General features: G+C 38.6%; 6 protein-coding genes across 16 annotated transcripts; 1 reads left to right on the top strand and 5 right to left on the bottom strand.

The window, feature by feature from the left end:
* Positions 1 to 1,963: 1,963 nt before the first annotated feature.
* On the bottom strand, positions 1,964 to 10,182 carry LOC143860397 (DNA topoisomerase 2-like). Its single transcript, XM_077371000.1, has 21 exons — positions 9,531 to 10,182; positions 8,606 to 8,898; positions 7,893 to 7,959; positions 7,531 to 7,801; positions 7,232 to 7,428; positions 6,921 to 7,130; positions 6,684 to 6,797; positions 6,326 to 6,439; positions 6,044 to 6,208; positions 5,767 to 5,952; positions 5,518 to 5,673; positions 5,293 to 5,426; positions 5,017 to 5,185; positions 4,742 to 4,921; positions 4,464 to 4,650; positions 4,326 to 4,375; positions 3,781 to 4,206; positions 3,482 to 3,668; positions 3,307 to 3,377; positions 3,106 to 3,211; positions 1,964 to 2,998 (listed from the first exon to the last, which is right to left on the bottom strand). Exons 1-21 carry the CDS (start codon positions 10,086 to 10,088, stop codon positions 2,388 to 2,390), a joined length of 4,452 nt encoding a protein of 1,483 aa, XP_077227115.1. The 5' UTR covers positions 10,089 to 10,182; the 3' UTR covers positions 1,964 to 2,387.
* Positions 10,183 to 15,045: 4,863 nt separating this feature from the next.
* LOC143848768 (Leucine-rich repeat protein kinase family protein) lies at positions 15,046 to 19,327 on the bottom strand. The gene is made up of 2 exons (XM_077357813.1): positions 16,062 to 19,327; positions 15,046 to 15,952 (listed from the first exon to the last, which is right to left on the bottom strand). Exons 1-2 carry the CDS (start codon positions 18,394 to 18,396, stop codon positions 15,636 to 15,638), a joined length of 2,652 nt encoding a protein of 883 aa, XP_077213928.1. The 5' UTR covers positions 18,397 to 19,327; the 3' UTR covers positions 15,046 to 15,635.
* A 14,824-nt stretch (positions 19,328 to 34,151) lies between these two features.
* Positions 34,152 to 37,737, bottom strand: LOC143848754 (protein TEEBE-like). Of its 2 annotated transcripts, none has more exons than XM_077357801.1 (3): positions 37,718 to 37,737; positions 36,173 to 36,670; positions 34,152 to 34,920 (listed from the first exon to the last, which is right to left on the bottom strand). In XM_077357801.1, exons 1-3 carry the CDS (start codon positions 37,719 to 37,721, stop codon positions 34,397 to 34,399), a joined length of 1,026 nt encoding a protein of 341 aa, XP_077213916.1. In that variant the 5' UTR covers positions 37,722 to 37,737; the 3' UTR covers positions 34,152 to 34,396. The 2 variants fall into 2 exon arrangements, with proteins under 2 accessions (XP_077213916.1, XP_077213909.1); XM_077357794.1 differs by lacking the exon at positions 37,718 to 37,737 and adding an exon at positions 37,548 to 37,705.
* A 3,479-nt stretch (positions 37,738 to 41,216) lies between these two features.
* LOC143848708 (cytochrome b5 domain-containing protein RLF-like) lies at positions 41,217 to 52,380 on the bottom strand. 10 transcript variants are annotated; one of them, XM_077357780.1, is made up of 7 exons: positions 52,251 to 52,336; positions 50,898 to 50,974; positions 49,810 to 49,979; positions 49,305 to 49,694; positions 46,844 to 46,978; positions 43,639 to 43,709; positions 41,217 to 41,353 (listed from the first exon to the last, which is right to left on the bottom strand). In XM_077357780.1, exons 3-7 carry the CDS (start codon positions 49,892 to 49,894, stop codon positions 41,336 to 41,338), a joined length of 699 nt encoding a protein of 232 aa, XP_077213895.1. In that variant the 5' UTR covers positions 49,895 to 49,979; positions 50,898 to 50,974; positions 52,251 to 52,336; the 3' UTR covers positions 41,217 to 41,335. The 10 variants fall into 10 exon arrangements, with proteins under 10 accessions (XP_077213895.1, XP_077213845.1, XP_077213829.1 ...); XM_077357730.1 differs by lacking the exon at positions 41,217 to 41,353 and adding an exon at positions 43,199 to 43,383 and having other exon boundaries at positions 43,659 to 43,709; positions 49,810 to 49,943; positions 50,898 to 50,987; positions 52,251 to 52,375; XM_077357714.1 differs by lacking the exon at positions 41,217 to 41,353 and adding an exon at positions 43,199 to 43,383 and having other exon boundaries at positions 43,659 to 43,709; positions 50,898 to 50,987; positions 52,251 to 52,374.
* Positions 52,381 to 55,607: 3,227 nt separating this feature from the next.
* On the top strand, positions 55,608 to 67,176 carry LOC143848685 (cycloartenol-C-24-methyltransferase-like). The gene is made up of 14 exons (XM_077357686.1): positions 55,608 to 55,765; positions 55,934 to 56,016; positions 61,131 to 61,197; positions 63,209 to 63,282; positions 63,427 to 63,511; positions 63,625 to 63,680; positions 64,804 to 64,858; positions 65,030 to 65,077; positions 65,213 to 65,296; positions 65,433 to 65,549; positions 65,656 to 65,739; positions 66,112 to 66,237; positions 66,362 to 66,459; positions 66,870 to 67,176. Exons 2-14 carry the CDS (start codon positions 55,934 to 55,936, stop codon positions 66,958 to 66,960), a joined length of 1,068 nt encoding a protein of 355 aa, XP_077213801.1. The 5' UTR covers positions 55,608 to 55,765; the 3' UTR covers positions 66,961 to 67,176.
* Positions 67,177 to 67,184: 8 nt separating this feature from the next.
* Positions 67,185 to 69,579, bottom strand: LOC143848698 (mavicyanin-like). The gene is made up of 2 exons (XM_077357697.1): positions 69,337 to 69,579; positions 67,185 to 67,771 (listed from the first exon to the last, which is right to left on the bottom strand). Exons 1-2 carry the CDS (start codon positions 69,500 to 69,502, stop codon positions 67,395 to 67,397), a joined length of 543 nt encoding a protein of 180 aa, XP_077213812.1. The 5' UTR covers positions 69,503 to 69,579; the 3' UTR covers positions 67,185 to 67,394.
* Between the last annotated feature and the right edge of the window lie 557 nt (positions 69,580 to 70,136).

Below are 70,136 nucleotides of genomic sequence, written 5' to 3'. Positions count from 1 at the left end.
AAACACATCAATCATCTTCATGATCATGTTTTAAGAGAGAGAGCACATCAATCATCTTCATGATCATGTTTTAAGAGAGAGAGAGAGAGAGAGAGAGAGAGAGAGAGAGAGAGAGGGATGTCTTGCTGCTGCCAGAGCAACGTCGAGGAGCAGCGATGGTGACGGAAGTTGCCACAAATATTGATTTCCAAATAATGTCTCGCAAAAAAATTTTGAAAATTGGAATTTTTTGCACTGTTGTAGCTAATTTGGAAATCTAAGGATCTAATCCAGTTCAAACTATCAACTAAATCCAAATCTAAATCTTGCTGGTATCCAAACCCCCCTTAATGAATTTCCTGATTCTTTTAACTTTTAAAATGGTGATGATAAATTCACACCCCCTTTACAATAATTAGCACACCTTTAAAGGAGCGTATGCAGCAGATTTTAAGGCTTTAATATCTTATAGGTATCAACTTCTCTGTAGATAAGTTATCTATATATAAAGAAAACCCCTCTTACTTTTTAGGGGGCAAATAAAAATGAATTGTTAAGTTTTTTGAGGAAAAGGATTGTACGCTCGACCGTACCTAAAGTTAGGTACGGTAGAGTGCCAAATCACATGGGTCCCACATTTTTGGTGGGCATCTAAACCATTCATTTGCAAGGCCCCATCATAGATAGGGTGCATACCAAAAATCAGCTCCATAGGATCATCCTAACCCATCCATTTGTGGAGGCCAAAATGGACAGACAGTGTTTGTCCACAAATCTGCCCATTTTGCCCTCCAGTTTTGGAGGGGTTAGGATGATTCAATGGTTCTGATTTTTGGTATGCACCCTATCTATGATGGGGCCTTGCAAATGAATGGTTTAGATGCCTACCAAAAATGGGGGACCCATGTGATTTGGCACTCTACCGTACCTAACTTTAGGTACGGTCGAGCGTACAATCCTTTTCCTCAAGTTTTTTTTATTTATATAAAGTAAGGGTTATAATAATTAATGCTCCACACATTTATTATCTTATATCTTATTGCTTAGATCAGGAAGTAGCATTGCTCCTATGTTGATAATTTACTTCAATATATTCATATTCAATATTTAATACAAAAGGTCCAATGATATAAGAGAGTACATTCTTAGAAAAGGTTGTTCAAAGTACATATACGTGAATAATAATGCGCATGGGAAACATTCTTCAATCTCTTCGGTGGTTGTTTAAGCCATAGACTGTACTTGGGATTCTCATTGAATTACCCAACATATTTTGTCTCTCTTTTTTTTTTCCTTTTTTGAACATGGAACTTTGCCAAATGACTATATTTATGAGTACTCAACATAAAAAAATGGTGTCACATGAGACATGATCGAAACGGAAACTCTGAAGAACAGCCAAGAGTAATAGACAATTACAATTCAATAGTTGTACAATGAAAAATCTTTATTCCAAGCAGTCATATAAGAGTCAACATCTGCCTTCACACTTGATTGCACATTCAATATACTTTTTTTGAATGGCAACCAATTTTATTGAAAAAACAAGACCGAGATGGTCAAATACAGAGAGAGGAGGGAAAGAACATAACGAAAAAAATACACCAAAGGAATGAAAAAGAAATGGAAATCATAAGGGTCTGAGCTTCCTTAGCAACCCCCTCACTCCCAAGCCGGTCTGCAACTTCATTTGCAGATCTGCGAACGTGCCGAAAAATAGCAGATGGTTTAATTCAGTATTTGATTTAGTCAAAATATCTATCAAACCTACAAGGATGTTTAGTAGAACCCTTCAGCCAACGGATGACATTAAGGGAGTCCCCTTCCACCACTAAATTCTCTAACATCTCTTGGGCAACATTCAATTTACTATCTGTTTGTTAGGCAATGTTGCTTACAAAGTTTTGATTGCCATTATCAAAGAAAGGGAGCATAGATATTATTTCCCTAAGCAATTCAAATTAAAATATTTCAATCAAATCTACAACAAAATTTCCAATGTCAACAGTCATACAAGAGCACATTTCACAATTCAGGAAGAACACACATAACATGCATTTCAGACCATTGTTCTAAATAAGCAACATACAGCAGTATGCCCACAGCCTTATATGTTCCAAAGTTCCAAACTCCCCACAGTCAACACATGACTTATGTTTTGCATGTGGGGCCCACAGCAATATATGAGCCAACGGATAATTCTAAGACCAACCACAGAAAAGGGGAGGAAATATCATCAGTCCTACCAAATTTAATCATCCATAAGCTCCAAAACTCAATTTCAAAACATTGGTAACGAAAAATACTGCCAACTTTATTTCAAATTTTAGTTAGATTAAAGTAGCCGTTAGAAAGGAACTATCTAGTCCTTAGAAAGGAACTATCATATAGAGAAGTCACCAACTAATCTAATCTTCCTCATCAAAATCAGAATCATCAGTAGGAGCTTCACTCTCAGAATCACTCAACACATATGTAGCCTTCCCTCGGTTTGCTCTCTGCGGTCTGGCCCTCGGCGCCATAACCTCACTCCCCTCTTCTGGATTGGAAGCACCAGAAGAACCAGATTGGGGAGAGCTTTCCTTCTCTTTCTTCTCATTGATCTTATCTGACACAGAACCACTCTTCTTATTGAATGGAGAGGCTCTTATCTTTCTAACCTTCTTCTCTGGCGAGATTACCGCCTTTTCAACAGGTTGAAGCATTTCGGTCATTAGCTTCTGACTTATAATTGGCTTGTTCGGCCCTGTTGTTCCTCTCTTTATTGTTGTAGCGTTGGCATTTGCAGGTTTCCTGCCACCTACTTTCTTTCCTCCTTTTGGAGCAGGTACCACGACTTCTTCTATCTCAAAATCATCATCATCCTCGTTGGCTTTCTCTTCTGAAATTGTCTTCATAGGCTCGTTTTCACTATCGCCATCCGAAATCTCTGTGAAGGAAGATAGAGCCTTTTTAGCAGAAGCCCTCTTGCTTGTTTCTTTCCTCCTTGGTTCTTTGGTTGCTATGTCAGTATCCATGGCTGTAGAACAAACAAAGAGATTAGAAAAGTTCCCTAATCAGCAATTTTGCAGCAAATAAGCATAAAGGAAAAAAAGAAGGAAAATGACATATGGGACTATAGCATACCACTTTGGTCTGAAGAAGAATCTATGTTATAGGCGGCCAGTCGTTGTTTCAGGTCAAGTAGCTCTTCATCGTCTTCATCACTGTCAACTATAGTTGATTTTCCTTGCTGAAAGACCAGAGCCACAATTCATATATATAGAGAAACTGCATGACAGAAGAAAAGGAAACAGAAATGGACTTGAGAATTTGATAGAGCCAGACCTTTTTAGCAGGAGCTTTCCTTGGACGTCCTCCTCCTTGAGCCTTTTGTTTGACCACCTCAGCATTATTTTCTGCAACAGGTAAAGATAAACCCCAAAATTTAGAAAACAAGTACATATATTAAAAAAGAAATCCAACTAATAAATTCTATTTAAACAAGATATCATAAGCTTACCCATTTCGGTTACAGCACTAACTGTTGCTACGGCGGAATCAGAGACCGTCTCTGGATTGTTGTTGGCCTTCATGGTGTTATTCTTTCTTGGGTTTTTTGCCACTTGTTTAGAAACCTTACCAGCATTGCCCCCCATTCCCTTCACTGCCACCTCGACTTCCACCTCAGCATCTTTCTTATCTTGTTTCTGCATTAATGGAAAATCAAACAAGAAAATCCCAATGAAAACCATACAAGGAAAAAATGTAAAAACTTAAGATAAATTCGTGTTTGGCAATCGAGGTCTAGCTGTGACGTACATCAAGTTCCACCATGAAAGCATCAAGATCTTTCCTCCATAAAGACTCTGGCGTCACTTTTTTCAGTTCCTCCACTTCATTTGCTAACTTTTCCTTCTGTGCTAATAGCTCTTGTACTTTTTCAAGAGTCAAGGTTCCAATTGGCATCGATAATAAATACTCGTAATCGCTTGCCTTCACTCCTCTGGTAACTTCCAAGTCTTCTTCATTTTCTTCTGTTTCAAGAGTCTCCTCATTGTCCACAGCAACAACACTCTTGGGCTTGTTGTTTGGGAGTGGAGTGAAGCCTTTCTGCTTTAACTCAAGAAACAAATCTGCTCTCTTCCTATTGTTCACAATTATCTCTCCTCTCACCACTCCAAGGATGAACCTAACCTTGTTATCCATTTTAAGCATTTCTGATTCAAGATTATCCAGCAGCACTTTCTGGATGAGATATTAATGAAATCAATAAACTTCAGACAAAAAAGAGAAATGAAGAAAAACAGGACAAGAATTCTCTAACACTGAGAGGAGAAATAAATAATCATGTGTAAAACACCCACCTTTCTCTTTGCATAAAATTCGAGTCTTAAAGGAAAGAACTCCTCTAGAACTGCAAGAAGAAGAAAAAAAGAGAAAATCGTCAAGAATAGTTGTGTGCGTAATGAAGTCCTGACAAATAATAAAAAAACTCTACTTACTCTGTTCTGGGTAGTCATATTTCTTAATCACCCCTCTAGAATCAAATAGATGCATGTTGGTAGTGCTGATGGAGACAGTGAGCTTAAATTTTTTCGTCAACCCTTCTTGCTTAGCAATCTTCATGTTCTCCTCGGAGAGGATTACCTCAAAATGAACTGTTGTGACACCATTGTACTCTTTGTAGTCCTGCATCCATGAAAAATCCCCTATGATGATTAATCCATTTCTGTAACAATTTTAATGGCCCCCTCAATAAATTGGTGCTTTGTATTTTTACCTTGATGAATGGATCCTTAACTTTATCATTCCCTGTCACCAAAGATTCCAAGAATTCCTTGTAATCCTGCGTCCATCTACGGATTGGCAGCTCTGTAATCCTCAACGTTGTCTCATTAACTTCCTCAATGATACCGGTGATGGTATAAGATTCCTTTGTTGATGATTTCTCAATTGTTCCCTGAATTGTGTCATGACAATCTATTGTTTAACATAGAAAAAATAATGTGGAAATTTAACTACTGAAGAAGTTAATCAAGGGTAAGAAAGAGTGACCTTGAATCCTTTGTACCATGGATCCATGGGATGCATTGTCTCACCGTTTAGCAACCGTTTCAAATTTGCAACAATATCCCGCGGGTTATAATTCGGAATGTAGGAGCTCCAACCAGTTCCGATTCCTTCACTTCCGTTAACGAGAATCATAGGTAGTATGGGCATGTACCTGAATTGCAGAAGACAAGAATGCGAGGTGATCTCTTGAGTGACTTTCTAGGCACCAAAAGTAGAGGTCACAATGCTTTATAGTTTCTTTGGTTTAGGAACTTCTACCATGTGGGTTCAATAGATTGTCCATCTTCGTTCAAATAGTTGAGAAGCATATCATCATCCTTGGCGAACAAGAATCGTGTTAGAGGCGATAGACAAGTGTAAATGTACCTGGCACTCGCATGATCTTTGCCTCCCTGATAGAACAAAGAATAGGAAACATTAGAGAAAGACTATAATGGATATAGTGTGTTGTGATGTTGGTTATTCCTTTGTTCATGATATTACCTGGTTACGGGTGCCGAATTGGCCGTTCGGTAACAAAATATTTATATTGTTGCTACCCACAAAATTCTGTGCCATGCCAATAATGGTACTAGCAAGACTCTGCTCACCATGATGGTAAGCTGAGTGCTCAGATACAAAACCAGAGAACTGAGAAACCTGCATGGAAACAAGATAACAATTTGATATTTAGTAGTCCTCTCCACATCCAAAAGAAATTCTATAATTTTTAAATGGCAACAATTAACATACCTTTATCTCTTTGATGAAGTTTCGCTTGAAAGAACTAAAAAGGATCTTCCTTTGGCCCGGCTTTAGGCCATCAACCATAGAGGGGATCGACCGTTGCAAATCCGCCAAAGAAAACAATATAAGCTCCTTGTTGACAAAGTCGCTGTATTTGATGAGCTTTTGTTTTTGATCTAGGTGAGTCCCTGGCTGCAGAGGTATAAGAAATGGAGGACTCAGAAATCCAAAAAACAAGGGGATTTTAAATTTTGAGATATGGACAAGGAGATGGTAATTTTACCTCAAATTGGCGGAGCCAGTTCTTCCTTGCCTCAATCTTTTTCTTGCTGAACGCCAGCTCTATTGCTTCCCCATCTTCTTCATCCACCCACATAAAATCTTTCTTGTGTTTGGCAATATCTCTGAAATATTCCTTTCCTTCTTCATCTGTATTAGTACCCAACCCCTGCCAAAAGATGATTGTGGAACTTGGCAATGAGGATTGCCCAAAGTTGAACATTATGAACAAATATGGAATCATATTGAGGTCAGCAACATGTCATGTGTACTTTGCACAACAAACCTTATAGTACTTGATGGACCAGCCTTTCGCATTTCCTCCCAAACTTTCCTTCCATGATTCATACTCAGGCATTGTGTAGAACGACAAGATCTTTTTAGTTTTATTATTAGTTGCCTACACACATTAAAAAACACGCACCTTAAAGGGTTATATAGATACACTATAGTAAAGTGGAATGCCAAAATATATACCAAAATAGACCAAAAATGTCTCATGATGTGCAAGGCATTATAGATACACTAGTAAAGTGGAATGCCATTATGCACTTTTTATTCTTCTTTGATCTTTAGTTGTTTTTATTCATCTAACTAGCTTCCACTTAAGAGATTTTATCTGTAGCTATTGAATTGACACAAACCTTCACAATAGGCGTTATGAACTCTACTAAGAAGGAAGGAATTTTGAGAAGTGATGGCCAACACGAATGTAAGAAATTTATCAGCAGCCCTTTGATGTGGGAACCATCATGATCCTGTACCACCAAACCATGAAAATTTTACTATCCAAGTGAAGAAATGGCACATTAGAATAAGGCAGCCAACAAAGATTTTTGGAATGAACCAAGAAAAAACAAACAAATCGTTAACAAATGAACCTGATCAGTCATTATCATCAGATGACCATATCTCAGGGACTTGACATTTTCATACTGCTTATTCTGCTGCAACCCGAGAATTTGCTTGATGTTCTGAATTTCGGCATTCTCCATTAGTTGCTTATGGGTTGCTTCTCTCACATTAAGAAGTTTTCCTCTCAATGGGAACACTCCATAGTAGTCACTGCCCACAACAGAGATCCCTGCAAGCTGTAGATATAGACCAGAAAAGAAAACCCATCCACTTCTATTACTTTTCCTAGAAACTCTATAAATTTGTAATAAGTTAATAAACTTATGAAACAACTCACAGCAAGAGCCTTAGCCGAGTCTCCTTCCGTCAAAATCAAGGTACATTTCTCTGAGTTCTTTCCGCCGGCCTCATTAGCATCTTTGAGCTTTTCATTACTAATTCTCTGTCGCTTGGTTCCATCAGTTTTCTTCAGTTCCTTGCTCTGTTTGAAATCTGCCCATGACAATAGGCTTTCCACTATTCCAGACTTAGCCACTGAAATCACAAGATTTAAATAAGCGTACTTCTTAAATTTTGTCTTAATTTCTTTCTCAAAGAATGAATAGTAGGGAAGAACAAAAGTAGAAGAGGACTAACCCTTTTTGAGGAATTCCTGTGAAATTTCACATTTTGAACCAAAACTTCCTTGACGAGTAGTCAAGGTTTCTTTTGTCTGTGAATCGAATGCTGGGTTGTCAATGAGAACATTGACGAAAATCCACAGATGGTTCTTTACCGCATGAGCTTTCAAGTTGGCATTTTTGTTTTTCTTATTTACTATGTTTACGACATGGTTCGCAATCTGATTAGTAATATAATCAACATGGGTTCCACCCTTAATGGTGGCGATGGAATTCACAAAGCTGACCTGAAAACACCAAAAAGAGAATAAGTACCAACACAAAAATGATCAACCGAGCAGCAATAATAGATGGGTGTTATTAATTGATAGTTGATACCTGTTGAAAATGCCCATCACTTAGACTTGCACAAATTTCCCACCTGTCATTAACTTTCTCCGCAATCCTATTCAAAATTATGAAGTGTGTTAAAGTTGTTAAAGTATAAAAGATAAAATAATGCCTTTCTCCAACAGCTTAAGCTTTTGGAGAAGTAGGTAAGTCAACATGGTATCAGAGCCAAAGGTCTCGAGTTCAAACCTCCCGGATAGCAAAAATCCACATGCGATGGTCAGCCCAAAGTGGGACCACATGTGCCACGTGTTTGCCAAGTGGGCCACACGTGCGGGGGAGTGTTAAAGTATAAAAGATAAAATAACGCCTTTCTCCAACAGCTTAAGCTTTTGGAGAAGTTGGTAAGTTAACAAAAGTATAAAAAGATAAATAATGCCTTTCTCCAACAACTTAAGCTTTTGGAGAAGTTGGTAAGTTAACATCGTATCAAAGCCAAAGGTCTCGAGTTCAAACCTCCTGGATAGCAAAAATCCGCATGCGATGGTCGGCCCAAAGTGGGACTTACATGTGCCACGTGTTTGCCAAGTGGGCCACACGTGCAGGGGAGTGTTAAAGTATAAAAAGATAAATAACGCCTTTCTCCAACAGCTTAAGCTTTTGGAGAAGTTGGTAAGCTAACAAAGTGGATATGAAAATCAGTTTCTGAAATTAAGAACAAGTTGAAATATCTTAGATTTGAAATTTTTTAGGAGACAAACCTTGGGAGTTCTTCTGGCCTGGACTTGTTAGCGGATTTAAGGTAGAGATTGACATAATCCATGAATGATTTTACAGGTATCCGTTGTCCGTTTAACTCTACCTTGACTGTCTTCCCAAGGCAACCAGCTATGTCAACTACCCGTTTCTTCATTAACGCGACCACATCATCTTCCAGATGGGTCATGTTGAACTTAGCCAAGTCAGGCTTAAATGTAACCTTAGTCCAGTTTTCACCTTCCTTGCACTTTGTAATTGATGGTTCTGATTTATTTCCCATGTTGTTCGTGAACACCTTCATATAACAAGGGAAATTGGAAGCCATGTAAACAAGACAAACCGTAAAAGTAAACAATATTATAGAAATATAAGATCTAGAAAAGAAAGGTCAAAAAATGAAGGCAAGTAAACAGGGAAGGACCAACCAACAAAAGAAAAAAAAACATCCTCAAAACATAATCATCAGTCCCAACAAAAGATTACAAAAACCCAAAAATCTGTCATAGAAACATTAAGGTGAGACTAAAGAAGAAAAACAAAAAACATTAGAAAAGAACCAGACAACCAGATCTATCAAAGAAAAAGACCAAGAAAACAAGATCTTGCCTAAAAATCAGTTTAATAGGAAAATCACTCAAGAACTTGAGAACAAACAATACCAACAAAAGAAAGAAAAATCTACAAACCCTAAAAACAATTAAAAGGGAAAAAGGGGGGAAGGAAACAAAAACAAATTTAAGACACAAAAAAGGGAAATATCAGATCCAACCCAAGAAACATCTGAACATAACACCATCTCAAAGATCATCAGATGCAACAAAATGAAGACAGAAGGCAAAAAATCAACATGCCCCAAATGACAGAGAATAAAAAACCCATCAAGAACTGAAGCAGAAAAAAAGTAACATAAAACCAAGATCTCCAAACCTGTTTATACTTCTTCTGCCTCTTCCCATCAGCAGTCTGAATAACAAACTCAGTTGAAAATATATTCGTAAGTTTAGCACCATACCCATTCCTTCCCCCTGTCGTTTTCTTCTGGGTATCATCATAATTGCTACTAGTCAACAAATGCCCAAAAATCAATTCTGGCACATAAACCCTTTCCTCCTGGTGAATCTCAACAGGCACTCCATCTCCATTATTATAGATGCTAATGCAATTCTGATCAATATCAATGTCGACTTTCACCAAATCCATTGACGGGTCTCTCTGCTTGTTATCAGCAGCATTGACAAGAATTTCATCAAAGATCTTGTAGAGCCCTGGTACATAGGTGACCGGGCGATAGGCCATTTCTCCATTTTCATAGATCCACAGGTTCTGTGTGTGTTTCTCGATAGAGCCGATATATGTGTCGGGACGAAGAAGGATGTGTTCTAGCTGGGTTTTTTTCTGGTATGTTTCTTCAATGGTTTTCGCAGGACGGTTAGTGTTGAAGGTGTTGCTGGTTTGTAAGGGAAATTTATTTTCAATGGAAGCCATGGCGGAGGAGAAAGAGAGACACAGAGATTGTGTCTGAGAGATGAAGAAATGGAGAAAAGGGATTGAGAGATGAAAATGGGGAAAGGAAAGGGAGAGGGGGTTTATTATTGGGAAAGGAAGAACGGTCTAGTGGTTTGAATTTGAATTGGGCGGACTGGGAAATGGAGGGGTCAGATGGGGTTGGAAGAGATCGTGCGGCTGTGGAATGATCAGAATGAATTACGGGAATACCCTTGGTAGAATATTTAAAATACTTATGCGAAGAAGAGGTAGAAGGGCAAAATCGGAAAGAAAGTTTCTGACATGGGCACCCCTCTCTTTACTTTTTAAGATACGTATGCTAAGAAGGGTATATTTGTTAGGTAAATGATACAGGGAAATGTTATCAGCACTACTGTATTTTGATGAGGGCACTCCTCACTTTATTAAAAGTACGGTATGGCCCGCACCATAGGATGATCTAAACCGTCCACAGTCTAAATAGGTTGTGGCTCAAAAATCATTTCCATAAGTTGATCTAACCCTCCGACCTACAGAGGGTAGGAAAGAGAGAAGCTTGATGCATCTATAAATAGAGCCATAGGTCCCTCTTCATGAACCTAATTCTACTACTACCTTTTGAGAAGGATTTTCCCTTCTTTCAAGATGAGGTTTTCCATCAACCTAAACTAGGTAGAAACTAGAAAGGCAGATAAGGAAGGTAGGGGTGTAAACGAGCCGAGCTTGGCCAGGCTCGGCTCGGCTCGGCTCGGCTCGTTAAGCTCACAAGTGAGGCTCGGCTCGGGCTCGGCTCGGTCAGGCTACCGAGCTCGGGTTATATTATGTTCACACCCCTCATCTTTCCTGGACAGCCCTACTAGTGTAATTTGACTATTTTTTTTACACTATGGGGGGTGGTCCTAGTAACAAATGGGGTTCCAAAAATGAAGTGACATATTTTGCCCCCCCTTTTCACTCCATGGACAACCCTTTTAATGTATATATTAATATAATATATATATATATATATATATATATATATATATATATATATATATATATATTTTTAAATATATTAAATTCTTAACGAGCCTTAACGAGCCGAGCCAAGCCGAGCCTGGCCTAACTCGGGCTCGGCTCGTTAAGGATTCGAGCCGAGCTCGAGCGAGCTTCTGAGCCCTAGCTAAAATTGACACCCTTAAAGGAAGGTCAAGAACACCAGCAATCATTATGGCAAGTGAAGAAGAAAAGCTAGGAGCCAATGGCTATAGGTATGAGCATTATTTACATATAAAGTTACAACTTCAATACAAGATCTTTGTCGCAGATCTGGTCTGGCCCCTCTTTCTCTCCGGTCCCACACCCTCTCTGTATGGAGAAATTTCAAGGGTGGTTGCATGGTCTAAGAGAATAAAACATGTTTCCACGGGTGGTATAAACACCTGAAGAAAATGTCATCATGGTTTTCGTCTAGCTCTCTTTAAGAGAGAGATCGGTGTTGTATTAAATAACACTGGTACAAGGTCAATAAAATTGAAAGAATCCCACTATATTTGATGTAACTGGTAACATTAGAGAAAAGATTATGTTTCATTCTCAATTAATTTGTTTCCTTTTGCATTGTATGGAATCCCCATTGGCTCACCATTCCTATTGTTGGACTTGCTCACCATTCCTATTGGCTAGCTTTTTAGGGTGAGTTCTACCTGAGTCACAACACCCATCTTTTGGATTATCGGATATTTCCACCAGCTCGTCTAGCAAATCTAAAACTGATCCGAGAAGATGTTCATAGGCCAAATTTGACTTCAAGATTACAGAATGCCCTTCGAGACGAGCGGCTTTGTGAAAATGTTTGCAAGTTGCTGATTGTGATCAAACCACCTTGGGCAACCTTCTCTAACATTGTGATAGTCCAACTATATATATGCTTCTCTAACAAATTAACATAACGAGGGTTCGACTTGAACTCACCTTTTATTGACTGATTTAGTGATTCAGCAAGTGGTGATACATTTATAGATGGTTTTCGTGCACGCAGAACTGTGGAATCATGTTGTGACAATGGCCAAAGCTCATTTTTGGACATTTTGTGAACTGTGATTGAAGGATAGTGGATCATTGGATGGAAAATTGGAGAACTTCCTCGACTTTGATAAATTGGAGATGATTTTATAGGAACTACCCTATCATCTTTAATTCATTCAGAGAACTCCACTCGACGTGATCAATATTGTAGAGTGAAGAAGGAGTGCAGAAGGCATTGTTGATATATCAAATAAAATGTGTCTAGATACGAAAATTCTACCTGTTGGTGTACTGATTCAGTAACCCTGTTCTGGTTTAACAAGCTCATTCTGGTTTAGCATACAATACCAACTCTAATATCACGAACCGTATTACGAACTGGTTTGGTGTATTGGTTTGCAATATGATATGATATTGATCAAACCAGGCAACATAGCCAAGAACAAATGAAGTTTTAGTTAATAGATTAACACATTCTACATGGGAATTAATGTTTAGTTGTTAAAAAGATGATTTGAGATCACTTAAGCAAAGCTAACAAAACTAAAAAGGAAAAATAAATCTATATAATGGCTACACATGATGTGATAATATATTTTCATTCTGAAATATAGAGATGTGAATACAGCCCTTAAAAACAAATCATGACTAGAGATTATAAAGAGAGCAATTGAAATTCTTCATATCTTGAGAGATTTATGGAAGATTTGACGAGTGGACGTGTGGACGTTTTATACGAGAAAGAGGAGGGTTTTTAGGTGACAGGGAGAGTGGAACATTTCATGAGAGGATGAACAGTTCATGGGACGAGGAAGACTTCACACAATAACCAATCAAAACTCTGACAAAAAATTGGAGGAAACGATAGAATGAAAACCAACATGTCACACAAAGAGTTGTGCACAAAACTTGATACTATCATCTTCGTATATTTAGAATTTACAAAACAGCATCGCTTCAAATACAATAGCAGATGTAATTTCTGCAATATATATGTTTTATTTATACAGATTATACAATATTGCTTCCCATATATGTGTTTTCCAAGGATTTCATGTTATATCTTTCATGTGTATGTCCTGCATCCATGTTTGGATTTCCATGTATGTCCTGAAATAAAGGAATTCAACGTCTTTACAAGCTACAAAAAATACTCGTGGATGTCTTCATCTCTTTATGGCATCAATTAGCATATTCAAGAAAAAAACTGAGGCTTTGAACTGAATAAACTCTTACAGGTTAGGAGGCCATCAACTTCCACTATTTGAATAACCTTGATTTTTGGTCAACATTAACCTATCTAACTTAGATAAGGACATGTCACAGGTATCAAAATGGGAAAAAAGGAACCTGATGTTAGGAACCTTACCGATACGCCAAAAGCTCCAGAGCTGATGGAACGCATTAGGCAAGGCCCTTTCAACCTGTCCCATACCAGGCTGGGTCCCACCCAGTCCCATACCTAGGCGGGGCCCCACTTAGGACCGTAACATACCACTACGCTTCCGCACCTGCCGTCCTCAGCGGCCCACTCTGTGACAGCTTTCACTCTTGCCTTTTTTCCGGGTAGCCCTTTTCACAGGTCACCCTTCCGTGACTCGAACACGGAACGTGGTGGCTGCTCTTATACCAAATGTTAGGAACCTTACGGATACGCCAAAAGCTCCAGAGCTCGGGCCCCCACTTAGGACCGTAGCACCTGATAAACCCTAAATACATAGTACAAATTCACAGTATAAAATTAATTATGTAAAAAATGAGTGTTCAACAATGTAAAGCTCTCAAACAATGTAGATCATTCTTGCAGGGACACATTTGCTCATGAAGCCAAATAGGTATATCCACATTGCAGGGGAGATGTGCATCCATCTAATAGGGTTCACATGAATTGTTCAGAAATCTAACAATAAGAGCAAACCTATTAAATAGGAAGGCCAACTTAGCACAGGTAAAAGCTCTATTAATGGTGTGGTTACAAGGGAAGTTCTTATTTTAATATCCTATGTATGTGCAATGTCCTGGATGGATACTTCAATACAATCATGCAAGGTGGGGCTTAAAGACATCTACGCATAAGATTAAGACTAACAATTGCAACAACCAAGCCAACAGATATGGTATCCACCAATTGTTAAATTCTGGATTTCTAATCTTGGATGAATTACAAAAGAATTGATGGTGCTTATATAGACCACTTACATGATAAATATAGAATGAAATCAAGATAACTATGGAAAGAGATGATAATAGAAGATTCTAATCTAGCCTGATTTCTAATTCAATCTTATTGCTTAATCTAGCTAGGTTACCTCTCTTGACCTACTTGCCTAATCTACACCAAGACAATCCAACAGTGAACCTCAACCCAATCAAACGTCTCACATATTGTAACAGTATGAAGAATTCAAAATGCTACTACATATGTGTGTGTGTGTGTGTGTGTGTGTGGCTTATTTCATGCGAAGTTAACACCATTTTTTCATCTAATTTTTCATGAGTGATTGCACCTATCATTAATGCTATAATTAATAAAATATTTCGGCAATTCAGAACTCAGGACATGAGGCTTAGAGAATGGTGCAGCTTCCTGGATAGCTGATTCCCTCATCTTGTAGAATGCACAGGAGAAACAAACTTCAACATAAAGAAAACCAATGGATCTCAGTTGTGCCTTTGATTAACTCTACACTAGACACACATCAAGAAAAATAATTATCAAGTTAATTGAGATATAACCTTAATGATGAACATAAAGAAAACCAACGGATCTCAGTTATGGTTCAAAATGATTAAGGGCATGGTAGCCTCATTATTTTCAAATCTAAAAGGCATTTTGTTAGTCTTTCTGCGTACTATGATGCTCAACCTATGTATAACAGGTATTTGAGAAATAGACACGATGCCATTTGTATAAAATATGTTGCAGCATTATAAGCCACTAGAGTCTAGATGACATATCACTAAAATTTGATTCAGGAATATGAAGAACAGTAGTTCGATTTTCCAAATACATAGACTACAACTATAAATCAACATTCCACTGAAACTAATGAGATAATTGCAAGTGTCTGCTTGTGGGATTATCGTAAGCCATTGCATTAAGCAAGTCAACTGTTGGCTCACTTATCTTCCCTCGAATTTTAGAAACTTTAAACATATGAATAACATCTCACAGAAACCAGAAAATACATCCTTATTTGAGGATCCCATAAAAATGCCTGCTTTACTTGAGGCCCCATATCATGACTCACCATCCGATACCCTCAAAGATCACTGCAAATAACAGAACTTCCGCCTCTCAAAATCCATCAACAAAATATGAGATATTCCTCCAACAATTTCATCCAACAAAAAAACAATTTCATCCAATTCAGCCTTCAAGTTCCTCGTCTTTTGCTTCGGTGAGATCTAGTAATAGCTAACTTGATTTAGCATAAGCTCAATCTCTAAACAGTATCAGAACGTCACGACCACCAATTCTTTATCCCAAGAGTGTAGGGTCAGTGGAAATCCTCTCTAATAGAAAAAAACCAACTTTGATTAAACTTCTAGGAGCATCTCCACCACCTTCTTCATTTTAGGCCGCTTGGCTGGTGTGCTGTCGGTGCAAATCAAGGCAACCTTTAGAACTGCAAGCATCTGCTTCCTCCAAGCAAAAGACACTGTACTTAATCTCGCATCCAATATCTGCTCTGGAGTTTCTCCCCTTGTGGATGCATTGTGCACCCATTTCACCAGATCTATCCCTTCACCAAAGGCCTCGTCAACCGGCAACCGGGTTGTAAGGATCTCAAGCAACACAACTCCATAGCTATAAACATTTCCTGGTGCTGTAACTTGCATGGTATATGCATATTCTGTAAAAACAGGAAAAAAAAATACCAAAGCAATCAAATTTAAGAAGAATGAAAAACATCTAATGAATTTTTCTTAAAGAATATCTTAAGACTCATAACACAAGAGTACCTGGTGGGATATAACCAAATGAGCCTGCAACCGCACTGATACTAGCGGTGCCTTTCGATGGATCCAAGAGCTTTGATATCTCGATCTCCCCAATCAAAGGGTTGAAATTGGCGTCTAGATATATGTTACCAGAGGAAATATCCAGATGGATAATAGCTACATGATGGAGGAAAGCTAACCCTTCTGCTATTCCAATGGCCATGGATAGCCTTCTTGGCCAATCTGGTTCAAAATCTGTTTGACTCTTATCATGAAGTAGCTGAGCTAATGTTCCATTCGGCAAGTAATGGTGCAGCAACAGAGCAACATCTTCATAGATCACAAAACCAATAGGCCTCATAAGATTATCATGGCAGAGCTTCCCTAGCCTTTCAAGCTCTCTGATCATTTTGTTCTGGTAATAAACCACAGTTCTATCCATGGATCTCAGCCTCTTCACCGAAAGAACGAGTCCAGACGGCATAACTGCCTTATAAACAGTACTGAAAGTCCCACCACAGAGTTGATTTGAATCCTTCAGGGTGGCTTTGACGACACTGTCCAAATCTATTGCTTGTTTCAAATTTTCAACAAATATGTTACTCGCTATTATCATCGGTGTACTCACAGTTCCATCGGTTGTAACAGCAGCCACATTGGCAGCCATTTCTTGCCTTTCTCTCATCATGAAAAGAAGAACAACAACTGTCACCGAAACAAAAACTGTCAAACCAGAACCAATAACTGCCAATATGACCTTGTACGAAACCTTGTGATGGTTGGCCCCATGGTCAGAACCAAAAGAACTCCCACAAGAGGTTTTCAATGGCTCTCCGCAGAGCCCTTTATTGCCCAAAAAACTTGAACTTGGGCTCTTCTGGAATGGCCCAAAGATGGGAACTTGGCCTGTGAGCAGATTATTTGAAAAACTAACATCTATAAGGCTCAACATGCCCTTAAGTTCCAATGGGAAGTTTCCAGAGAGCTGATTGTTAGAGAAATCCAAGGAAACCAGCTTGTCGAGTTTCCCCAACTCTCGCGGTATTGACCCATGAAGATGGTTGAAGCTCAGATTCAGAGCTATTTGCAAATTCTTGATCCGACCAATCTCAGGAGGGATAGTACCAGTCAAATAGTTACTACCCATTTGTAATTCAAGCAATCTTACACAGTTCCCAATCTCGTTAGGTATCTCTCCTCTTATTGAATTCTCACCCAAAAGCAAAAATTGCAATCTTGACATGCTGCAGAGGTCTTTGGGGATGCTACCATTGAATCTGTTATTGCTTAGGTCGAGTTTGCTAAGGTACTTACAATTAAGAAGAGAAATTGGGATTTCTCCAATGAGACTGTTACCCGAAACAATCAATTCTTGAAGGTTTGTAAGCCCTCCAAGCTCAGAAGGAACGGTTCCCGTGAACCCATTATTGGCTAAATTCAGAAGGGTGAGGTTAGAGCATTTTGCGAACTCAGGGACAATCTCACCAGAGAGGGTGTTGTTATCTGCTTCAAAGTATGTAAGGCTACTGACATTGCCAATGGCAACAGGAATACTTCCTATGAGTTTGTTATTGCCAATCCGAAGATTAGACAGACCTTTACAGTTCCCCACAGACTCAGGAATACTCTCATTCAACTTGTTCATGGTCAATACCAGAACTTCAAGTTTACCAGAAGTGAAAATACTATTTGGTATGGGTCCTTCTAGTTGGTTTGAGTGAAGGTTCAACACTTGAAGGTCAGATACAGAGCCTAGATTTTCAGGAATTCTACCAACTAAAAGGTTCTCATATGCAGTGAAAACTCTCAGACGGGTTAAATTGCCCACCCAATAAGGGATAGAGCCATTCAATTTATTTCCAGATATCTGAAGATCCTGCAATCTTTCTAGACTTCGCAACTCATCGGGTATTATTCCTGTTAACAAATTATTGGATAGGTTTAATGATCTAAGGTTTCTGATACTACCCAACTCCGGCGGAATCGAGTTTCCAAACTTGTTCCAAGATAAATCAAGAAACTCAAGCTCAACTAACTTTTCAAAAGCAGTAGGAATTTCCCCATGGAGGTAATTGTAAGAAAGGTCTACTCTCTTCAAAGATTTGAGCTGAGAGATTATAGAAACATTACCTCGGAGCTCGCGACGAGGGAGCTCAAGCTTTTCCACCGATCGGTTTGCGTTGCAGGATACGCCAACCCAAGAGCAGTAGTCGGTGTTGTTAGCATCCCAATTGGATACTAACAACTCTTTCTGAAGAGCCACCATGGTTGACTGATCATCATGCTGAGAATCCACAAGCTGATTGTGTAAGAGAAAACCAGCCAGCAAAAGAGAAAACCAGCCACAAAAGGCCATTAATTACAAACAGCGGAAGGCCTCTTTTTTCTCAGGGCTTTCTTCTTCTATAGACAATGGCTTATTCATAGGGGTTGAAACTTTAAAGGGCTGAGATATAGACCGAAAAAATCAGTCTTCTTTTTGCTCCTGAAAATTGTGGCTTCTGATGAAAGCGATCCTCTTTCTATAAAACTCAGCCCTTTGATTAACAAGGCCAGAGCTACAAAACTAATTACACCTTTCCCTCTCTCAAAACACAGGCAGTTGTTTACTTTGCCTTTACCAATGCCCTGAAGTTTGAAACCCCAAGCCACCCGTTCCCTGAACAATGAGAACTCCAGATGAAACCCCACAAAATCCCCTCCTTCAATGAAAAACCAGAGCTTCTAGTAGAAATTAGACTTGTCTTTTCTGAAAAATCCTTGAAGTTTACTAGCAAAATCCCTTTCTCCCCAGGTCAGGGCACCTGGTGAAGAAGCCATTTCCATTTCCACAACATTCTGGTACTTGGGCGCACAAAAATTTCTTTCTTCTCTAAGATTTAGAGCTTCTGGTTCATACCCATCATCTGTTTATTCCCAAAACTAGAACACCCAGATGGTAAAAGTAGTCCTCTCTTTTTTTCCTGGAATTTCAGAGATCAAATGTTTTTTTCTCAGGCCTTTATTAAATGAAGGTTTGATTGAAAAGTGGGGCAAATTCTCTCACGAGAATAGTGGAGTCAGGGTCAATGAAGCAAGCTCAGTTAGCAGGAAAAATCCAAGTGTTTCTTGAAAATTAAGGTTAGAGAAAAAGATAACCTAGAGAGAGAGAGAGGGGGAGAAGGGTGTCAAGTAACCCCAGAATTCTGATATAAGACCTTGTTTAAAACCCTAGGATTCTCCTTAAACCTCATGATGGATATTAGAAATGCAGAACAGTCCTTTTTGTTCTCTTCCCTTCAATCAATATTTTATTATAAAATATTAAAGCCCTGGTTGATAGATTAGATGGGCGCTGATATCCCCCCCGACCCACCCTTGTAGGCTATCCTCGCCCCACCCCCCTTGACGGCTAGCTAACGTTCGGTCTCTCTCTCTCTCTCTCTCTCTCTCTCTCTCTCGGTGTCTCCACACACAACAGGAACAGTTGGTGGGCACAAACAAAAACCGTGGTGGAATGGTGGGCCCATCTTTGAACAGCGTAGGCCCCGCCCATACCGCACCGTAGGATAATCCAAACCGTCCATTTGATGGGCCATAAACGTAGATAGGTTGCATCTCAAAATATTATTTCCATAGGCTGATCCTAGCCCTCCGATCTAAATAGAAACTACATCTTATGCAACCTCTATAGATTGTAGGGTTGTGATCATCCTACGGAAATGATTTTTGGGGCACAACCTATTTACATTGTAGCACATCAAATGGACAGCTCGGATCATCCTATGGTCTGGACGGTACACTTCATTTTCAAAAATATGGGTAGGGCCTAAATTGGTACGAACCACACCATAGGATGATCCAAACAATGGACGGCTTGGATCATCCTATGTTGTGGACGGTACGCTTCAATTTGAAAAAATATCGATGGGGCCTACGATTGGGCCTTAATGTTACTGTACGACCAACTCCATAGGATTGTCCAAACCATGGACGGCTTGGATCGTCCTATGTTGTGGACGGGCCTTGATGTTACTTTACGACCAATTCCATAGAATGATCCAAACCATTCATTTGATGGGCCACAATGTAAATAGGTTGTGCCCCAAAAATCATTTCCATAGGATGATCACAACCCTACAATCTATAGCGGTTGCATAAGATGTAGTTTCTATTTAGATCGGAGGGCTAGTGTCAGCCTATGGAAATGATATTTTGGAACGCAACCTATTTACTTTTATGGCCCATCAAATGGACAGTTTGGATTATCCTATGGTGTGGTATGGGCGGGGCCTACGTTGTTCAAAGATGGGCCCACCATTCCACCAACAGTTCCTGTTGGGCCCACCAACTGTTCATGTTGTGTGTGTGTGGAGAGAGAGAGAGAGAGAGGTCAAATGATGGGAAAATGACATATACGCTAAATCCTAAAGTTTAACGTTAGCCGGCCGTCAAGGAGGGAGGATATCAGCGCCCTAGATTAATTACTAAATACTAAAAGAAGAGATACAAAAGAAAAATAGAATCACTAATGCCTTGTTTAGCCAACAAGTCTGCTTCTTTGTTACTAAATACATTTCTCTTATATGTTTTGATTTTTCCTAGAACAGCAGGTACCATATCTCTATGTTTTTTTAAATTTAGTTTTCCTAGAAAACAAATGAAAATAACTGATTTTGCACCTTGGTGTTTGGCGCAGTAGTTACTTGTCATGAGTTTCTTAATTTTTCCCATGGAAGAAATCGAAATCACAGATTTTTTATATGGGTTTTTGGGGCACTGAGCACATAGAAAAGACAAGCTCTCCAAGGTACAGAAACAAACCCTAATGCCATGATAAAGACATTTGTCTTATCAGCCTAAGGTTCTCATCGAAGATCGTAAAATTTCTTTTTTTACTTCAATGAATTCTTGGTCACTGTATAAGGATGATAGTACATATATGTCTTTTATGTATTTATTTTGATTTTTCCTTGAATCCCACACAGTATTTCACTTTAAATTGAATCCTATCTCTTGCATTAGCTTTGCCCAGAAATTAGAATTTTTCTTGGGTTTTGAGCACTAATTTACATGTGAATTTAACCTTATTTCTCCCTAGAAAATGATTAAAATAGTTTGCCAAAAACAAGAAAAATGAGTAAAACTAGACGAATTATAAGTTTGTCATTGTAGGGAAGTGATATATTCACTCCCTTTTCTTCCTTGGACACTCCTCTCAAGTGTATTTGTGAAATCCCTCATATGAAAGGGAGGAAAGGTTTTTGGGCTATATATGTGGATTCTCCCTCTCCCCATGTAGACGCATTTCAACATCTCCAAGGCCTGGGCCCCAAAGAGTGGGTCGGGCACAGTTAATGCTGCTGGGAAATAAAATCAAACCGAACGATATTTACACAATGGGGTCAAGGCGTCACAAAATGGTATCCGAGCGGGACCTCTCTCTAGTACGATGTGCCAGCGACGATGTTGGGCCCCAAGGAGGGTGGATTGTGGATTGTGAGATCCCACATCGGAAAGGGAGGAAAAGTTTCTTGGCTGTATACGTGGAATCTCCCTCTCCTTGTATCGATGTGTTTTCAGCATCTCCAAGGGGCTGGCCCCATGGAGTGGGTCGTCGATGTGTTTTCAGCATATCCATGGGACGGGCCCCACGGAGTGGGTCGTCGACGTGTTTTCAGCATCTCCAAGGGACCGGCCCCACGGAGTGGGTCAGGCACAGTTAGTGCTGCTGGAAAACAAGATCGGGGAGGGTGGGGAAACCTAGAACCGGACAATATTTACAAAGTCTGGTCAAGGAGTCACAGTATTTGTGACTACCCTTTTACACTACAAGGGACTGGCCGAAGGAAGAAAAAGGATGAATGTATCATTTCCCTTGGTGAAAGTGATGGAATCCATACAAATTAAAGAGGGTCCGATGCCAATTCACGGGCTCACATAGTTTCTACAGAATGTGAGCAAGTAGATTTAAGTAGGTACATCCTACAAACCATCTCATGTTCCCTCTTTGTCAGGCCCTTTACATGAAGTAGGAAAGGTAGAGATGTTTTATGTGCCCATTTTTGGTGTAGTTCATCTGCCTTTTGTCCCTAAATGCATGCTCTAATAATATTAATTTTCCTAGAAGGAAAAGCAACTACATCATCTACATTTGATTTCATATTATTTTTTAGCAATAGATAGACATGTATTATATCTTAATCTCCCCTACAGCATGAAAAGAAAAAGAAAAAAGAAAAAGAGAGGAGAATTAAGTGCACATTTTCTCATGAATTTATCTGGGCATCAAGTAAAGTTCTTCCACAAAGCAAGTGGAATCATATGAACTATTAATAAAATATTTGGGTACACAGTACAATTTTCTTGTTCCTTGATTTTTTTTCTTGCAAAACAAGCCAATTCAAATGTTCTTACAGGTTTTGGGGCAATAAATAAATGTCTTTCATGTTATTTAAATCCTAATCTCCTGCAAACAGTGAAATCATGGAGTGTTTTGTGGGTTTTATTCAATATTTCATGATCTCAATATCTTAAGCTATCCAACAAAGCAAAAAGCAAGTGAAATCATGTGAATCATTTCATATTGGATTTTTCAGGCATTAAATACATGTTCCTTACATCTTTAATTCCACCTAGAAAGTAAGTGAAACCATGAGTTATTTCATATGGGTTTTGGGCCCCACAATAAAATGGAGGGTTAGCATCTTTGAGACATGGTGGGGACAGACATGTCGGATGACAGAAGACTAGCATCCATGATATATGATAAAAAGCAAACCCACATGAGAGAAATCAGGGTATTCACTTTCCTTTTCAATCCTTACTCTTCCTTCTGCATTATCTTGGCAAAGAGAACATGGGCAACATGATAGATTCCTTGGCTCCTTCCTCGTGACTGATGTAAATTCTAGTAATGAGACATTTATTCATTTACAAAACCCAAATAGGAGGGATGACATTTTCACCCCCCATGCATTACGCATGCACCCTCCTTTAACGTGATTTGACGTCAAAAAGCGTTAAAGTTGCCCACTTTTCACGTCAAATAACGTTATAAACGGAGTGTGCGCGTAATGCAGGGGGAGTGAAAATATCATCTCCCGAATAAAAACCATATTCCCATAAACACTAAGACCACATTCCTGATAACGAGAGGTCAAAGGCCTGTTGCCACGTTTGATCTGCTTGAATCCACATATATATCAAATATAAAAGAAATAAAAAAGTGAGCTTATATTAGGAATAATAGTAAAAAGAAGGGCTATTAGGCTCTTTTGGGCCCACTTATGCCTTGTGTATGTGGTGGAATCCGGTGATCTCATCGGCGAAAATAAGTCCAACCAAATGCTGTTGAGAACACATTGATCAGATGATGCAGGCTCCGCCAATAAAAGCTAAAGCTCTCATTTTTGTAGCCCTTTATCCTACACATGGGATATCCGTTCGGGGATGGGACCAAGACTGTGTGGGTCCTCTAGAGATTCTACAATATCTACGGTCTCGTTTGCATGTACATGTCCCAATGTGGGACCCGAAAATTACCCGTTGATCCAGAAACAGCGCATCTCATTGCATTTATATAAATAGCTTCCAATCAAAATCAATGGGGCCACTAATTGTGTCTAAGAGCAACTAATGGTTATTAGTGTTCATGATTATTGCAAAAAACTTGGTTTAGAATAGCGCGTCACGACTCGATGATGTGTTGGGTGTGGCACTGGCATGGCCACCATTCTTTGTGCCTCTATGACTGGTGCACTTTGCATCACAATACACCTTAATTAGGGTTAAAAAGTGTTTAGGTTCTTTTCGCTTAAGATAATGGCCCATGCAGGTTAACAAAAAAGTGTTTAGGCCCTGTTCGTTTAAGATCATCACAACCGAAGGTGAGTGCTAAAGCGATTATTGGACTCAAATTTAAACGTAATTTTGAGCCTAATAATAGGATTGGCACTCACAATCGGTTGTCATAATCATAAAAAACGGGGCCTTAAATAGTCTCCAAATCTAGCATCACTACATGCTCAATAGTTATAGATCATTGGAGGCATGTCGTTTGTATTTGTATGAAGAAACTAGAAGTATTTCTTAACCAAATTCCGGCGTTAGCTGGAGGATCACCGGTGTCTAGCGCAAGGAAAGAGGAGAGGGAAACAAAGGAAAGGGAAGAATAACGGAGGGAAGAGGAGCCAGAAACAAATGGAAGGGAAGAATTGTTGAAGTATAAAAGATTAAATAACGCCATCTCTAATAGCTTAAGCTATTACATGGTATTAGAGCCAAGGTTCTGGGTTTGATATTAAAAATCCACATGTAATGGCCTACGCTAAAAAGAGGGGCCACACATGAGTAGGAGTATTGAAGTATAAAAGATTATATAGCGCCATCTCTAAACAAGAATATCGGAGGTATCTGAAATATCAGCTGAGATTTCAATATCTAAGTAATGGGAAAGAACGGGATAAAATCTCCTCTTAGTAATCTACCCCTAGTAGTTATAATAACGACAATAAAAAGTAATAGTAGTTGTTTTGATGGGTGCATTGGGCCACCATTTTACACTAATTGTTGGCGGCCGACCATTTCCACCCATACCCACTCCTAAGGTGAGGACCATCATTTTCCATCTCATGTTTTGATGGATGGGCTCCACCATCTCTACTCAAACCTATTCATAGGGCGGGCCTACTACTTTACACTTCATGTTTGGGTAGAGTGGGCCCACTTTACTCCCTTCATAGAGAGCTGTAGCCATTTCCTTTGGCAGTGTCTTAATTTTTTTCTCTTCCACTCGGGTTTTATACGGTGGAAACCCGTATTGTATGGCTTACACTATAGGATGATATCAACCGTCCATTTGATGTGCCACAATGTAAATAGCTAGTTGTGCCCAAAAAGTCGCTTCCATAGGATGATCCTAGCCTTCCGATCTATGGAGGAACTGGACATTATGGAAACCTCTATAGATCGGAGGGTTGGGATCATCCTATGGAAACGATTTTTGGGGGCACAACCTATTTACGTTGTGGCCCCATCAACTGGATGGTTTGGATCATCCTATGGTGTAAGCCATAGGATAATTTAAAAAAAATACTGGACTACACGGCTTACACCATCTAAAATCAAAATCTCCTCTAATGCAATGAGTTGCACAAATGGTTCGTGCACCATTCTTTGTCCCTCTCTCTTCCACTTCTTCTCTATCGGTGTACGTCTCTACCCCTTGCCCCCTCTTCATTTTCTTCTTCCTGTGCATCGCACAGTATTGCTTGCTTACTAGTAACAGCAATAGTAGTTGCATCGACAGTGACGGTAGTAATAAACGTAGGTGAAAAACCATTTGAACGATATCGTTGTTTTTGTAAAGAAACCAATCATTGTACGACATAGACTCATTGGCACATGTAAGGTGATGGACTCCACATATATTATTGGCCATCACTAGTCCAAGATCGGATGTTTCAAGGCCATCATCAAGCTTGATTAAACGCGTTCTTTAAGATGTTGACTCTTTGTACGCCTCAATTTTGTTAACGAGATCTCCATTTGTTGTTGGAATTAAACCCGCTAGGTTGCTGTTTGATGAGCCCGTGAAATCAACGGTCCAGATTACCAAGCACATATACGACATCTACACTGAGTCATGGCCGTTTTTGTTCCAAGATAATATGGTTTTTGATCGTTGACTCCCCCGAGTCGACTCTCTTTTACCTTGGTCTCATTCTTATTCAAGCAAAACTCCTTAATTCTCCCGAGTTATGACTGCAGCAACATAGTACTCAACTGGGTCAACTGAGTCCTTGACCGCATCATGCCGAGTCGACTAGGATTTGCTTTAGATGCATTTTGAATCCCATACAAGCTTTAAAACACTACTGATTTTACAAAAGAGAGGTGATATTTTCACCCCCTATAACATGAACAGAGGGCAACTTTTATGCTTTTTGACGTCAAATCACGTTCAAAGTGGGGGACGAATGCGTACTGCAGGGGGTGAAAATATCATCGCCCTCACAAAATACCTAATGTAGAGCTCAGTTAAACTAGAGGTTATTTTAAACTAGGAAGAGATCCATTAAAATATTGCATAGATTAACACTAAGCAGGAACTAATGAAGAGCTTTCTTCTCTACCACTACTTGACCAGAGAGCCTAAAACCACTTTTGTGAGAGACATGACTCCACCACCTGCCACTCCATGTGCTCTAGGCGTAGTGTGGGGTGCCACTTTTGCCTATTTCTATGAAGAAGTCATGGTATCATAAAAAAAAAAGCAAATAGATCTCTCCTTGTCTAATCAATTGACAGGGATGGGGCTCTTTACTAAATAATTGTACAAGGCTTTGTGAGGCATGGTGATCCTTTGTATCATGGATTGTCTCACCCCTTTCAGACATAAAGGTCCTTCTCATTCCTCTCAAGGCCAATTCATTCCCCTTAGAGTGTTTGTATAATTATGTTCAGGGCATGTTCTCTTCTTTTCCCACTTAGTGCAAACCACCTTTTCTTTTATCATGATTACATGACAAAACTACAGTTCTATACCAATCAGTGTTAAAAACTTGAACTCGGATCAGAATTCAGCAGTGTCAATCATTGACTTGGGTGAGTCAATGAATGACTAGGTTAACTTCTTCTTAACTCACTCAATTCAAGAAAGTTTTTGATTCACTTGGTTCAAACTCAGAAGGTAAAAAAAGAGTCAACTCGGGCGAGCAGATGATCGACTCGGGAAGCTTTGAAATGGTGATACAATTACTAAGCCATCTAATACTCACCTCATCTTATGTATGGATTGAAGAGGTCAATGAGTAATGGACACATTGGCTAAGAGGAACATCATTAACACTCATAGATTTAGGCATTTTGCACCATATTTCAGTCTCTTATTTGATCTGCATTTACCTTTTTAGACAAATTAAGGACGAACCAACATAGACCTCATGCCTAATTTTAAGGGTGTCTATGCCAGCCCCCATGACCGAAATAATCGAGATAATTTTACGGCGATTATAAATCAGCACCCCCTGTAGGATAATTCGCACCCTTAAAAGGATGTATGTGGCAGACTTTTTGACGTAAATTCACGTTAAAGGGGTGCGAATTATCCTAAGGGGGTGCAAATTTATCATCAACCTAATTTTATCAAAGTTGTAGAGTCAAAAAAAGGGAGCCAAATTTGTTCTAGTAAGGGTAAACACCGGGTAAAACATTTGTTAACAAGAGGTTTTGTGGCTTTTTACAGTAGTCCTAAATTTGACAATTTACCCGTTTAAGATGTAAAAAGTTTCATCCCTTACCCGACATTTGGGCCAAAGTAGGGGATTTGATTTGACATACCCCTTGACTATGGTAATTTAAAATAAGCTAATAAAGTGAATATGGCGTACGTTGGTAACTTTCCATGAGATTAAGGTATTTTTGCCATTTTTTATCAGATATAGCAGGATTTTAAATTTACAATCCTAAATGTTATGGGGGATTTGCTACGCAATTTCGCTGAAAGCCATTTCATCGCTAATTTTTGTCCCGTATGCTTCAAATAGCTGTCAAGTCTAGTGGCAGCTTATGGAGAATCGTAACAACTGGTTAAGCATGTAGGACAAGCTGAGTTCACACCTATAATCAAAATATTCTGTGTCAAATATCAATACCTACTCTTTTATTGTGTTTTGTACTAATAGTGAGAAGAACATGTAATAGGCATGGTTTAAAATTTCGGTTTCGGTAACCGTTTCGGACCCACCAAAAACTGAAATTTCAGTCCAAATTTTGGTTCCAAATTCCGGACCCAAATTTCGAAATTTCTAACACTTTTTTTTTCTAAATAAGAATGTCATTAAATCAAAATAAATGGCGAAAAATTGAATTTCGGAAAATTTCGGTTTCGGCGAAAAATTAACCATCGCCATCGACGATATTTGACGCTGATATAAAATAAATAAAACAAAAATAAATTAAATTTAGCAGGGGAAATTTCCGTCGTTTTAAGCTCGTATGTAGCGCTGGATGGGAAACCGACGCAAAATATGTTGCTAAAACCCTTTAGCGGCACCTTCAATTGCGACGGTTTTTCCGAAGATTAAATTTCAGGTAAGGTGCTATGTCCCCCTTTACACCCCAACCCACACGAGCGCGCACAAAATAGGGAAATTTATTTCATTTTGGCCTACAAGATGATGGAAGATTTTGATCTACATTTTGATTTCTTTCATTCACGAACTCATTTCTTTCATCGTGAGGACCATGTGGGTCACGTCACGATGATCTACAAGATCAACGGTCTCTATTACACGTCTTCATGTGGGACCAAAATTGATCATTAGGAATTGATGTGGAGAGTGACATCCCCCTAGTTGGAATCTTAACCAAATCCCATTGAGGTAATAAAAATTGAAAAGATAAAAGCAAAATGATGGCATTGAATAAAAGAGCACTGAGGAAGTAAAATAACAGAGTTTGGTGCTCAAATTCAAAAAGAGTCTTCCTCAGACAGACCCAATTTTAAATTAAACGTTATGTGATCATTCATAAGAGTGACAGCGAAAGTAAAAGATAACTTAGAATAAGCAATCGCTAAAAATGCCATCAAATCTTCGGAAAGATTGGGAACGCTCTACATGAAAATTGATATTGACAATATCAATACAAGATGAGAAAGAGAGAATGTTATGGTCAAACGCCAAAAGGGCTAAGCACTTTGACGTGTTCCTCTGGTTGGTGCAGTATGGGATTGTGATCGTTGGTATAATGGTATGGTAGGTGAAATGATATTTCCACCCCCTTTCTTTGTATTCAACTATTCACTACTATTTTGTTGCTCTTCTTATTAAAATGATTGCATTTTTATCCATCGACTTTTCCTGGAGGTGGGTTTGATTTCAGGAAAAATAAACCTAAAAAAAAAAGATTGTGGGAATATGGCAAAGGGGGTGGAAATATCATTTCTCATATGGGAGGCTTGCTCAATTTGCTTTCGGATTGTTCATGATCAGCTTGAGTTTGCAGCCCATGTGAATTTTGGATGTAATTTGTGCATGAACAGTAGGGGTGCACCTTGGGTTGGGCTCAACCCAAACCCGATGGTTCAGCCCGATTTTGGCTTGGGATGGGCTTTCAAAATCCTTCACGTAGAGCTTATCTGCTTTGACTTAATAATATGCTATTTCTGAAGGGTAAGCCAACGATGAATGTCCCGATGAAAATCGATATCATTCGAGTGAGCCTCCCGGGGTTGGGTAAAAGTCTGCATTTTCTCGAGTTGGGTTGGGAAAAGACAACCCGATTCAATTTCGAGTTGGTTAGGGTTGAGGCCTTGGCCACCCGATCCCGACCTCCGTCCTCTCATTCTATCATGAGTTTCTTTGGGTTATGATTTTTTCTTGTATTTTTCAGTTTGGCCCTAAGTGAACCCGACAACACAACCCGGCGAAACGTTACAAAATTTCGACTGAAATTTCAGTCCGAAATTTAAGGAATATCATAAAAAAAAAATATGGATTTTTTATTATTTAATATTTTCCCAAAATTTCGGGTGAAATTACCGAAATTTCACGGGGTAAAACATTACTTCATTTATTCCGTTAGATTTCGTCCAAATTTTGGAAATTTCGGTTTCGGTGAGGTCCCAAATGCATTCCGAAATTGAAATTTGAAACCACGTCCCTAATGAACAGCAAGCTAAAAGCCCTTTTACTAATTTGGTTTGCTCTAGTTTTTTGACAGGGGTCAATTCCATAGTGTTATTTTACTCTAGTGTCCCACCATCTAGATGGGTCCATATCTGGTAATGAGACGATCTTGGCTCTCTAGCCTGGCATGAAAATGGACGGTAGATAAAAAGTTGAACAAAAAATTGGCTTGTATTAACAATTGATCAACCATGTTTTAATAATTGCACAAACTCAGCTTGTCTTTTTGTTTTAATTGGCCTCTGAGAGCTTTTTGGGAACTGTAATAACATTTGGTAGCTGTTTAAATAATAAAAGACAAGTTGAGTTTGTGCAATTATCAAAACATGGAAGTGCCAACATTAGTAGCCTATGTTGATAGCCAGCTTATTACTTTTATTAGTGCATCTTGGGTACGGTATGGCCCGCACCATAGGATGATCCAAGGGAAATGTTATCAGCACTACGGTATTTTGATGAGGGCACTCCTCACTTTATTAAAAGTACGGTATGGCCCGCACCATAGGATGATCTAAACCGTCCATTAGATGGGCTAGATCCTAAATAGGTTGGGCCCCAAATATCATTTCCATAAGTTGATCCTATCCCTCAGATCGGAGGGTTAGGATATGAGGGATAGCCATAGGATCAACCTATGGAAATGTTTTTTGGGGCCCAACCTATTTAGGATCTGGCCCATCTAATGGACAGATTGGATCATTCTATGGTGCAGGCAATACCTGTACTTTTAATAAAGTGAGGATTGCCTTCATCAAAATACAGTATTGCTGATAACATTTCCCTATATCAATTCACAATTTTACTTGAAATGTGCGACATGGTATGATAAAATGGCCTAAAATCGTCAATATAGCGGGATATATAGCTGATGTGATACACAGTCTATTTTAAGAAACATTATCAGCACAACCATATTTTGATATTTGCACAAACCCCACTGCCATGTCTTAGTAGGCTCGTGAGAGTTTTTTGGGGAATGTATTAACCTTTTGACAGCTCTTTAAATACTAAAAGACAAGATGGGTTAACGAAAATATCAAAATATGGTTGTGGTGATATCATTTCCAATCCCTTTCCTAGCACTTCCACCCTCTTTTGTTTGTCTGTTTTTGGATCGAGTGGAAAAAATTGTGGGTAATAAAATTTTCAATTGTAAATAATATTATGTGAAATGAAATCAACACAACCATGTTTTGATATTTTCACAAGGGCGATGATATTTTCGCCCCCTCTCCGGTACGCATTCGCCACCTTATAACCTGTATTGACGTCAAATTTTAACGCTCTTTACAGTGGGCAACTTTAACGCTTTTTGACATCAAATCACGTTAACAAGGGGGCAAATGCGTACTACAGAGGGGGTGAAAATATCATCGCCCTTTCACAAAACCATCTTAAAAGGTTATTACATCTCCAAAAAAGCTCTCAGGAGCTAATTAAAGAAGAAAAGACAGCTGGGTTTGTGAAAATATCAAAATATGGTTGTTATGGTAACTGGGGGGGCTCAGCTCATTGGTAATAAGATTTGTTCTTCAACCAAGAGGTCAGGGGTTGGATCCCAGCTTAAATCCCAAAAAAGGGTTTGCATTTTTCCTTAAAAACCAGATTTTTTTTTAAATTTTGGGTAAAAAATCCATACAAAATGAGTTTTCCAAACATTAGAAAATTCATTTTGCATAAGAAAAACCAATAAAAATTTTCGATTCATCCATAGAGCTCCTAACATGACTTTGTTTCAAGAACTCTCATGGTACATGTGAAACTTGTACAGTAATGGGCCAATTGTTGGCTCATTGTCTCTAATTTCAACGCGATTTGATGATTCTAAGCTACTGATCAAAACCTTGGCCGAGGAATCATCTGAAAAACTTATAGAGATGCTTTTTTGTTTTTTTTTCTTATCAAGATGTTGATCAAAGGCATAGGATCATCACAGTAGATCACCATAAAGTGCCACTTGTACGGTGATCCAAATTCAAGAAAAAAGGGCAAATCGGCCCAATGGTTCTTCCTAGGTTGTCGTTTGATAAAGCCACATATACGATTTATATGATTTTGAAATCCAATGTTTCACTGGGCATGCCCCGTATGGCCTACATTGTAATGGGCTTATTGAGACAGGCAAACTGCTGGCCCAAAGTCTGTACCACAGGTTGACATCTTAAACGCCCATTTGCCCTCTGATTTGTAGTCTAGCTTTGTGAGGGAAGTGATACATTACAAAGGAGAGACGCTCATCTAAGACAATTTTGGGACTGGACCCACGCATATAGACCATTCAAAGATCTTGGTGCTTGGCAATCTTGGTGTTTTAACTATCTGAAAAAAGTCCAATAATCAGTTTTGGACTCAAATCGGTTATCACAGGCCTTTTAAGTTAACATAGACCGATCTCCTTGATAGAGAAACGCATGTAGGGAGTAAAGTTGGGAAAAATGTATCTGATACCACTATGTTAGCCTCCGGCAGTCATAAACGAACCCTCCGAGTTACAGGCTGACAGAACCAAATTAGAAATCATGTATTTTCTTCAAGAAGGGAGCAGATGTAGGCTAGAGGATTGGATGAACAATCGCGAGAGGAATGCCGGGGAGGCAATCAACTTGTTTTTGCAGGAAGAGATTGATGAATGGGATCAATGTTTCTATAGCTATATTGTTGGATACTGGTTTGTCATTTTGTTTATCTATCTAGAGTTTTAAAAAGTGACATGGTTATTCATGGGTTCAATTAAAATCGTATGTGTAAGAGTTACAAAATTTGTTTAACTGGCTAAGAATATCTCCTACGATACGGCCTTGTGTTGAGAAATCCGTCAGGCAATATCCGATCCTATGGAGTACAAACAAACAGAAAAAGAGAAATACAATGAAACCACAAGAAACACACCAAGATTTCGACCAAGATGTCTAACCTATGAGAGAGAACACAATCTTTCTTTCTTTCTTCTTCTTCTTCTTCTTCCATCCTTTAAAACAAAAAGAACACAATCTTCCAAAAACAAAATACAAGGATTACAACGAAATCAATCCACAAACTTGCAAACTCGCAACCCTTTTCCTTCTTCTTAACCAATATCGTACACACGAGAGTAACCAGAGAAAAACCAAAGAGACTCTTTTTCTCTCAAGCTTCCATACTCAATCATGAAATTTCTTCTTTTTAATAAACCTTGGTCTATCTCCCTCTCTAGTGGTTATACTAAGAAACGATCACAAATAGAACCTTGATTGAAGTGAGAAACAAGGCAACTTTACGAACATTGTGTACAATTGAAAAGAAAAGGCTAAGCTTTTAGACAAGCACTTAGAATGGTGTTTCGGCCTAGCATTTCTGAGCTTTATAATATATCATTAGAGCAAAATACTAAGCCGGAGCTCATGCAAAAAACTTCATATGGGCTTTTTCCTTCTACTATGCGAAGGGATCTAACATGGTGGCCGAAACTCGTGCTCTTCTTGATGGTTTACGAAGTTTGTTTGGCATGCCTCATAGAAAACCTGATAGTAGAGTCGGATAGCAAGGTCCTCATCGACCTCATCATGGGTAAAGGTCAAGGTCCTCATCGACCTCATCATGGGTAAAGGTCAAGGTCCTCATCGACCTCATCATGGGTAAAGGTCAAATTCCCTGGGAAATCCAATATCTTTGGAAAGAGATCAAATCCTTGCTCCTTCAGATCAAGCCGCACTGCCAGCACCAATTTAGAGAGGGGAACTCGGTTGCCGATGAGCTTGCCAATTTTGGCTGCTCATCCAAGAGGAACCGTATCTATATGGTTGCCGATGAGCTTGCCAATTTTGGCTGCTCATCCAAGAGGAACCTTATCTATATGTCGTGGTGCGATATGCCTAGGCAGGCTAGAGGGGAGGTAAGGTGTGACTTTTTAGGATTTCATTTCCTCCAGAGTAAATCAGCAATATCATCAAGATGCCTACAATCAACGCCATCTTTTTGTAATTCATAGTGCAGACAATTTAAGGGAATGGAAAGCCCGCAGAGGAGGATAAAGATGAATTTGGGGAGCTTAAATGTAAAGGTGGATATGTTATGTAGCCTGGGGCGATTCGCGGTGGCAATCTAGGTGTTTTTCCTCAAGATTAGCGAGAAGAAATGCATTCCAGTCACATTATCTTTTAAGACCAGCTGGGTGTTAATGTGTTGGCTGCTATGGAGGTAGAACTATACTTTTAGTTCTTCCTTCGGCTTTATGGAATTGTGGTGATGTAGTTTGTGTGCTAGGCAGTTGCTTTGTTTCTGTCCCAACTCTGTTCAGGGGCTCTGTTGGCCCCCTATTTCTCAGCGATACTAGGCTTTTGGCCCCATATAATCAGAGGCGAGGTGGTGGCTTGCCTCCTCATCTTTCTACTATTTGAATATATTCTCGGTCTGCCCCGGGCCTGAATTCCGGGTTTAAAAAAAAGCTCATGCAAAAAACTTTTAAATAAAGATGACAAGAGAGGAGTTATTATTTCTCTAAAATATATGTATTCCTCACAAAAAAAACCACTTAAGATCAGATGATACGCAAACAAGACACGGACAAGGACCGACACTACTGATAAAGGAGTCCTACAAAACAGCAAGACCCAACGGTCAAATTTACAAAAGCAAGAACAGATGACCGTTGTAAATACTTTAATTCAAAAATATCATTACTCGTTGTTGGTGCTTTTGATGGTTTCACTTTGAGACAGGATAAACCCTAATTTGATCCACCACAGGCCCGCAAAGAGACCCAGGGTCATCAATCCTTGTGTGGTAAAAAGAACTGAAAAATGTAATCCTTGTTCTTGGACCCATGGCTTTGAACTTGAGAGTGGCATATTTGAATCCACCTTTTCCTTTGGACAGGAAGGGAACTTTTACAGTGCCATTAGCAGCGAAAACCTCCACCATCATGGATCCATGGCACCCATTTTTTGCATCTCCAACTACAAAGGTTAGGTTGTAGAATTGGTTGGCAACTGTCCTTATGACTTGGGCAATTGCACTCTCTCTCCCTGCGACTAATTCAACTGCAGCGAGCTCGAATGGGACAGAGAAATGCTGCGAGTCAATGTATCTTACGGCTTTCAGTGATTCCACAATCCAACCGGGGAGCGGTGAGGTGGAATCAAGCTGCTTAGGAGGGAGGAGGACACCAGAGGTGGTGTTTTTGAGTAAATGGGGACCTTGTTCAAAGCCACCATTCTTTACCAGATTACCTGTCAAATAGAAAGAAGATCGATGAAATTTAGATTTTAGAGGGTTATGAAGATTCAGAACTCAAGTTTTACTACCAACAGGTTACACCGAGATGATTCCCAACTCCAAATGGGTCTATAGTTTGATTCAAAACTTCTCACTTCTCATCAGGAAAAACATATCCATGAAAATTTAAAACATACATTTTGTTTCGGTCCTGTTTCTTTTGGATTTTGAGAACTGATTGTCAGTACAAAACTGATTATTTGACTCAAATTTAAACGTAAATTTGAGTCAAATAATCAGTTTTGTACTGACAATCAGTCCTCAAAATCCAAACAAAACAGGACCTTCAGCAAAGACCAGCATATTAAGTTAATCAGTGGTAGCTTTGGGATAAAAATCATATTGGACAAGAGGGAAAGAACTTACAAAAAGCTCAACTCAACTCAACTCAACTAAGCCTTTGTCCCAAACTGGTTGGGGTCGGCTAAAGAACTTATAAAAGCTGAGCTGCTAAACAACAGGCAGAAGTATGCCTATTGTTATTTTGTGCACTGAAGCAGGGGTCAAATACATATAGTTCTTGTTTAAAGGATAGTTATTTAGTGGATAAGAACTTAAAATCACTGGATCAAATTAGGTGTATAAAAAAGATAAAAAATAAGAACAGAATGCAGAGGAAAACGGAGTACTAGACAATAAGAACAGTAAAAAACAGAAGTGACTAGGCAGTATATAGAGAGCCCAGATCACAGATTAGCAAATCAATCAAAACCCTAAAGCAAAATCAACCAGAATACATATATGAGCTAAAAAAGGTGGAAAAAAAGAACAGAAACGAACAAAAAAAAATACAGGGCAATAAAGAAATTACAGCACAACGAACATTAAGGATTAGCGAAACTGTTGATGTATTATGTATAAATGATTAAATAAGACCAACTCTAACAGCTTAAGCTTTTGGAGAAATTGGTTGTTTCACATCGTATCAGAGCTATTGCCTCACGACAAAATCCACGTGTACGGCCAACCCAAAAAAATAGGGGCCACAAATGAGGGGGAGTTTTGAAGTACAAATGATTAAATAACACCAGCTCTAACAGCTTAAGCTTTTGGAGTAATTGGTTGTTTCACAGTAAATAGAAAGCTTATAGATCATGGATTAGTGAATGAATCAAGACACAGAAGCAAATCTACCAGGAATACATGTATAAACTAAAAAGGTGGAAGGGGAAACAAAAACAAAGAAATATAATCTCTCTAGTATACCTCTTGTGGGCAATTGAGGGAACAACTCTTTAATAGCCACTGCATCCAAGAGAGGCCCACATGCAGGATCTTCTTGAACACCTATATTGTGGAATATCACTGTAGCAATCCCTGATTTTGCCCTGAATCCCCATGCATATGTATCCCCTCCATTACTACTATAGAGGGTCTGCAAAGCGAGGTCACCAGAGAGAGGAGGAACAGACACTCTTAAAACCTCATCTTGGGCACATGTTCTTGAAGAGCCAAAGGTCAGTGAATAGAGGGAACCTGCTTTAACAGGTATTGATTGGGAGATGGAGGCCTCGTTCCCAAGCCTTACGGCGTGGACCCCATGAGCTACGGCGAAGAACATGCCGCCTGGTTGGGGCCCACCTGATATATACTCAACCATGCCATGGATTTCCCAATTGGGCAGTGCATGTTTGCCTTTGATGACTGTTTTGTTCAGATGGGAGGGATGTGGGGGTTGTTCAAAGTCACCATTGGGGAGTAATCCTGGAAAAGAGAAAATGAGAGAAAGATATTAATGTGAAAAATGAAATAAAGATGGAGGATTGCAATTGGGTTTCTGGTACTAGAAAGGAAACCTATTTGAGAATTAGAACTAAAATGTAATCTAAGAACACTTTCCATGAAAGCAAAGCTGTCTTCAATATATTTTCACTACAAAGCATTAATCTAACAGATCAAGTGAATTAACAACATAAAGCAAAACCAAGAAACCAGCAAATCAGTGGCATGTTTTATATATGACTTAATCTGGAACAGGAATAAATGGGGATATATTGATCAAGCACTAATTAAAAAAAAGAAACAAAACCCACTACAAGAAGCTTAAACATGTTCCAGATCACACTGTAACCATGTATTTAAGGAGACACATGGAACATCACTAACACACCTAAAACCCTAAAACCTTCATTATAGGGCAGTGATATCCCCCCCCCCCCCCAAAAAAAAAAAAAAAAACCACTTTCATCATAGATCATCGAACAAAATCTAAGGTTACAGGTTCAAATAAAGGAAAATCTTGAAACACATACACCAAACTCGTTAAAAAAGAGTCAGAAGCTTAAGCTAAAGCACAATCCATTTCAGAGCCCTCAAAATAAAAATGAAAAGAAGGATCCACACAAATTTCTTCAAATAGAAAAAGAAAAGAAAGCAATAGAGTTTATACATTCACAGAACAAATGAACAGAAAAAGAAAAAGCACATACCCAACTCACCAAAAACAACTTATAACACCAAAATCCTCAAAACAAACAGAAAAAGATATAACAAAGGAAAAATACTATCAACAGCTAAATCACCAAAGACCTCCCAAACAAATAGATGAGAAAAAATAAATACATTTTGGGATGATTATTACCATCAAGAATAGCAGAGAAAGCAGGAGTAGTGAGAAAGAAGAGGAGGAAAAAGTGGGTGAGTGACATTTTTCTTCCTTGAATATTGAAACCAAGAGGAAGAGGAAAAAGCTACTTTGAAATTGAATAAGGAGAGGAGTTGCTGAGTGTATTTATAGCAGAAGCAGAGTACCCATTACTGATTACTGAAGTATGCAGAGAGAACTGTCGTTTGTGTCTGTTTTTTCCAGTTTCCATTTACTTTTCCCCACAATTCATGCTATATTTCATGTGCCTTAATTTATTCAAATCAAACACCATTGGTCGGCGTGATTTGCTCGTTTGTTGTGAACTTTTTAAACGAGAACCGGTCACCTCATAAATAAGAGTTATTCTCTTATTATGCTCTTTTTCTTCCATGGGCCATTCCCCTCTAGTGTATTCTGACTCCACTCTTTACACTACAAGGTGGTGGACCACGGGAAAATGGGGGCGAATAGAGGAAGGGAATAAGAACTTATGGTTTGAGATGCACATAGAGGCCATTAACATGAGATCAGCATAATCTAGACCGTTCATCTAGCAACCCCATCTCTTGCATAGAAGATTAGAAGTCATTTTGTGGATAATCCTAACCAGCCAATTAGTAACCCCATTTCAACGATTGAATCTGGACGGTTGCTCTTATCATTAAAGTGCCCGTTACAAACCCTCCAAGCATGGTAGGAATATTTGGTCAAAGTAGGTTTACCCTATGACCTCTAGTGGTGGGGCCCATTAGGTAACTCCAAATCTTCTTACACGCATGTGGGGGTCCGACCACACCTATCTTTTGCTTTTCTTTCCTAAAAATCAAGCCATTCTTAAACCCACAAACAAAAGGGTCTTGAGAGTTGAGACAGAATAGCTGCCTCAGATGAATTAAACCAATAAGACAAAATCTGCTACTATGTGGCTCTTCTCTCTTGAAATAGTGAGTGATCTCTGCTAAATTGTCTAGCACCTGATGATCTAAACTATTCGTTTAGGTCATGCCCCAAAGATCATCACCATAAGATGATCCTAGCCCTCCAATCTGTAGAGGTTTCTATAATGTGTCCTCCCTCTCCAGAAAGGAGGGTTATGATCATCCTTTTGGGCCACAACAAACCAATGGTTTGGATTATCAAATAATGTGGGCCCTATTGTATTATTTTAAAGACTTTGCATGTATTTGCTAACACCATATAAAAACGCCACTTTTCCAGAAATTCAAAATTTCAAGCAATATATCAAGCAAAAAATAGGGATTTGCTAGCGTCCAGCACAGAAGGCATTTCTCGGATGGGCTGTTGCATGTGAGAGTAGCCACCTCATGAATGAAGACAAAGTCTGCTGAAAAGTGAGCTTCTGCGGCTGCTCTCACATCCAACAGCCCATCCGAGAAATGCCTTCTGCGATGGACCGCTAGCAAATCCAATATATATACAGTTTTTTAGATAAAATGTTATTAAAAATAAGGGATTTGCTGAGGACTTTTGAAGAAAGGCATTTCATGGCTGGCTGTTGCATGAGAGATAAATTAAATGAATAAGACAAAATCTGCTGAAAAGTGAGCCCATATAGCTGCTCTCTCATGCAACAGCCAGCTGCAAAATGCCTTTTTGCAAAAGTCCCTAGCAAATCCTTTAAAATAAAATGATAGATCTCGAAATTATTTCCCAGTCTGCATATGGGCATGTTAGGCCATACAGAACAAATCAGCCACTTGTGTTTTGTCACCTCTTAATTGGGGCCCACTAACATGGGAGCACATGAAGGGTACGAGAGCGTACGAAGATCGTTCACATGCTACTGCACAACAAAGCCAACATGTAACGAGATTTTGTTATTTGACACGAACGTCATTTGTCTTCATCCACCAATAATCCCCATTATTTATAGGCCGTTTATTTTGTATTTTATTTTAAATTAAAAATTGAAACCAATAAATTATCTAAGATAATTTTATCTTTTTTTTTTTTTTTTTTTTTGGTAACGAAGGGTGTCCCCACCCCCTTTGGGGATAGGACTATTTCCCTACGGATGCGCGCAATCACCAGGAAACCACGCGCATCGGGTAAGCAAGGGGGGATTCAAACGCTCATCACTGGGGAGCAAACCCATGACTTTACGCCAAAGAGCCACACCCCTTTAACTCTAAAATCTGCATTTTTTACTAACAGAGTTAGGGTGTGTTTAGCGTAACATTTGAAATAGCGTTTAAAACGGCGTTTTCATGTGTGGTTGGCGAGATCAAAACGGCGTTTTAAACGGCAAACGGAGGTATTGTGTGTTTAGTTGCAAATGCCCTAAAACGGAGTTTTAGTGGTAAAATGACCAAAAAAGGCATTGTTCGGTTGGCCTCAATGTAACTCTCTCATTAGGCCCAATATTAAAAGGTCATTAGGATCTCATTTAAACACTATTAAAATTAAATATCATTGCCAAAAAAATAAATGGCTATACCTTTGGGGTTCTTCTCTTTCTTCTTCTCAACAGCCGAATTTGTCGGATTTGTCGGACGAGTGGAGGCGCTGAGGCAGTGAGGCGTGAGAGGGTTTGCAATTTTGCAAAGTAGATGAAGAAAGTAAGAAACTAGGGTTTCTTTCAATTCTTTTGTCTTTAGAAAATCAAAATTAAGAGATCATATAATGATATCAGCAGCCCCTTGTTTTGAATTAAATATTAACAATTTAACAAATTTGTGTCCTCAAGAATGATATTAACACCCCCACTTTTTTGGTATTTGACGTAACGCATAAAATTGCGCGCATATACGTAAAAATGGGTTTGGTGAGGGCAAACATGTAAAAACCCACAGCCTAAAAACTCCATTCAAAACGGCGTTTTGCAAACGGACCTCCCCCCTCCGTTTGCAAAACACCGTTTTGAGGGTTCAAAACGGTGTTTCAAACGGTGGCTGCGGACCCAAACACTCCCAAACAGCCGTTTGGCCCCAAAACGGTGTTTCCAACGCCAAACGGTGTTTTGAACGGTACGCCAAACACGCACTTAACTATAAAAGCCGATAGCTTATTAGGCAATTTATCAGTTTTCTATGCCTATATAATAAACAAAAAGATTTGGTTTGATGCAAACCTAGATTTCTCTCTAGATTTTAAGAAAACGAGAATTTGTGAGGAGAAGATTTTGTTAGGTCTGAGTTGGTGATATTTGATAGCATATCAACAATAAAAATAAATAAAGAAGTACAGGAGCATATCTTCTTGCTTTTTTATTTTTTTATTTTTTTTTTGGATAGAGGGAGTCCTAAGCCCTTTACCTGGAGACAATAAAGACGTAATAGAAATATTTTAGTAAGTTAAATCATGCGAGTTCAATACTTTAATTATGGCAGTAAGATGGTAATAAGAAACCGTAGCATTTATTAAGTGAGGGTTGCCGAGACAAATGTCCCATTCGGTAACCATTGATCTTGTACGGGCCATCTCTTAAGCCCATTCCTATTATTGCGGTTACACGCAAAATAAATAGTCCGACATGGGATAAGTGAAACAGATGTGGATGGGTTGTTATAAGGAAATGGGCACCGACCCTACAATGGCTTTTAGAAGTGGGTTTTACCCGGTTAGATTCCCTACAAATTGTACCAGGGTCCGAGGGCGGAAATCTTCCTCAGGGAAGATCTCGAAAACCCCAGTGTAGTAGCTCGTGGTTCCCATGTTGCTGCCGCATGAAAAGGTGAGATTGTCCTTGTCCACGTTGCTTCCGCGTGGAGGGGGAGATTTTTGGGGTTCCACGCAAGATAAGTGAAATGGATGGGAATGGGTTATAAGAGAATGGGCACCTGCCTGGCAAGGTTATAGGGGCTTCCGCGTCATTTTATTATCAAATTATTTATAACATTCAACCGGTTGCACGAATTTAAAGATTGGGTTGCCCCACCATATTAATTAAAACTTTATGTGAAATTCTTTAACTATTTAAACTAGTAATATAGCACGCCGCTATGGGCGCACATGCAAGACAAAAGGATTGTTTGTTACAGAAGGAGGCGTTTCTTTGGGAGTGATTTCCGGTATCCGATGTCACCACAATCAACCAGTCTCTCTGCCCGGTCAAAACGGGTATTTTAAAATTCATCTGGTTTTATGAAAATTTAACCCTTGCTAAAAGGTATTTTAGTCATTTTATACTGTCATTTTTATTTTATTTTATAATATAGGGTATCCCTACACCAATTTTTAGGGCAGAACTATTCCCTAGGGATGTGTACAATCACACGTAAACCATGTGCATCAGATAAGCTTGGAGAGATTTGAACTCGCGAGCATACCCATGGCTTTGCCTTTAATCCAAAGAGCCACACCAGTTTGGGTTTGTTAAAGTATAAAAGATAAATAACGCCTTTCTCCAGCAGCTTAAGCTTTTGGAGAAGTTGGTAAGTTAACATGGTATCAAAGCCAAAGGTCTCGAGTTCAAACCTCCCGGATGGCAAAAATCCACACGTGATGGTCAGCTCAAAGTGGGACCACATGTGCCACGTGTTTGATAAGTGGGCCACACATGCGGGGGAGTGTTAAAGTATAAAAGATAAATAACGCCTTTCTCCAACAGCTTAAGCTTTTGGAGAAGTTGGTAAGTTAACAGGGTTAGTCATTTTTATTTTGAAAGTGTTTTCCTAAGAAAGGCAGGAAAACAAACAAGCAAGAAAATGTAATTTGATTGCCATTGTCGGGTGCATTCATGAGACTGAATAATTCTATTGATTTGCTCTCGCGGGCATTGACTAGTGCAAAAATAATGTTCCAAAATCCTATTGATTTGCTCTTGTCGGGTGTATGTTATAGATGAAGCTCAAGGGTAGGGGTGTTCATTATTCGGTTAAAACCGAATAACCGAACAATACCGAATTGGTTCGGTCGGTTCGGTTCGGTTTTTTTCCGTTTCGGTTCGGTTTCGGTTTTTATATTTGGCAATTCGGTTATTCGGTTTCGGTTATCTCAAAAAAAAATTCAGTTAACCGAAATAATGATAAAAATCATTATTTTTTCAAAAAAAAGTGTGATACGGGCACTCCAAAGGATGATCAAAACCGTCCATTTGATTGATCACAACTTAATTAGGTTGTGCTCCAAAAATCATTTCGATTGGATGATCCTAGCCCTCAGATCGAAACCAAGATTCTGCTTTTTTCCCACTATTCGGTTATTCGGTTTATTCGGTTATAACCGAATTTTTAATCGGTTCGGTTTCGAAAATTTTCGGTTCGGTTTCGGTTACCGAAATTTGATAACCGAAATTATTTCGGTTATCAAATTTCGGTTATTTCGGTTCGGTTATAACCGAATAACCACCCCTACTCAAGGGTGCTATCCATAAGTGCACAGTTTTTTTATCAGACTTTTGGACCGGAGGGGGGAAGACCAAGACACCAGGAAAAGCTTACAGTTTAGAACAACATATTCAACATTACTAAGCCAAAGAATGCAGAGATGGCACATTTAAACTTTTAAGTCAATCATATCATATTATATTCACGCTAAATAAATATTGCTTGTTTCTTTATAAATGGGGGTAACAGGGTTTTATCTTTCTTTTTCTTGTATCTTGTTAGGTTAAGCAAGGTTTCTAATTCTATGTCTTCTTGAAACTAATTTTTCTTATTAATAATTCCTAGATAAATTCGGGATTAAAAAAGAGTCAATCATATGCCTTTTCATATATAAGATCCATCTGATAAACATTTAAAATTATTTGTTCTCATCGGACAGTACAAATGAGCAAAGTAATAATGTCTTCATCGACTCTCATCTAAGATGCCCACTAAACATTTCTCCAGTAAGAATTCAGCATTTACCCAGGCATGGTATTTATCTAGAATGAAGTTGAAGGAACTTAGGATCTCATTCGCATCAATATAAATCATAGATTTGATATAGAATTGAAAAAAAAAAAAAAAAACCTTAAAAGAGTCATATTTTTTTCAGAAAAGAAAGAAAGAAAAAAGAATTGAAAGAAATTTGCTTGGAAAACAGAAGTTTACGAAATTGAGTCCAACAGAAAGTTTCGCTCTTACGGATCTGCACGAAGAGAAAAAGACATTGAAACAAACAGAAGGAAACATTATACCAGAGCTTGATAAAGGATACTGAATAAAGAGGTGCAGTCTTTTCCCGCCGCCTTCATTAGCATATCGACACCTGAGAAAGATAGATGATGCAATTTTTTAAGCATACCATTTATCCTTATAAACCAAATGAGACATAATAAATTCTTAGATTAGGTCAAATCCAGAGAATAATCAAGACATATATAATTGTCATGCAAATCAATGAAAAGTAGATTATCCATTGTTGGAATGAGCCACAAGAGAAGCAACTAACATGGAAGGATTTTCAATGATGCCTCCAATTCTTGATCTCTCCAGATTTCCTAACCTTGAAAGATCAAAATTAAATTTTATCACATCAACCTTGTCCAAGTATGCTCTGGTATTGGTGGGTTGTTAAGGAATGATAAGGGGGATGTCATTTGGGCATTCAGTGGGCCAATAAGAGTGGCAGATTCAAACGAGGCGGAAGTTCGAGCCGTCCACCAAGGAATTTGTTTCTCGCAAAGCGTAGACTTGAATAGGGTGGTGGTAGAGGGAGACTCGCTCAATGTCATAAGATGGCTAAGAAAATTGCATACGGTAGCTTGGAGATTTGCAACATTCTTTGATGAGATTCAAGATAGGGTGGGATCCTCTTCGATATCTTTCAATCATATAAGGTGGACAGCAAACGGAGAGGCGGATAAGCTTGCTAGAGATGGGGTTCATTGGGAGAGAGTGGAGTTTTTCGACTTCCTTCCTCCATAATTGCAAGCTTTGTTTTTCTTTATTTCATCTGTATTGTTTCGGCTCGTTGCCCCTTTATTTGTATCTTTTTAAGACCCCCTCGGTCTTCGTTTTATTAATGAATTTATCCTTACCATTCCAAAAAACAATTATCACATCAACTAGAGGGAAATGGCCAGCACTCTTACTAGGAAAAGAAATATGGGTGCAGAAGGAGACATCCGACAATCTTCACAAGGTGGGACTTTATATTAGTTTTAAGTAGGTCCTGAAAAAAATAAACGAATCTCATATTTAGATTTCCAATTTGAAGTCGGTTCTGTGCTTCTAATTCTATTTAGGAGCATTTCGTCAGAAAGTTATTTTTTTCTGATGTTTTCTATGGTTGAGAACTTGAGATTAGAAAATGAATTGATGATGTTTCGAAATCACAGCTATGAAAACCAAAACTTAATGGTGTGAGTGCGACATTACTATCTGTATGGGTTTAATTGTAGAATGTCTCCCAACCCATGAAGCTTGGCTTCTAAGACATTAACAATGACCAATGGTTTCTGGCGTTCATAGTGATACAAGATTTTGTTTTTATTTGCCTTTCTCTTTTATCTTTTTGTCAGCTGTAGAATTAGGGACCGGCATTAGAGTTGGAAAACCTTATCTGGTGGTTCAAAATTAGTAACATTTGGTTACAGAAAATGTCTAAAAGATTTTTTTTTTTTTTGAAAGTTGACATATTTTATTAATATTAAGGTAGCATTCGGGACCAGGAGTCCCATCCTGCAATACAAAATATTAAAGAGCACTGGCACGGGCATACCCGAAACCAGTTAGAGTGTACAGCGCATCAAGTCATAATACAGTCACCCATCACCTCCTCTTTTCTTCCTTACATCAGCAAGCTTTCTTTACAAAATTGATAGGATTCCTTGTATACCTTTACCTGGGCCTTTCTAACCGAGACCAATCTGAAATTCTAAAAACCTAAAAAAAGACGAGAAACTCTAAGAGAAAATATAGGAAGGCAAGAGTATCCAGAAAGGAAGTCTAAGCGAAAGACAGAGTCTCTCAAGCCAAGACTATTGGGAATTGTATACTTCCGGATATAGACAAGTATTCCCCTTCGCTAATGAAAAATAAAAGGTATCTTGGATAATCATCAATAGAATCACCAACTTAAATAATGACCCTTTCAGGGATTCCCCCAACTGTCAAACCATCGACCTTTGAGGTTGAAACCATCAACATATCATTCCAAATTCTTGATTCCAGCTTCCAAATTTCCTACAACCAATTTCCTCCCCAGCTGACTCTATATAAATGAAGATTGAAGCTAAACTGAATAGGTTTATACACTACTCTTCAATTTCCAGTTTTTCTTTAGTTGAGATCATTAGAAGACAATCCATACTCCCTAAAGACTATATCACTACACTTCTCAACTTGTGACCTTTAATTTTGTAATCCAACTGTTGATTCAGCCTCTTTAACTATTTCTGCTGTCTCATTGACGTCTCTAGATTGTATGGTTCGGAACATTTCTCTAGTTTTTCCTAGGTTTCCTTGATAGGACATTCCAAGTGCGTCACTCATTACTAGGAACTCATTAAAACCTTCCAATTCTGGGTGCCTAGGTTCTTCCTCATCATTTGATACCAAACTTCCTTTCCCTTTATCTCGCCTACCTGATTCACTCGGCTGCACTAATTGAACTTGTCCCACCTCAAGGCTGCCTAACCCGAAACCCTGTTCATCTGCATCCGTAGACCCAAGCATAGATTCCAAATTGACAATCGCCAAATGTTTCTCCTCCTCCCATAAACGCCTTCTTGTTTGTCTTTCTTTTTCTAGGAGCTTGTTAAAGATGGGCAAGTGGCGGAGGGGCGTATGAAGCTCCTCTTCACTATTCAGGGAGTCCTGGGAGGGGGGGACCCTCCACACTTTGAAGTGCTGCCCACTCTTTTAGCCATTGTTTTTTAAGAGGAGATATCAGCACCTCACAAGGAGTGGGAGATTCCTTCCTTGCCAATTTTTCATTATACTTCAGAGATTTAAGTAGAGCCAGGTCTTCGACCATCATGGAGTTGTCTCCCCTCCCTGCTAGACCAAAGTCTTTAGAGCATGCCTCTCCGAGTATACTCGAAGTAGTTGAGGCTGGCAAAATTCTCAATTCATGGAGACTTTCTGAATGAGGTTTTTTCTTCCTACTCCCCTTTTTTAAGTGCACACATTTAATTCTCCTCCCCAGCGTTGAAAGGCCCCACGAGTGGCGAGGTGGGAGGCATTCAGCCCAGGGCCACTTTTAATTTTGCGTTTACGCGCACATGTCTAAAAGATTAATTGACCCTTCACAAACACAAATGCTGGGATAGGTCTGAGTTCTGATCCTTCATATATTTCTTTATTCCGAAGTGGTGCAGACAAATGAATAACTGCTCCAGCATGTCATAGATTACAATTTAATCATTTAAAAAGGATTCATAAGAATTATGTGCATACCTCCAGGGTGAAATTTCATGTATGGTGAAATATTGTAGACACGGCCCTTCAAAACTGTCCAAATTGATCCTTCTGTTTTGTGTTGCTTAACTTCATCCATAGATATGAGCCTCCTATTTGACTGTCCCTTTAGTCCTGAAGCAATCAATGCATCAGACCCATCAGCAAATGCTAACTGGTATTTCATCCAAAGAAACGTATAACAGGAGCGTACTGTAATTTTAATGACTCAAATTAGCGTAAGAATTGAAAACAAAGTAGGGCATAATAAAACAAAGAAAAATAACTAACCTTAATCTTTTAGATTCCTTTACTCAATAAAGCTGACGCATAGAGAACCATAGCTTGCATATAAGTAAATAGTTTTGGATGCAAACCATATTAAGGTCAAGTCTGTAACTGGTGGAATGTAACACGGAACCATGTTTTTGGAAAAATTTTGCATGGTCATGCCTATGGGCCAACATTGACTATAGGCAGAGTTGAATAAGAAGGTTTCTGTTTTCGCAATGCTTAGAGCTAGGGTCCATCAAGAGTCCATTAGCATGAACATACTTTTCCTTTTATTATGTTTTTAAAAGTTCTCTTGCTGACCTAGATAAAGAAGAAGTCCTGTAACAACCACATGTACTTTCTCATTGGCATTACACTCAAAGAAAAGGTTGATCAACCACAAGTTTTTTGACCCTGTAATTCTATGATGTATAAAGAGGTCATGTTTCTCTACGAATTTGCAAGTCATAAATCCCACCATTTTTAACTTAAAATTTATAATAAAGGAAAGGAGAACCATAGAATCACATCAAGGGAGGGGAAGTAACCTCCAACAACAAACCGATGTCCTTAACATCATTCTTCAAGAAGGGAGACAACAATATCATTAGCCTCTTAATACGCGATTAAAGAGAAATTTTGTCACTCGAATTTCATCATGAAAAGAAGGAATGAAGGATAATCTTCAAAGCATGGTTCCTTTGATAAGGCCCATTTTGTCACACTATAAGGGGACCGGATAAAGATGAGGAAAAGATTCTTAACCTGTGTTAGTAGAATTCAAAAAAATATGGATGGAATATAGTGAGTGTCGCAATGAATCCTTGGAATGTCAAATCAGACACGTGTTCGACACAGGTACTTGGCCAGTTCAAAATAATCCACATAACATAGCTATTGTTTCATTTCCCTAATCTGCACCAGGCCAGAAAAAGGTCATAAACATAAACAAAATATGTTATTATTGAACCCCCTTTTTTTTTAAACATGCAGCTAAAACAATATGAGAAGAACGAGATCTTTTGCGTTCATCAACCTGCTTTCACTCGGGCTAAAAAATAGCCTAACGAACATCCGAATAATAAAAAGAAACCAGTAGTCTAAACCCTAAATACTGCAAACCCAGGGTTAACCTCCATTATCTAAAAAAGTGTTTAAAAGTGTTGTTGGATGCATAGGCAAGTATTAGTTTTAAAAGCATAGAGAATGACATATGGTTTATTCCAGTTGGACACAAAAGATATAAAACTTCAAGAAATTTCACAAAAAAGTGTGGCATGATTCAAATAGAAAAAAGGAACAGCATGAAGATATGAAATACAACCCAAAATGGGTGTAACCTACAAACAAACCAATAGGCACAATTTACAACATAATGAGAGAGAAGATTTCATGATTAGATACACTGAGGAAAAAGTAAACCCATGAAAAGATTTCAGGATTAGATACAATGAGAAAAAGAAAAACCTATGAATGTAGCATTCCAGAGGAAAATCATCAATTCCAATTCTCTTTGACAACCATAGAACAATCTCAAGGTTGACTAGAAAGGAGAAACTAAAACTAGGGCCAAAACTCTGCTATGTGTTCTAAGAAATATATAAACCACCAATAACAAAGTACCCTTAAGAGAGACGTAGGACAATAGGAACCTGTGCCCATTACAGTACTACAGTTCTGCACCTATCTCATCCAACTATTCCTAGAAAGACTTCGTAAAAGACACAATACAGACAAAATTAGTTTAGATGTATCCTACATTTGTTATATTTCTATTCTTAATTCTTATGTCCTTTGTCATGTGTATGTTCTGTAAGTAAGAAAATTTAGTGCCACTTGGGACGCCCTCTCTTGTATTTTAATTACATAGAGACATTTAGCCATTGTAGAACCAGAGAGTTTGTTTTCTGGGAGAGTGCCTGAAATACAAGTCTTTATATTCAAGGTTTCACTCTCCTTTGCAAATTGACCAACATATTTCCTTTCTAGGTAATTAGTGGAGCTCAAAAACCGTCCATGGATCATGCAGACTAAAAGCGTTTAGTGATATACCGTTTACGTAAATGTCGAAATCACTCTAGTTGTAACAAATGTTTAAATCAAAATCATTAATTACTAAAAGCATTTAGTGATATACTGTGTATGTAAATATCAAAATCAACAAAATAGATAGAATATTTTGAAGTACCTGCAAGGTCAGGATGTGTCCGAGTAATCTTTAACCAATCCATTTGGCTATATCCTTTTTCAAAAGGAACCTTTGTCCGCACAATGGGTGTTTTTGTAACAACCTTCTGTTCCTGTGAACCATTAATAACATCTCGAATACTTGCTTGTCCCAACGATTCACTAGCATTGAGCTTTGGAGAGCTCATATCAACAACCTTAAAAGGAAAAGGACCGTCGGTTCTCAAGTCTTTTGGCGTGGAATTATCTAAAGCACTATCTTTTTGTAGGGAATCATTAACTTTATCAATACTGGCACCATTTGTACAATCATCTCTGATCATGATATTGCCGATGTTGGGGATGGACTTTGGGGATTCCAGATGAGTTTCAAATCTATTTGTAAGCCATCCTAAAAAAAAAAACCCGCAAAGTTCTTAACTTAAAGCATAAATTACATCAATCCACAAAATTCAGAATAGGCTACAAGCAATAATGGATATAGTATTTTGATCAGGAAAGGTTACCAAAGCAGATTGTAAAATCATTCCATGAAAAGAGAATTCGCCTTGCCTGACAAAAAGTGAAGTCACTAGCAGTAGCATCGCCCATCTCTCAATGTAGACAATTTTGTACTCCAAATTGGCCAATGTAATCCTTTCTGCCAATTGAATACTCTATCAATATAGTTGCATTCCTGTTAATATCATACAATACAATAAGGGAGAAATTCTTCGAAATGGATAAAAAAACAATTATATATGTTTACATGTAAAAAATATAAATCCTTCAAACTTAACAGTTTTTTCATATGCAAATCCCCACCAATACAAGAATTTGTACTTGCCTATTTATTCAGGCCTAAAATTCAAATAATTTCAAGTAGTTGCAAGGGCAGATATTGACACCATTGCAAACCAAATAAAATGGATCCAAAAAAAGGCCATGATTCATAGAATTCAGAATTTTGTCTTTCAATTCTAACTTTTGAGGAAGGAAAGAGGGAAAAGAAATATTATCTTTTATCACTTTTAAAAGGAAAAAATATAGGAAAATCTCGAATTTCACAAGACAACCCACTCTCGATGATAGTACCCACTAATCCTAGCGCTAGGCTACTAACAACCCCCACTACCTAATTCAATGTCCAACAGAAAAGCAAGCACTAGTTAGCCTCTATGCTCATGCCAGCGCCCCCAACCTCAATGTCGTTCGCAATTGATTTGTTGAATTTCCCCATCTCTCAGGCACAACAACCCACCACCCACCCATGTCGAGAGCCCCCATTCTACTGCCGGTGACCCTTTATGGTTTTAAACTTCCAGAAACATGTGCTGACTTCTATGGGGACCAAATTCAAGTAAGTCCGGACTCCGGACCAAAGTCCAAAGTTTGATCTGTTGCATGCCCCAGCCCGAAGTCCAAAGTTTGATTCCTTGCATGCATTCATGTCTCATGTTTTAATTTCTAAGAATTAGATTATTTCAGGGTTCAATTCAATATCTTTTGGTCTATTTTTAAAAAAAATCTATAAAGATCGGCAATAAAAGAATAATAAAAATATTAAATAAAAAAAAAACAAGAAATACACAAATTGATTTGAAAGGAAACATACTCAATCCTCTCTGGCTCAAATTAGCCTTCACCTCCAACAATCAGCTTACAGACCTTCTGCTTTAACTAGTCCAATGCCTGAAAACACAAACTTAAAAAAAAAAGAATTTAACATTTTTTTTCTCTGCACAAGTGAAAATTGGGAAAATATGAGAAATTTGGGAAAATGAAGAGCTAAGAGTTTGTTGGGGGGGGGGGGAGACTGCTGCCTGTGCTATCTAAGATTTGGATAATCTACACTGAGTTTAACTATGCTAATGAACATTGCAAGTAAACCATAGAAAACAGATACAAGCACACCATGACGCGCATTATTATGAGAAAGCATTTTTCAACTGGATATTATCCATAAACAAAAGCTTGATGATGGATTTTATTTTAGACAAGAAACCAATCTTAAATTCTTCTACAAATAAAACAATCTTGCTGACATGAAATTCATCCATATGGAAGCCCAAGCAAACCATGACGCGCATTATTATGAGAAAGCATTCTGCAACTGGATATTACCCATGAAACAGACCACAGTCAAGGTGGGATTGTCTTCGATCCTAACGTCTCTACTCAACCAACTAATGGCCTTAGAAAGGCTTCCAACATTGCAAATGGCCTCGATGTTGTCAGGTTTTGACCTGCCTAAACCGACTTATGTCGCCAAAAAATATAAAACAGACCACATCCCACAGTCAAACCTGCTCTTCGATCCATCTCATGATCTTATCCAGATTCTGGAATTTCCCCGTCAACATATGGAACCCAAATCCCAAGAAAACTAAAAAAATCTAATCTGGGTATCCTAGAATCAACATATAGTAATCCTAAATTTCAAATTGCCTTACATATTGTCAACAATTCGAACTAAAAAGCCCTAATTTTCCCTAGAAAATATCTAGAAATGATGCCAAAGAACCCAAGGTGCCCTACAATATATCAGAAAGGGTAATCAGAAGCCCCAACAAGAAATGGTCACAAAAAACCCAAACTTCCATAGAAAAAATAGCCATAAGCATTAAACCCATCGTAGTGAACCAAAGCCTATCACTTGCTTAAGCTATAATAGATCCCTTGGAACAGTAATTTATCCTATAATCCTTCTCAACATTAGCATACCAGCTCAAATTCCCTTCAGTACCTCACCAATCAAAGCCTAATTAAACAATACGGATAAGAAAGAAAAAGCTTGTAGTGTCTTTATCAAGGAACAGATCCTGACAAAAAAAAAGATACAAAAAGGGAGCCGAGAAACGAATTCGACCGATCCCCTCGAGGGGGCGGCCGCAGGAAAACTAAAGGGCAGATTTATCATCTCCCAAATACAACGGATAGAAACAATCGTTAATCAAAAATCTATTACCTGGCAGAGAGGAGGAGCAACACGATTACGGAGCTCACGCCCTTCCACGGAGAGAGAGAGAGAGAGAGAGAGAGAGAGACTGTCTACAGAAGGAGTGATAAAGGCGCGACCTCGTTGTAATATAATGCGGGGCACCTAGGGCTGCAAACGAGCCGAGCCTAGCCGAACTTTAGGGTGTTCGTGCTCGGCTTGCTTAGTTTGAGCGTAGGCTCTTGTTCGTTCGTGACGAGCTTTTTACCATCGGCTCGTGTCCGGCTCACCAAATTTCAACAAAGCTTCTCGTTTAGTAAACGAACGACCCCGAGCCGAGCCGAGCCGAGCCGAGCTCGAGATTCAGCTGGGTTCGGATTCAGCTCGCTTAATAAACACCTCAAATAAATACTATTAAGTAATAAGAAAACGGTTTCAACACACGTGTAGATAAGTTATTTGCACACTAGCTTAAAATACAGTGGAGGGCACATTGTTTGGATGATCCAAACCATTCATTTGATTGACCCTCACATAGATAGGGTGTCCATAAAAAATCAGCTCCATAGGATCATCCCAACCCTATGATTTGTGGAGGTAAAATGGACATGTATAAACCTTTACAAATCTGTCCATTTTTTGCCTCAACGGTTCGAAGGGATAGGATGATCCTATGGAGCTTATTTTTTGTTGACACCCTATCTATGTGAGGGCCAATCCAATAAATGGTTTGGATCACCCAAACAATGTGGGCCTCCACTGTGTTTTAAGCTAGTGTTTAGAAACCGTTTTCTCGTAAGTAAAATCTATATGAGAAATTATATGATGGGTGGCCGTGAAAACTCGTGAAGTCGGGAAAGTATGGTACGGCCCACTCCATATGATGATCCAAACCATCCATCTGTTAGCCCAGAACTTAAATAGGTTGTGCCCCAAAAATCATTTCTATAGGATGATCTTAACCCTCTGATCTGCATATGTACTGCCTTAAAAATCATTTATGGAATCTTCTACAAATCAGAGGGTTCGGATCATCCTATGGAAATGATTTTTGGGGCACAACATATTTACGTTTTGGCCTAACAGATGGACGGTTTGGATCATCATATGGAGTGGGTTGTACCATACTATCCAAACTTCACGTGTTTTCACAGCCACCCGTCATATAATTTCTCTCTCTCCCTCTCTCTCTCTCTCTCTCTCTCTCTCTCTCTCTATATATATATATATATATATATATATATATATATATATATATCGGAAAAGTGGCCGTACTCGGTCGAGTAGATAAGCTTATCTACTCGGTTGAGCTAAAAACAGTGGGGGCCCATATTTTTTGGGTGATCCAAACCATTCATTTGAAAGGCCCTTGTCTACATAGGCTGTCCACAAAAAATGGACAAACACAGTTTGTCCACAAATTTGCCCATTTTTTCCTCCACTGTTAGATGGGTTAGGATGATCCTATGTGCCTAATTTTTTGTGGCCACTCTATCTAGGTAAGGACCTTTCAAATGAATGGTTTGGATCACCCAAAAAATATGGGCCCCCACTGTTTTTAGCTCAACCGAGTAGATAAGCTTATCTACTAGACCGAGTATGCTCACTTTTCCCATAGTAATATAACAAACATAATCCGAGCTTTAGAGTTCGGCTCGGCTTTATGAACCGAGCCTAAAAAGTTCACGAGCTTGTCCAAGCTGAACTATACAAAGCTCGAGTTTGGCTCGTTTATTTGACGAGCCTAATTTTTGGGCTCGGGTTCGGCTCGTTTAGTAAACAAACGAGCCTGAGCCGGGCTTCTAATGAGCCGAACCCAAACATGTTCGTGAACCGGCTCAGTTCATTTGCAGCCCTAAGCATACCCACCTACAGTCTAGCGGGTCCCACATTTGATTGATCCAAACCGTTTATCTGAGAGGCAACCACAACAAAACATATGATTAGATGTAAGAATTGGATGATAGGCATAATTTTAGGGGCATAGGAGAGCCACAGCAAGACATATCAAGCAGACGGTTCAGATCAATCAAGAGTGGGACCAACAATGCTGAGATTGCAATATAGAAATGATAACATGACTTAGTATTACATTGTGGCGCATACTCTTAACACAATTTTGAATCCAACAATCAGTTTTGGACTCAAAATCGATTCTCGAAATCCAAACCAAACAGAGCCTTAGGAGTGGCATTTCTCGTTACACTGAGAACTTGTGACCATGGTAGGTGTCATTTTCCTTCCATACAAAATGTATGAGCTTCCTAACCACAGAGATAGATAGTAATCACAATCTTTTTACTTGGTTACACTTTATTTTTTTACTATTCAAAAGTGACGGTTGGGATGAAAAGTGGCCAAGTCTTAATTGTACTAATCAATCAGAGATTCAAAAACCCAGTAAAAAGATAATAAAATATAAGAGAAAAGAGGTAAATATCAAGAGTCTTGTTGGCATAACCTCTCATCCTTTGAAGAGTGGAAGGGATACTATCAAGATCTCAGAATTGTTTTCTATGCAAAATAGAAGCCATTGATCTTGCGGGCCACCACTGAAGCATAATAGCCTTACAAATCTCAGAAGGAGATCTCATTTATACTGTTTTTCAAAGATCACCAGATCAATGTTGGACCATTGATCTAGTGGTAAGCCCATAAGATCAATGGCTCATATCATCAGACAGACACTCCATGGGTGCGATGATTGTGCCTTTACTTAGGGCATTCCACACATATCCTAATCAAAGAATCCTTCAAATCACACGCTCGTGTTTGAATCCACTCCATTTGGATTCGGACTATCTGTATGGATCTTCGAAGCAGGACTCGCCATACTTATTAAAAAGGGATAATTACATTTACACCCCCTCTATCCACTTCCACCCCTATAGTTTAAAACGTGACAAATACACCCCCTGTAGTTTCAATTTGTTTAAGGTTTGCCCCCTCAGCTGAAGGTTCGTCTATAGATTGAAGGGTTAGGATGATCCGATGGAGCTGATTTTTTGGGCACACCCTATCTATGTCAGGACCCATCAAATGAACGCTTTGGATCATCCAAACAATGTGGGCCCACATTATTTGGATGATTTTTTGGTAGTGTTTGGATTCGGGTATGGGCCCACATTGTTTGGATGATCCAAAGCGTTCATTTGATGGGTTCTGACATAGATAGGGTGTGCCCAAAAAATCAGCTCCATCGGATCATCCTAACCCTTCAATCTATGGACGAACCTTCAGCTGAGGGGGCCTACCTTAAATAAATTGAAACTACAGGGGTGTATTTGTCACGTTTTAAACTATAGGGGTGGAATAGAAACTAGAGGGGGTGTAAATGTAATTTTCCATCTTAAAAAGTGTTCCCACAATATGCAGCACAAGCAGGATCTAGAGTTTTATACTGTGAATTCCTGACATGCTAGTGTGGCATAAAAAGTGTTCCCACACGAACATCATTTCTTCCCTCTTTCATTCCATTTTCTGAAAAATCAGCTTTAGGTTTTTCGTTTTCCCCAATCTCCTCCTCGCCCTACGAATCTTCCAATGTACGTTTTCCTTTTCTCTCTTTCTCTGTTTTTCCTTTCCTCCCCCCCACACAAGATTTCTATTTGAAGATCTGTTTTTGCTCTGTTACAAGAGAATTAGTTTTTTTTTTCCGAGAAAATTAGGGGAAAAGAGATTATAATGATGAATTTCGGATTTCGAAAGCGCAGATGTCGAAAGCTGGAGCTATGGATCTGGCATCTGGTCTTGGAGGAAAGATCGATAAGAAGGAAGTTCTTTCAGCTGTTGATCAGTACGTTTTGAATGCTTTTTCCCCTTTCTTTCGTTCTTAAAATACAATGCATGTATGAATGTGAACATGAATGAGATGCTGCTAGATTTTTTTTTCTTTTCATGAATCGACAGCGTGATTTGTTTTCTTTGCTCTTCGAAAACAACTTATTTCGGATCTGGTTACATTTTCTTTGTCTTTTTCTACTACTTGTGTTTGTTGTATTTTCATAGATAGTATCTCTAAGCATAAGAGTATTCTAATCTTAATTAACTTGGAAAACTTATGCTTAATCAGTTAAATCTTGATTTAATAGGACAATAGATTAAATCAATGAAAACTGAAGATCCTGGGCAACTTATGGAAGAATGCATCCTGTCGTTGTGTTGGTGACTTCTAAAGAATTTAAGCATATCAAAATGAGATGATAGATGTGTTCGAGGATTAGATCTCTATTTTTCAGAAGTTCTGGTACTTCTGAAATTTCGTTATTCTCATCCTTTCAAGCTTGGCGGAGATTTTCAGATCTGGTGACATTTCAAGAAAGGGTTGAAAATTGAAACAATACATGGATTGGTATAGGTCCTGATCGATTTCACTCAGGATTGAAAGGACAAAGGGAACATGATTCTGATCTCTGTAGCTGCTAATTCATTCAGGTGATTCTGCGATTTTTCTGCTACAGACGGGGTTAATAAATAGGTGCCACCAATGAAATCTCAATTATAAGAAGCATATAGAAGATCAATGAAAAAAGGAATATCCTGGACAAGTTATGGAAGAATAAATGTGGATCTAGATTTCTGAAGAATGTAAGCGTATCAATCTGATATAAGGAATATAACTATATGCTTCAGAGAAAACTGAAGGTGCTAAACAGTTAATGGAAGAGTACATACGGCCGTACATTTATGAAGAATGTAATAATATCATTCTGAGATGAATTCAAAGGAAGAGATCTCTATGTTAGAAAAGTATCAGTACAATTTAAGCATTTTTAACATTCAAGCTTGGTAGAAAATTTTAGATATGGAGACATTGCAAGAAAGGGTTGAAAGGATTGAAATTTAAAACTAAGGAAAAAAAAATTTCTTCTCTGCAGTTTCTAGTTCAACCAGAGGATTCTGTGATTTTATGCTACATATGGTGTCAAGAAATAGATGTTGATTCTATGAGTGCAGCAGAGCACAAAAAGCATCTCTAGATGAGCTGAGTGCTACTGCTACTTATGAACAACACATTACCATCATGACTGAAATCAGGGCTGAGGTTCTGTAGAATGTAGGTTTATTGATGTGAAATAAGTTCAAGAAAAATATGTTTTTAAATTTTGAGTGTCTTTATAATTTCAGCACTTATAGCCACTGAACTTGGTAGAATAATTTTAGATTTGGAGAATTGCAAGTAACGATTGAAAATTGAAACAACAAGTTTATTGATGTAGACCAAAATCGATGACATTCAGGATTGCAAAGCACAACGGGGGACGATCTTGGCCTCTGTAGCTTCTAAATCAATCTGGTGATCCTGCATTTTGCTGCTTCATATATATATATATATAGGGGAAAGTGATTGTGAGCGGCCCCTCATATAAGCTTATATGAGGTGACCGCTAAAATCATGGTGGGACCCACATTTTTTGGGTGATCCGAACCGGTCATTTGATAGGCCCTGACATAGATAGGGGGTGCCCAAAAACTCAGCTCCATAGGATCATCCCAACCCTTCGTACTGTTGAGGTGAAAGAGGGGAAATTGGACGCGTAAGTGGGCAAATTTATACCCACCCATTTTCCTCTCTTTCACCTCCATAGTTCTAAGGGTTGGGATGGTCCTATGGAGCTGATTTTTTGGGTACCCCTTATCTTTGTCAGGGCCTATCAAATGACCGGTTCGGATCGCCCCAAAAATGTGGGCCCACCATATTTTTAGCAGTCACCTCATATAAGCTTATATGAGGGGCCGCTCACAATCACTTTCCCCATATATATATATATATATATATATTTATTTATTTATTTATTTTTGGTAGGTATGCTGGGATCGAACCTGCGACCTCAAGGTTGAGAAACAAAGCCTTGATTCTATAACTGAATTGTACAGCATAAATTGCATCAGTGGATGAGTCGAGCCATTTTCATGGCTATGGAACTAGGGGTGAAACCAAAAAATATGCAGGGTTGAGTTTTAACTATGATCGCTTATGTTTCTTCTTCAATGCTGCATAGATTTCACTTTTTTAGGTAATTGTGGAACTCTTTATGCTTCATGCAATCTTTGATTAAAATTCTATCTTTTGTATGAGCTGCTGTAATTCTGTCATCCTAGAGATGGCTGGGTGGTAAGTTCCTTCAACAGTCAGGAGTGCTCCCTGGATCCCAGCAGTTCCTATAGGGTGAAGAGCTGCCTAGAAAAATCCTTAGGATGCAATTTTTGAAAGGATCTGTCTGTTGTTAAAGAGCTTTGCTGATGCTCCGACTAAAAGACAGTCCTAGTCCACACCATCTCAGCATCAGAAATGAAACATCAGACTCCTAGTCTCCTCAAAGCAATCACAAATGAACAGCTTGGGGCTTTTATCCTGAACATATTTCAGTTTCAGAATCCTGTAGAAAATCAAAATGGAAGCATCACGTGCCTGTTCAGATTTTATTTATTGACCGTAGCCTGCTCAAAATCTGAGAAAACTGTGCATGTTCTACGGCAATGGCGTTCATTGTATTAATTGTCTCAAGCATCCACTTCTCCAACAATGTTGATTCCTCCAGCCCCTTTAACTGCAGGACCTTGGCTTAGAAATCCTGGGACCTTTGCATAGTATTCAATACAGTCAACCATCAAACACAAGCCCTGTTGTGACCTGATTGATGTCTAAAGCGCCTTGTCGCATCCTCTTCCATGGAAACAGAAAATCCCCTTATTGAGAGGACGGAAATGCAAACCCAGGAACAGCAAGCAAACTCTCAAGTGACACCCTCATTGGCTGAAATATAGGCTCTTAGGACAGAAATAGCCGAGCTTCCACTATTAATGTAATGCATCTTCTCCTCACCTCAATCAGCAGCTCTAGCAGAACCAGTGGGAACTGACTCAACCAACTAATTGGGATCGCAAGGCATAGCAGCCGTTGATTCCGAACCAAGCTCAAAACAACCAGATGACTGGAGTGGGAGATGACTGTAATCTCAACCCAATGTCTTTCTCTCCTCCCCACCAAATGGATCCGCTCCAAGGCATCTACCTAGAACATGTGACTTATTATGCTGGTTTCTCTCTTAAATCTTAGGGAGCCTTCAGGCTGAGTAAATATTTTTTCCAGGGCTACCAAGAGAATTAATTCCACACTGATCTTTGCTTCAACTGTTCAAGGCATGATGGTGGTTTAGAACTGGGAAATAGTGATCTCACAGTTCCTGTGTATTACTTTATCATATTTTACCTTAACTTTAATTATAAAGATCCATGGCAATGATGGTGGAGGTATTCACAATTTGCTTTGTCTGTGACTCTAGGCATGCAATAGTTTTCTATTCATAGCTACTTAAATACTACAGGTGGGCATTTTCTAGGGATCATGTAACCTCATTTTGGAACCTACATACCATCCACAGATGAAGTTGAAGTAGGTTGGCCATGCTCCTTTCATTGGTTGGTTTAGGTTTTAATTTCTTCAAAATTCTTATTTGATGTTATTTAAAATTCTGAATCGAATATTTCCAAAGATCCATAGAATGATCTCTTTTTATTCAAAGTTGAAACTGATTGATGCATTTTTGGTTATGTATTGGAGATCCGTACAAATGAAATTCAGTGGAGTGTTTGTAACTGTTGAAACTGTTTGTTGAAATTGTGAAGAGGTAGTATTGTAGTGATGCCACTTGAACAGATGAGTGCAAATATTGATATGTAAAAGCATCCTAGTGTTGTCAAGTACCTCTTCTATTCATCTACTTGTACTTGAACTCCCTCCTTGGAAATATTGTATCTTTTAGTACAATATTTCCAAATATCCATAGAATGATCTCTTTTTATTCAAAATTGAAACTGATTGATGCATTTTGGGTTATGTATTGGACATAGCTTCAAAAGTTCCCCCCACGTCATTGTCCACTTGCCCAAGTCGACTCCCTTGTAACTTGGCCGCATTCTTGTCTAAGTCTGTGTTTTGCCTTACAAAGTCAATCAAAACACCTTTGACTACCTGAGTTATGACAGCATCAACTGAGTACTCAGCTATGTCAATCGAGTACCTGGCCACGCCGCGCCAAGTTCACTAGGATTTACATAGGCCTCATTTTGGCCTGCATTCGCGTTTTAAAATACTAGTATTGGATATCCATTCTTACGTATAAATGAAACTCAGTGGAGGCCCAAAGTGTTCATTTGTGGAAAGTGCAAATGAACAGATGAGTGCAAAATACTGATATGTAATGGTGCCACATGAACAGATGAGTGCAAAATACTGATATGTAAAAGCATCTTAGTGTTGTGAACTACCTCTTCTAGTCATATACTTGTACTTTTCCGCCTTCTTGTTTTTACTTTGTATCTTTCTTTTTTGTTGTAGCCCTGACCTCCTCAGTCAGGGCGCTTCTCTTTTCTAATGAGTAATATGTTTTTTTTTTTTTTTTTTGAGACGGTAAAATAGAGAATATATTAAAAGACGAACCAAGATGGTTCTAGCAAATTACAGAAAGAGAAAAAAACCAAAATACAAAATCAAGGTGGGAGATAATCAAACCACTCCAAGGTAGACCTAGAAACACCAACCCTAGCCAGGGAGTCTGCATTTGCATTACTCTAATGAGTAATATGCTTATCATTCAAAAAAAAATAAAAATGCCTCAGAGAATGTGTTAGGTTCTAAGTTGAGAATCTAGTTGCATAGTTATGCCCAATTAGCTTTAAACTGACCCTCTAAAGTATCTTACATAAAGTTAACGAATAAGACGTAAAATTTTCTTTTATTTGCCAAATTTGGTAAGTATGGTATGGTAACAATCAACAAGTCGACATTGGGGTTGAGATGTTTTTATATTGAGATGTTTCTATATTTGTGTGTTGGTTATCATTCAGCATTTTGATGTTGATATATTTGCATCCTTTTAATGTGATTTTCTTTGCACAATAATGTAGGTATGAGAAGTATCATGTCTCTTTTGGAGGGGAAGAAGAAGCCAGAAAAGCTAACTACACGGACATGGTATAAGAATAGCATTATTATCAATTTGTTTTTCTAGTTTTCATTACACCTGACTTCCATATATGACTTCTCCTCTGAGATACATATGTGTTCATTTATTCAATTTTGCTTGAACTTTCTGTTATTTGGCATGTTCTTTTGGAAGATTTTTTCAGGAAAACAATCTTAGTATGAAGTGCATATGTTTCTCTTTGCTTTTGGTGGTAGTATGGCTGAGTTAGGGCATACTAAAAAGGCACATGCCTTATTGAACCAAAGGCTAAAACATGATTCCAAAGTTTGTTGATTTCAATGTATCTGCTTGTTTCCCTAGGATGAAACTTTCATCTTTGCTCCTTGAAGCAAATACCTTCTCCCTTTGTGGAAAGGGAAAATAGATCTCCAATGCCTCTACATGGATTCTAAATCTTTTAAATTGTTACTATATTGCAATCTGAGACGTTTCCAACACGGATTCTTTGCACATTCAGAAAAATCCATGTAACATAGATCAGTATACATATAATATGAGAAATTATATGATGGAAGGGCGTACAAACATGCAAAGGTGGTACGATGGAAGTACCACCCTTGGTATCTGATCCAACAACAGCTTCTCAAAAGGTGAGCTGCTGTTGGATCAAATATCAAGGATGGGATGATGAGTACATGTTTGTACGCCTTTTCATCGTGTAATTTCTCCATATTATATTAGGCACCCTCATCATGTTTCTCGAATTTTATTTCCATGAATATATGCATATTTTTATATAATTGTGTATTCTGATCTTATTATTTGCAGGCGCTAGCAAACCTGTATTTAGAATAATTGAGTTTAAGAGTACACAGGGTATGGGTACTTACATTTGGATATGCAATTGCAAATTGGTATGCAATGTCTGCCTTATACAAGCTCCAGGCGTTGTTAGGGAATGATGCAACGTTATGTCTGGTAGTAGATGGATGGTCTTGTAAGTAGTCTGGTATCTAGTATTCTCAAAGTTTAGCGATGTATATAATGTTGAAAGATGAAAGGGTGTTTATTAATTTTCTGTTTTGAATGGGTTGGGAGGCCATAGGTGTCCATATGAGTACAAGGAAGTCAGTGATTTCCATAGTTGAAGTTGAAAAATCAAATAATTAAATATTGATACCATGCGTTTCATATATCTACAGCCTATGCTTGAAGAAATCTTAAAATTAAAGAAGCGTCACTCCTTGGTGACTTGAAAGAACAATGACAAAAAATTGTAAAGGCAGATATTTGGGTTCTGAAAGTCTAATATAAAAAATTATTGGGCAGAAAGATTTTGGTGGCCTGAATCTTGGTAACCTATGTTAAATGATCTTGAGTTCCAAATTTTAGGTCATTATACTGTATATGAATCCTAATGTTTTCTCATTGACTGGGGACCCAGTGTTTTTCAAGTGACAGTTGACTGTACTTTATATACGTTGTAGGTACTAAAAAAATGTTAGAGGATATTAGTTCCTTATGCCATTGTTTTAGTCCTTCTGGTTGTTAGAGAGAGACTGTCGTCGTCTGCTAACTAATTTAATGAGACTATTCAAAATGTCATGTCATGGGTCTTCACTCAAGCAATTCAAATAACAATTAATGTTTTCTATATATTAGTGAGAATATGCATGCATGTTGCATGGAAACTTAACTTGGGTATGATCTCTCTGGAGGTTCTGCCGACCTGAACAAAGAGCTTCACATCCCAGCACGCCTAAAAAAGATATAACTTGACTAAACCGCTGCTAAGGGCGGAGTTAAAGAAACCCATCCCTGCTTCCGCTCTTTTAAGTTTCTAAACTTATAGTAATGTAAAAAGCAGCATGTGTTGGCTTAGTGGAATGAGGAATTTATTAAGTTTCCTAGACATAGACGAGCATATGGGCCAGAGGATTTAAGTGGGGTTGTACATTCTCCATATTTGATATTTGAACAGTTGACTAGACTTACTTTGACATCTCATCCTCATGAAGCATAATATGATCAGCAATATCTATCTCATGCGGTTTTCAGGTAAATAAATACTATGATCTTGTGACCAGCTTCTACGAATTCGGCTGGGGAGAATCTTTTCATTTTGCACACAGGTTAGCATTACCTACATTATTGAATCTCAGGAGATTTCTGCTTATTTAAGCTGCAAAGTAACCTAATTTCAAGTTGTATATGCATTTTATGCTTACCTGCAGACGATTGAAGATGAATTAACATGAGTTTTTTTAACTGTGCAGATGGAAAGGGGAGTCACTTCGAGAAAGCATCAAGCGGCATGAACACTTTCTTGCTTTACAACTAAGTTTAAAATGTGGAATGAAGGTTTTACTGAGCAGCCCTTTCTTTATGATGCGCCAAATGACAGCCATCAAATTTGAGTCCAGTTTTGTTTCTCTTCAAAGTGGTAATGTTGAGCTTCTGGCTTGTCACTGTAGGTTTTGGATGTGGGATGTGGGATTGGTGGACCACTACGAGAAATCGCTAGATTTAGGTAAGTATTCACAAGTTGCCTTTGTTCTTGTTCTGAAATCGCGAAACTTCTACTGCTGATAATGAGGAAATGGATGGATGTTGTTACACTATATATATTTTAAGTTTATATTGAAAAACTCGCTTTCAAGTTTCATGCTTTTTGTATAATTATGAATGGATCATATTTTGATTTAAAAATCATCAGATCATAAACTTTAATGATTAGAACTTGTGTGCTACTGCATTAAAATCCAATTCAAGGAGACCTGATCCCAGTAACTCACCAAAATTCAATTGCAAGTAATTGATGAATGCATATGGTAACGGCTTGGTGGAAGAATGTCCAACTCCCGGACCATCGAGTCTGAGGGACAATTCGCTTCATGTTAACTAATTTTGAGATCTGATATCTAGTGTTATATGCTCCTACCACAACTAAATTTCTAGACTCGTTCCAAAATTATGCTTAGTAAGGCTAAATTTCTTGTCAATCAAGTCATTGTTGTTCCTCTGTATTTTATTTATTGCAACTGTCTAGCTCTAACAGATATAAAATTACCATAAATTTGGTATTTTGTGCGTAAGTACTTATATGGATTCTATTAGGAATGAAGAAGGCTACACATTTTTATCCCTTCTTAAGATAATGTTATTCCTGAAGATCCCTTCTTCAGATAATGTTACTCCTGAAGATCTTTCTCCCTGCTTTTCTCATTTTCTAGCATGGGATACTGTCCGGTGTTACAGATCAGTACATTAGTTAAAATGATTGATGAGAGAATATTTTGTTTTAGTACACCAGCTTTAGAACTCTCCTAATTATTTTAGTACACCAGCTCTAGAACTCTCCTAGATATGAAAGATCTTTATCAATAAATCCCAATTGCAAAGCAATCTCAGCTTACCCATGAAACAGAAATAAATTTTATGCCCATTTTTAAGTGGAAAAATGGGTTTAAAATTTGTTTTATGTCCACTTCACGTAGAAAGAAATGGATCCTGAAGGAAAAATGTTCCCATCCAAAGGCAAGTTTTGAAAATTTTTGAATGGTGAAATCAGTTCTGAACTTGATAGCTCATTATTATGATTTCTTTTTCAGCGACAACTGTGAGATTAATGGATTTGTATGGTTTGATTGCAGCTCAACATCCATTACAGGGTTGAACAATAATGAATACCAGATATCAAGAGGAACAGTAAGTGTTTTTTTTCTTTGTGTGAGACGATGCATACTAAAGACACACGAGTTTCTTCGCATGACTTTGGTCCTTTTTATTTGGGTTCTTGTTTTCCATTTTTGAAACCATTAAAAATATTTACGTCCTACTTAATTCTATAGCATGCACTGACACAAAGTTGCTCCATAGGAACTCAACCGTGCAACAGGCGTGGACAAGTCCTGTAACTTTGTGAAGGTCAGTTTTTCTTCTTTTCTGTTTGTTTTCTTTTGATTCCACTGTGTTCATGTTTGTTTTAGCGACTAGTGTTTTATAAAATTATAGAACCAGCTGTAGTCAAAATATAATTGAACCTCATTTTCTCCATTGCAGGCGGACTTCATGAAGATGCCATTTTCAGACAGTACTTTTGATGCAATATATGCAATAGAAGCTACCTGCCATGCCCCAGATGCGGTTTGTGTTTTCAACACAACTTAGATTTTGTAACTCTAGTTATTTATTGGTTTTGCATCCAGATAATGTTTTAGTTTACATATTGGATATATGTTTTAGAGCATCCATGTGATCTTTATTTTTATGATTGAAACAGCTTGGGTGCTACAAAGAGATTTATAGAGTGTTAAAGCCTGGTCAGTGTTTTGCTGCATATGAATGGTGTATGACAGATTCATTCGATCCTGAGAACCAAAGCCACCAGAAAATTAAGGTCATAGCCTATAACATTATTACCCACTACTACTACTACTAGTCTCTCTCTCTCTCTCTCTCTCTCTCTCTCATGTGCGAGTAACATGAACTTTTCGTGGATACAGGCAGAAATTGAGCTTGGCGATGGCCTTCCAGACATAAGAACGACAAGACAGTGCCTTGAAGCTCTGAAGCTTGCCGGTTTTGAGGTAAGAAGCTAAGGCCCTATTTGGATACCTTGGAAAACTATTTGCCTATAATCTTATGTGCAAATGAAGTCAAATATGATTATTTGGAAATAGTGGTATTAATGGTTTTAGAAATTATATTGTTAATTGCTTTCAAAGAGGCCTTTATGGCCCATATGCGAGTATGACTAAATTAAAACACCCTTATTTGCAAATAAAGACCGATTTTGGTGGCATCCAAAGAGGCCCTAAATTGTTGAATTTGTCCTTCTTATGGGGTTCTCTTTATGTGATATTCTCTAAACTGTTGTGAAAGATAATTGGATTTGCTCAGCCGTACTCTGGTGTCACTGTTAATTGCTTTTTCTTTCTTTTTCTCTTCTTTTCTGAAAGGTTATATGGGAGAAGGATCTCGCTTTGGATTCACCTGTACCTTGGTACCTGCCTTTGGATACAAGTCGCTTCTCTTTAAGTAGCTTCCGTTTGACAACTCTCGGACGTTTGATCACTAGAAACATGGTACGTGACATTCCTATCCTCTGTTTTTTTCTATTATTTTGAAGTTTGAAGAGTTACATTTGAAGGTATCATTTTTATCCTTTGTATCATAGACAGCTAATTATTGAGGCTTTTACCTTTATAGGTCAGGGCCTTAGAATTTGTGGGTCTTGCACCTGAAGGAAGTCAGCGAGTTTCATCTTTCCTGGAGAAAGCTGCAGAGGGGCTGGTCGAAGGTGGAAGGTGAGAGTGCATCCTCATAAACCAACCATATCACATACTAATTAGGCATAACACTCATGTCAGTTTGTCCTATATTTTAAATATAAAAAAGCAAACCAGACAAACTGGCATGGTGCAAAATTCCTAAATGTGGGGGATGACTTGTCCCCTTACTGTAAGTGCAGCTTACATGTGTAGGATGAGTTGTACCCTTTCTGTGTTGCAGTTACATCATTAAGAAAATTGTTATCTTTTCTCTGTTGAAAAGAAGAAGAAGAAGAAGAAGAAGAAGAAGCACTACTTAGTTCTGAAAATCTGATTATAATTGAGCATAATTACAATAAAATTTTCAAAAGAATATGTAAAAAGAGAAGTGCTTTTGTTTATTAATGGGCGTACTGGATACTTATATGTGGTAATGTCTTCCGCAGGAAAGAGATCTTCACCCCAATGTACTTCTTCTTAGCTCGGAAGCCCCATGCTGGGGTTGATGCTACTTCACTTGCTGCAGAAGCTAGATGAGGTTTTTTGAAACTTGGCGCCCCGTTATCTTTGAAACAAAATCGGCTTAAATCTACAGTAGGGCTTTCTAGTAATGAAAATCCTGCATTTGATTCTTCAAGTGATGTGTGCTTTGTTAACTGAAACTGAAAAAAGAAACATGAGTACCGATGGAAATTCCAACATCTGCATATTTTTTTACCATCGATGAATGGGAACAACTAGTGAAATTCATTACTCTCGTAGATCAAAAGAAAGGGTAGAGAATTTATTCGATTGAACTCATCTCATTTACTAAAAGGACAGGCACCTCCTCATCTTCCTACATCCATACTATATAACATATGATTTTATGACCAAAACCTAACTTTAATCACATCTAATCACCCACACCCTAAATAACTAAAACCAAAAGTGCATTACTAAACAAAACACTCTGCAAAACCCAACCCATCTCATACAACAAAGACACTAAAGAGCACTCCAATTCCAAATCCGAAAGAGCTCAGCCCCTTAGAAGGAGGAGCGTCACCGTTCTGTAATTCCGGTGGAGAAACATTAGGAGTTTCCTCAGACGGTGCCGGCGAAGGAGAAGACTGTGAAGGGAAAGATGGTGAATGCGCCGGAGCGTGATCAGCAATCTTTATATCAACCTTCTGCCCGAGGGAGCAATGGCGGGGAAATCCACAAATGAAGAAATGGTGCTTTCTCTTAATGGTAATAGTGTCATTCCCTGTCCAAAATGTGGCCATGGGTGCCGAAGTATTGCAGGATCGGTACTGCTGTCTGCTCACTTCCAGGACGTTGTGGAATTGCTTGTTGTACTCGAAAACTGCACACCAAAGAAAAATGCAAAGAAACTAGTCTTACTCCGTGTACCTTAAATGTTCTTACCCGGCCAATATAAGCCAAAGGGCCTTCAACAGTGCACACTAATACACTCTAGCTCAGTGTATAGTGTGACACAACCAATTACTCCAAAAGCTTAAGCTGTTAGGATCATCCTATAGCGTGGTCCGTATAAAATCTCGTTAGAGTTAGAGATAGCAGTCACTCTCTCTTTTTTTCTTGGGTAGATCATACACGTAGCACATGTGGGCCCTTTTTTTGGGTTGAGGCCCTTGAGGGGGCCCATGTAGATTTCTAATATCGAAGAGTTAGTTGGGTTGAGGCCCTTGAGGGGGCAGATTTTGTCTTATTCACTCAATTCATCTGAGGCGGCTGTTCTCACATGCAAAAGCCAGCTGTGAAATGGCGTTAAGCGAAATTCCAAGCAAATCCCTTTTCACAAATAAAAGAGCAAGGTTCAAGAGGAAAGTCTCCAAGAGGGGATTTCTCGGCCAAGGCCCATCCGAAATGAGCCCAGCAAAGCAAACGTATTACTTCGATCAACAAAAAGGTGGCAACACCAGCACTCTAGTTGTATAGAAGTTGGGCACGTTAATGAGATCTGGATCGTACATCCAGTCAAAGTGCATGGTGGGCCATACCCAAAAGTCACATCTACCCCGATCAAACAATGCAACCTTCTAATGGGCACTAAATGAGTTGTTCAGACTTAAGGGGTCATGGCACGAGAAGGATGAGCCACGTAAACGTGAAAACAAACTTAGTGACCTCCACGTGGCAGTGAAACTATAACTTCAACCACGTTGCACTGCAATGTTCTGCCGCGTTGCCCTTAGCATGAGGATGACCTGGCATGATATACGTATATTACACCATGCACTACGTGGAGCAGGCACCATGACCCATCCATGCGCATGATGGCGGGGGTCATGGTGCCATGTAGAGAGAGAGAGAGAGAGAGAGAGAGAGAGAGAGAGACTTATATAAAAAAAATTAGAAAAGGATAGAGAGAAACAAGAGAGATAGACAAACAGTAGAAAAGGCAAAGAAAAAAACGAGGGATTATCAATATGATGGAAATCGTATGAAAAACTAAAAAAAGAGATGTAAGAACAGGAAGCGAGCCCAAAACCAGAATAGAAAAATACATCAAGAAATCAAAAGCCACGACATGATTGAGAAAGCATGTAAAACATAGTAACATACAACTATACAACTATACAAGGGACTGTTTATCTAGGAGGAAAAGAAGAGCAAAATACAGAACAACATGCAGAATAAAGGACAGAATGCCACCCCATGGTAGCAAATAAAAATCAAGCTTTTGAGAGAAAAGAAGACCCATGGTAGTAAAAGGCAGAATCAATCACAGGAAAAGAAGAAGAAGCAGAAAGAAGAATAACACAACAGAATAAGAGAAGATTGAAAAGAAGGAAAAGGGTAAAGTAGAGAAGACACAAAATCCTTGAGATTAAATAAGAAAGAACTGAGAGGAGAAATGAAACCCATATCTAAAGGAAGGACATATGAAGAAAAAAATCCACTTACTAAGAGTGTCTCCCGCATGGAACGATTTGGTTGCAGCCCAAGCTTTGTAGCTTACGTTGCCTACAGTCCAACCAACAGAATCTCCCACCTTGTAAATCTCAGCAGAAGAAAGCCCTATAATAGTGCAGACAAGGAACAAAATCATGGCTTTTTGAAAAGCTTCCATGGCGAGAGAGAGAGAGAGAGAGAGAGAGAGAGAGAGGATTTCCTTTGTTTGGGCAGTTATATTATATATTCGTCTGTGTTGCAGTATTCTTTTTGACAGAGGGTTTGAAGAGTCAAAAGCCATAAACTAGAAAAGACAACTCACTTATGTAATATAAAGAAATGATACTTCCACCTCCTTTTGCTTATCTCCTGAAAATGGGAGTTTTTTTTTTTTTTTTTTTGAAGAAAAGATATGAAAGTGCTGGTGGAAAAATCATTTTCTTATGTGATTTGACCGTGGTGATGAGTTGCAATAGAGTAGTCCTCAGTCCTTTCACACTGGTTTATTTAATGTAATCTTTGAATCAAGTAAGTGGGTCTAATTTGGGAGGATCTTTGAATCTAAAGTAAGCGGGTCTAATTTGGGAGGCTTAAAACAAACAATTAATTGCAATGGAAGCATTTGAGAATTCTCTACCATAGTCTCAAATTTGAATGCTTAAACATGAGATTTTTGGTTTATATCCCATCCATTGCGGGCCCAGCAGGCGAATGGTATTTGCCATGTCACTAAACATTTGATCATGATCAGACGGTAATGATAAGCTGGGATGTAAATACTCGAAATAGCCCTCCCTTTAAAATTCGTCCCC

This window comes from Tasmannia lanceolata, unplaced genomic scaffold (genome assembly GCF_043159265.1).
Source record: "Tasmannia lanceolata isolate RefF3 unplaced genomic scaffold, GAP_Taslan_0.1 ptg000003l, whole genome shotgun sequence".
NCBI lineage: Eukaryota > Viridiplantae > Streptophyta > Magnoliopsida > Canellales > Winteraceae > Tasmannia > Tasmannia lanceolata.
Note: the sequence above shows the minus strand (reverse complement) of the source record. Positions and strands in the feature narration are given on the sequence as shown.

Excerpts from the sequence above, each read along its gene's own strand:
- LOC143860397 (XM_077371000.1), bottom strand. The coding sequence starts at position 10,088 with ATGGCTTCCATTGAAAATAAATTTCCCTTACAAACCAGCAACACCTTC. Across the intron at positions 4,922-5,016 it reads CATGGTACAAAGGATTCAAG|GGAACAATTGAGAAATCATC; the intron begins GTCACTCTTTCT and ends GACACAATTCAG. Across the intron at positions 4,207-4,325 it reads AATTTTATGCAAAGAGAAAG|AAAGTGCTGCTGGATAATCT; the intron begins GTGGGTGTTTTA and ends TATCTCATCCAG.
- LOC143848768 (XM_077357813.1), bottom strand. The coding sequence starts at position 18,396 with ATGGCCTTTTGTGGCTGGTTTTCTCTTTTGCTGGCTGGTTTTCTCTTA. Across the intron at positions 15,953-16,061 it reads ATTTGGTTATATCCCACCAG|AATATGCATATACCATGCAA; the intron begins GTACTCTTGTGT and ends CTGTTTTTACAG.
- LOC143848754 (XM_077357794.1), bottom strand. The coding sequence starts at position 37,614 with ATGTCACTCACCCACTTTTTCCTCCTCTTCTTTCTCACTACTCCTGCT. Across the intron at positions 36,671-37,547 it reads TTTCTCTGCTATTCTTGATG|GATTACTCCCCAATGGTGAC; the intron begins GTAATAATCATC and ends TCTCTTTTCCAG. Across the intron at positions 34,921-36,172 it reads CCCTCAATTGCCCACAAGAG|GTAATCTGGTAAAGAATGGT; the intron begins GTATACTAGAGA and ends TCTATTTGACAG.
- LOC143848708 (XM_077357755.1), bottom strand. The coding sequence starts at position 49,894 with ATGGGCGATGCTACTGCTAGTGACTTCACTTTTTGTCAGGCAAGGCGA. Across the intron at positions 46,979-49,304 it reads GACACATCCTGACCTTGCAG|GACTAAAGGGACAGTCAAAT; the intron begins GTACTTCAAAAT and ends TGATTGCTTCAG. Across the intron at positions 43,710-46,843 it reads CATGAAATTTCACCCTGGAG|GTGTCGATATGCTAATGAAG; the intron begins GTATGCACATAA and ends TATCTTTCTCAG.
- LOC143848685 (XM_077357686.1), top strand. The coding sequence starts at position 55,934 with ATGTCGAAAGCTGGAGCTATGGATCTGGCATCTGGTCTTGGAGGAAAG. Across the intron at positions 63,681-64,803 it reads CGAGAAATCGCTAGATTTAG|CTCAACATCCATTACAGGGT; the intron begins GTAAGTATTCAC and ends GTTTGATTGCAG. Across the intron at positions 65,740-66,111 it reads TGAAGCTTGCCGGTTTTGAG|GTTATATGGGAGAAGGATCT; the intron begins GTAAGAAGCTAA and ends CTTTTCTGAAAG.
- LOC143848698 (XM_077357697.1), bottom strand. The coding sequence starts at position 69,502 with ATGGAAGCTTTTCAAAAAGCCATGATTTTGTTCCTTGTCTGCACTATT. Across the intron at positions 67,772-69,336 it reads CCATGCGGGAGACACTCTTA|TTTTCGAGTACAACAAGCAA; the intron begins GTAAGTGGATTT and ends TTTGGTGTGCAG.